General features: G+C 51.1%; 1 protein-coding gene across 1 annotated transcript; it reads right to left on the bottom strand.

Moving 5' to 3' along the window:
- Nucleotides 1–26949: 26949 nt before the first annotated feature.
- VWA5B1 (von Willebrand factor A domain containing 5B1) lies at nt 26950–66841 on the bottom strand. Its single transcript, XM_060080417.1, has 21 exons — nt 66703–66841; nt 64682–64854; nt 63183–63439; nt 59753–59898; nt 58652–58783; nt 57894–58018; nt 54120–54296; nt 49938–50048; nt 47855–48057; nt 47274–47388; nt 45621–45806; nt 43550–43733; nt 42507–42685; nt 38713–38914; nt 37973–38287; nt 36285–36422; nt 32555–32668; nt 30310–30384; nt 29609–29678; nt 28971–29088; nt 26950–27444 (listed from the first exon to the last, which is right to left on the bottom strand). Exons 1-21 carry the CDS (start codon nt 66839–66841, stop codon nt 26950–26952), a joined length of 3654 nt encoding a protein of 1217 aa, XP_059936400.1.
- Nucleotides 66842–70467: the final 3626 nt, after the last annotated feature.

The raw sequence follows: 70467 nt of genomic DNA, 5'->3' as shown, positions 1-70467 counted from the left end.
ACATTACAAATAAGAAAACTGAACTCAGAGAGGTTAAGAAACTTGCCTGACATCACACAGCCAGCAGTTGCAGAATTGATTTTTAAAAAAAAACTCAAGCCAGCAGGCATTTAGTGAGTGTCCGTCGGCACACAGATACAGTGTCGCTTATTACCAGGGACACAAAAGTAAGTGTGCTTCCTGATCATGGGGGATCTTTACAGCTCTCTGAGGGAGACTGGACACACAATTAATACAAAGCAGCCTAAAGGCGTGTCTTAGAGAACACAGGCAAATTACCCTGACGGCCATGGGAAAGAAAGATCCTCGGTGGTTAAGACCCGTACCTAGAGGCACCACTCTACTACATGTGTTTTGATAGAAACCGTCCTAGGCTTTTTGGTCACTTAAGAGCCTCGTGGTCTTTATGACTGCCCTAGGAGGATGGCCAACTTGAGGGAAGTCTTCGCTGTCCCTCTAACTGCACGTGCCGAAGCCCTGGGTCAATTCCTCTTGCTGCTCTAGGTTACCAGGACCATCTTGGTTTCCAGCTGGAAGGGAGTCTAGCAGCCCTCTTGTAGGTGGAGAAAACAAACTCTGAGAAGGGAAGGGACTTACTGAAGGCTCAGAGTAAATGTCTTTTTCTGTTAAGTTCCCTGACAGCTCCAACATTCCGTGAGGACTGTATGGACGCTAAGTTCATCAAGAATGAAAGGGGAAGTACCCACATTAGACTGTCTTTCCTCATCTGCTGGTTTATGCAGTCCGGGGTGAGGGAGGGGCTCCTCCCTCAGTCCCTTCCAAGGGGACCTCAGGACATGCTGGTTGGGCCTGAGAGAAGAGAGCTGAGGGCTCTTCGTCCACCAGTCCTTCAGGGGTTCATATTCCCCATGGCTGGCCAAGGAATCCTTCCCTTGGAGGAGGAAGGTTCCAGAGCTCATGGTGTGGTTTCCAGATGCCTCATCCGAAAAACAGGCAAGCAGCACTTCAGTCCAGGCTTCCTTCCTGGAGTAGCAACCTGGCCCCTTCTCCCGAGAGGCTGCAGCCAGCCAGAGGGGGTGTTGAAGGGATTTAAAGGTGTTAGGTCCGAGTGATTAGCATGTTCACCCCCTGCCCACCCCCTGCCAGCCCCCCCACCCCCGCTCTTTGTCATTCTCTCAAGAGACTACAGTCCATCCTTCAAGTGGCCTTGGGATGATTTCTGGGTCTAAGACGCGTGCTTCTTTTTTTCTTTTTCTTTTTTTTTTTGCAGTACATAGGCCTCTCACTGTTGTGGCCTCTCCCGTTGCGGAGCACAGGCTCCGGACGCGCAGGCTCAGCGGCCATGGCTCACGGGCCCAGCCGTTCCGCGGCAAGTGGGATGTTCCCGGACTGGGGCATGAACCCGTGTCCCCTGCATCGACAGGCGGACTCTCAACCACTGCGCCACCAGGGAAGCCCAGACGCGTGTTTCTTTGACAGTGACTCGTGCTGAGGTTGACTTGGAGGAGGCAAGATTGCTCGGCTTGAAGAGCGTCACATCTGGTCCCTTCATTTGCTCAGACAACAAATATTTTTTGACCTCCCGGGAAGCATCAGGCTTTGTGCTAGGAATGGGGTCCAGCAGCGAGGACTAAGTAGAAATGGTCTTCACCCTCGTGGGGAGGACAGACACGACTCCAATAGTTATGAATGGAAAGAAATGACAAACAGTTTTAAGCTCTACCCCTGGAAGCAGAGACCGCTAAGAAAACATGAAACAGGGAGCTAGGAGTGGTTTTGGGATTTGGGTCTTCCTTGAGGAAAGGATGATTATCATTATTTTACAGATTGGGAAACTGAGGCACAGAAAGAAGGAGGAAGTTGTCCAATATACACAGTTAGTAAGTAGCAGGGTAGGGATTTGAACCGAGGCCCTCTGGCTTTGGAATCCAGCATCTTAGCCATTTTACTCCCAATGTTTCTGGTGGATGAGTGGGTTTAGCAAGGCAAAGATGGGGAGGGCAGATGGAACAGAGCTGCATGGAAAGTGCCTGGTGGTCTGAAGGGTGCAGATCATTCCAGGAGCCAGCTGAGGTCCAGTGCAGCTGGCGCGAGGGGGTGAGTGGCAGGAGGGCAGGGGAGAGAAGGGTAGGACCAGACTGCTTGGGGTACAGTGGGAACGTGAGGATTTGGGTCAGGATCCTGGTAGAATGAGGTCCACAGGGCAGGCGCTGTGTCTGTTTTCTTCCCCCATGAATACCCAGCTTTGAGCACACTGCCTGGCACGTAGTGGGAGACGGTGAATGATTGACTAAAGAGGGCGAGAACTCCCCTCGCTCCAGCCCCCGCCCTGCTTGGCTTTCTCAGTTCCCACTGTCCATGAAAATCCCCAGGGATCCTGTTAAAAATACAAATGCTGGGGCTACAGCCTCGAAAACTCCAGTTTAGTAGTTCTTCTTAGGATCTGTGTTTTCAACAAGTTCCCCAGGTGATTCAGCCTGGCTGTCCCTTGGGTACCCCTGGAAGCCAATAGCTCGGCTCGTATTGGGTGGCACAGAGGGGGCTGTTGCCCTGCAGACACTTGCTGGCGGACACACCTCGAGCTCACAGCCTCCCATTGCAGTCTTCATCTACAGCACCATGGAGAGAAACACTCTTGGGAGAAGGTCTTCCAGTGACCAGCAGGTCTCTCTCCCTTTGGTGATGCAGATGTCAGTTCCCGGACAGAGCCTGACCAGCTGACCACCCGAGAATGTGGACTGGATCATTGTTGATCTTGAGTTTCATGCATCCTTACAGACTCCCTGGAAGTCTGCTGGGAACCAGGAGAGAGAGAGAAACCAATCAATCTGTCAACCAACCAGTAATTGGTCAACACAGAAAAGAGGAACAAGAGAGGGAGGTAGAGACAAGGGAGCAAAGTGAAATAAGAGAGGCGGTGGAGAGAGTTTGAGGATGGAGATGAGGAGTGAGGGGAGAAAGAAGGAGAGATCAGAGACAGAGACTGCGAGGGAAAGAGAACGCACTAAACAGGGATGGAGTAGTTCTGGGAAGGTCGTCTTGAGGAACGGCAGTTCTGGCCATCTGACAGCCAGGAAACGGTTCCCCAGCCATTCTTGGAGGGGCTCTGAGGGGGTCACCAGAAAACCTGAGCACATCTCACAGGTGTTGAGGGTGGTAGTGGGAAACCTACTCCCCCCCAACTCTCCTTGCTGCCATCTGGGGTTCACAGCTTCAGCTGCTGGGAAAGGATCCCTTCCCTGCAGCTTCCCAGACCTCAATCAATTCAGGATTAATTCCCTGCCTGATTGGGATGGCCTGGCCACTCCCGAGGGCTCACCTGGACTCAAGGGCCACCTATTCCTGGTTTCCATCACTGTACAGTGTTAAAGCACGTGAAACAGGTGAGGCTGGAGGTAGTCAGAAAAGGTGGTCACCCCTGGGCTCTACTTTATTTTATTCAGAACTCAAGACCTGATGTGTAGTGGCCCCTGAGGCCCTCTGTATCGGGACAGGCCACTAGGCCTGTAGCAGATGAACTGGCAGTCATCCAAGCCAGAGCTGACCCCTTATAGGCAAAGGGTGAGGCTGATGGGTCAGTCTCAGTCTCCCCAGCTACTAAATGAGGGCATGGGACCAGAGATCATACCTTTAATTATTAATATTGAGCTCCTGCTATGTGTCAAACTCCTTCTGCAGACATTCTAGGACTCCATCCTGACTTGGCCATACTCACCATTCCAACCTCAGTCCTGCCACTTTCCCCACCACTCCCTGTCTTCAGCCTTACCAGCCTCCTAGACACCGAGCCCATTGCCTCCTCTGGGCCTTTGCACATGCTGTGCCCTCTGCAGAATGTCTCTCCAGGTCTTTGCATGGCTGACTCTTCTTGTCATTTGTCTCTTCAGAGAAGGCTTGCATGATCACCCTGTCTCAGTCACTTGCCATTATGTCGCCCAGTTTTATTTTTTGTCACTCTGCTCTCCCCACCCCCAGCACGTGCAGACCATTAAAGCAGGGACCTTGGCCTTTTTAGACTCAGGGGTATTCAACCCCCACCCCCACGTCTAGCTCAGTGCCAGGCACACATAGACACTGTGTGTCTGTTTTCTAAATAAAATGAATGAATGAAGGAATGCAGGTGGAGTAGTTGGTACTTAATTTGTGTAATTTCATGGAAATATCAGGAATCCCTACTTCCATTAGGTATCGAGGGGAATGTTATTGTCAGCAGTCTACACCCGAGGACACTGAGGTTCTGAGAGGTGAGGTCATGCAGCTGCGACCCGGACCCAGGATTCTGCCCCCAAAGCCCTCGGTCTTTCCCTTACCCCAGGCTGCTCCTTTGCTGAGCCAGGAGGAGACGCCAGCAGTGAGAAGGTTATTATTTGCGTTTAGAGATGAGGAGGTGGCGGCTCAGGGTTAAGTTGCAGGCTCCTAGTTGGTGGCACTCAGCACTGCCACCTACAGGCCTTTGGTGGTGATGATTTTCCTGCCTGTTCCTAGTTCCCACCTTCGGCCACTCTGATTCTGGGAGGCCCAGGGCAGGGCTGTGGGGAAACGGCTGCTGCGTAGTCTGGATTCAAGTCCCAGCTCGACCATTTACTGGCTGTGTGATGTTAAGCAAGTCACATAACTCTCTGAGCCTCAGTTTCCCCACTGTACAAGAGACAGTGCTTATTGAAGTGCCCCATCCACAGTAAGTCATACGAGAGGCATCATCTCACCATCTGGCCACACTCTCACCTCGGGCCACTCCCAGCCAGTTCCTCCCCTGTACCTTTGCACACACTGTTCTCTGCCTGGATGCCTTGCCCTGCCTTGCCCGCTGGGCAAAGGTCTCATCCTCCTGCAGGGCAGGCACCTCCTCAGGGAAGCTTCCCCCAGACAAATCAGCCCGGGCTTCTCTGGCCCCCACGGTGCTCTGGGCTGATGGGGTTATAAGGGTCAGTGTCCTTGAGGACCTGGCCTGTGTTTTGTTCATCCGTGTCCCCAGTGCCCAACACAGGACTCAGCACAGAGCAGGAGCAAAAGGAATATCCCTTTAACAAATAGATGGAAGAGGAATTAAAAATAGGAATGAATTAATGTGCAAAGGAAGGAATGCAGGAAGGCAAAGAGGAGGAAAAGAGGGAAGAGGGAAAAAAGAAAAAATGAAAGAAAAGGAGAAGGAAGGACAAGGAAAAGGAGGGAAGAAAACAGAAGGAATAAAGAAGCAATGAGAGGGAGAGAAGGCACGGAGGATGGGTTCCAGGCTCATGGCCCTCAGGCGCCGCTTTCTTCCCCACCCTGAAGCGCTGACACCTCTCCCCTGCCTCTTCCTGTCTGCCTGTCAGCAGAGATCTTCAGTTGCCTCTGGCTCCCACAAAATATTCATTGTTCTCTTGCCTGCCCCATCTCTCCCTGCCTCTTAGGTGCCAAAAACTGGTGGAATTATCAGAGGTAACATAGGTCTGTCACCAGGCCTGGTGGGTGGGGTGCTGCTACCGGCTGATTCCTTGAAAGATGCTCCTGTCCCTTGTCTAAGGGTGCAGAGGCGGACTCAGGCCCGACTGAGTTTTCCCCAGAGGACCCAGAGAAAGTGGCAAAGACTGTGAAAAGGGACAGTCCCCAGGGCTGGAGAATTTCTTTTAGAGCAACTGGGGCCAAGAATCCTTGGCCAGGGGGCAGACCCCAGCCCATGGGGCTGTAGGGGGCTGGGGAGTGGTCCAGCCTGCAGTGGGGTGGGGTTGGGGGAGAGTGTGAACCCAGCTGGAGATCCTGGGGGAACCCTAAGGGCAGCTCCTTGAGCAGGATCTGGGGTGGCTGGTATCTTGGAATGGGCTTGTGCCAGGGGCAGGGCACACAGGGCACAGACTCTCCAAATGGGGCCAGAGACAGGACTGGGAGAGCATGAGAGAGTGAAGACTACAGGCTGAGAGGCAGAGGCCAAGATTCAGGAAGGCCGCTGAGGTCTCAGCCAGCTTGAGTCTGAGATGACAGCCACACAAAATCCGGCTAATTGCTTCTGTTTACCGTGTGCCTACTATGCGCCAGGTCCCGTGCTAGGTGCTCTAGGGGTTTTGGCTAATCCCATCTTCACACTAGGTGTCATCCCCATGCGAGGAAACCATGGCATAGAGGTCAAGGAAATCATCAGGCCCATGGCTAGAGGATGTCAGAGTCAGGATTTGAGCCAAGAACTGTCAAACCCTGTTGCCTCCCTGTCAAGGCACACATTAAAAATGATTTATTAATCTTTCTAGAATATAATAATACACGCTAGCTGTAGAGATTTGGAAAGTAGAAATCAAGAAATAAAATAAAATTTACCCTAAACCAAGATTTTTTGTTTTTTCTATGCCCTTAAAAAAAAAATCATACAGCACACACCAGTTGGCATCTTATGTCTTCTACTTAACGTTAAAGCATAAGCAATTTCCTGTGTGAGTAAAAACTCTCAGTAAGGGTAATTGTTAACGACTGTCACAATATCCTGGTTGGGGTTTGTACCTTAACTTCCTTAGGAATTCCCTTACATTTGGACACTTGGATGGACTCTAAGTTTTCCCTGATGTAAGCCTCAGAGTGATGCATTTCTTTGTGTTCAAGCTTTTTTTCTATGCTTTAGGTGATTTTCTGAGCATAGATTTCTGGAAGGGGAATTACTGAGTCAAAGGAAGGGCTGTTTTTAGGGATGGGTAGATGGGAAGAAGACCAAAGATTCCTGGCAGCCTCAGGGATGTAGTTTTTTTCTAAGAGAAACCAACTCATGAGGGAAGTTGGCTTCCTTGGACTAATACATTTCTGATTTCTGGCTGTGGGAATTAGAACTGAGACAGCTTTTGATAATACTCTTTGGACTGTTTTTTCACCCTCTCCCAGGAGCTGGTAGGTGAACGTTGAGGGGAACTTCATTCAGTCACCTAGCTACAGGAGGCATCCACCAATTTTATAGACCTCAGGGATCATCCCACCCAACCCTCCCACATTCACATAGATGTGCATTTGACAGGCTGGGCAGCTGAGTCCCAGCAGGGACAGGTAACTTGTCAGAGTCACTTTGCTTGATAGTGACTTTGCTGCGGCCAGAAGTGGGCCCCCTGAATCCCAGTCCAGTGCTCTTTCCAGGACGTTAGCTACTTCGCATTTTAAAATTCCAGGTCATATAATTCTATAAGCTGAGCATAGTGAGTACCAAGCGCTGGTACCATGGTTACCGTGGCAACATTGGCCCTGAATTTCCTCCCAGAGGTGCCTTGGGCAGTGAGAAGCCTGAGGCTGGGGTGGGGGCTGACCTGGATGAGGCTGGAGTCCACTGGTGTCTCAGGCCATTGAGATGACATCACCCTGATGCCCTCAAGGAAGCCCCAGGGCTGGGCCCTGAGCAGGGACTGTCACCAGTGATGCTCCAATTTGGTGCTGATGCTCGGTGTGAGAAGAGAAGCAGGATCTGTGTTTCGGGTTTTTTTTTTAAGACCGGAGGATGAGAGGCACAGCTGAGTCCTAGAGCCGACTGAGCCACCTAAGCAGGGAGGAGGTGCTGGAGAGAAACCATGTCAGGCCCTTGTGGAAGATCCAGGGAGACAGCAAGGGAGCAGCGGTTCCTGGCAGTGGTGGGTGGCAGGCAGGCTGGTTTGCTCTGGGGAAACTGTACAGAAAAGTGGCTGGAGAGAGGCGAGGCCCAGAATGGGGCTCTGGAGATGGAGGGGCCTGTAGGCAGGACCAGCTCCAGATCCTGCCCCCGGAGGTGTCCTCCAGAGCACTGCCCAGAGAGGGGTCCTCATCTGGGCTGTGGAGAAGGGTGGTGCTTTCATGGAGGAGGATGGGGGAAAGTGGGGGCTTTGGAGGAAGTGGGGGGAGGACCCCAGGAACAGGAGCCGAGGGGAGGAGGTCTTTTTCTGTTCCCCCCTTTTCTCCCCTCCTTATCCATCTATGTCCTTTCCTTCCTTCCTTCTCTCTCGAGCTCGTTCTTTCTCCTCTGTTGCCCTCTTTCTCTCTCTTCCACCTCCTCTCTTCTCCTTCCCTCCTTCTCCAGCCACTCTCCTCTCCTTTCTCCTGCCACTATTTGATCAGTGAATTGAAACACAGCCCAAAGCCAGCAAAATTGAAAAGGAAAATCTATTGCTAAAATTTCCAAAGCTAAATAGGCATGCATTTCCCACACTGTGGCCTATGAACTCCAGGTCCTCAGGTGGGACGTGGTTAAAGCACAGACTTTGGAGCCTGTCTGACTAGGTTAACAAATCCCTGCTCGGCAGCCTACTAGCCATGTGACCTTGGATAAGTATTTGATCCCCCTGTGCCTCAGTTTCCCTTTCTGCAAAATGGTAACAATAATAACACCTGCTTCATAGGTTGCTGTGAAGAAAAAAATGCCTTAAAATGGAAAGATCTCTTAGCTAGTGCGAAGCAGCCTCATAGCACAGGGAGATCAGCTCGGTGCTTTGTGACCACCTAGAGGGGTGGAATAGGGAGGGTGGGAGGGAGGGAGACACAAGAGGGAGGAGATATGGGAACATATGTATATGTGTAACTGATTCACTTTGTTATAAAGCAGAAACTAACACACCATTGTAAAGCAATTATACTCCAATAAAGATGTTAAAAAGAAAAAACAACAAAAAAGGAAAGATCTTAGAGCAGTGCCTGGCATGTAATAAGTGCTGAATGACTTAGCTATTCCTATAGATGTTCCATGAGAGAAAGTCTGAGAAACACTGAGCACTTCTCCCCCACCATCTTGGAAATAATCAACACACAATAGCACATTAGAAGCCCCAGAAGTCCTACAGCAAAAAGATCTGTTTGCCTTTGCTTACCTTTGGCCATCTCAAAGTACTCCCCCTTCCTTCTTTGTAAGCACAAAACACCTGTCTCTTAGGACATGCCCACTTCTGAAGGTCGTAGTTTGACAAATACTGGTTTGGGATTACTCACTGTTTCCAGACAATGGTGAATGAGGTAGAGAGAGAAAGCATTATCTGAGTCATCAGAAAGATCTGAAGTCAACCCCCAGCTTTACCCTACCAGCCACAGGGCTCAGGAAATGTCAGTCAGGCCCAGAGAGAAGAAGTGGCTTGCCCAAGGCTGTACAGTGAGCTAGAGCGAGACCTAAGACTAATACGCAGAACTCCCAGCCCAGGACTCCTTCACTTCCCTCCTCCCTTCTCCCCCATTGTCAAGTAGAAGCAGGAGGTCTTTTCTGGGGGGGAGGAGAGAGAGTCCCTCAATCTTCGAGACTGACGTGATCCTCTCCGCCCCACTTCCATTAGCTTTTCATGCCCTGCTAGGCTTGAGCCACAGTGGCTGTAAAGAAGGTGTGATTTCCTCTCCACCAGGGAGAGTGATGAGGTGAGAAGTTCCCACTTTTCTCCCCCTCCCAAAAAAGGTAAAAGAGCTAAACTCCCCCCGCCCCACAGGCAGAGTGACCAGGCACTTTTGAGAGAGCCAACGTGTGTGTCCCTGTCCCTGGTGCTGAAATATGGCTAGTACCTGGGCAGGGGTCCCCAACTCCTGACCAGGCTGGAATGGCTGCTGCAAAATCTCTTGGGGGAGAGCCCATCATCACGGTGATTCCTAGGCCTTGCATCTCATTGGCTGAGTCAGAATCTCCTGGGGTCACTGCCCAGTTTCTGTACATTTGAAAATCTTTCAAGGTGTGGTTTGGGACCCCACTTCTTTGGGGAATATTTGCATATCCCAACGCTAGCCCACCTCTCCCATGGATCACTGTTTCTCAGTGATATTATTTTCTGATTTTTCTTAATAAATTTGTAATTTTCATACTGTGGTAGAAAAACAAATCATTTTATATGCTTCATATTAATGGAACAGATTTTACGGGTGGTTGGCAATTCGAGTTTTTTTTTATAGTAGTAGCAAATTATTTTCTACTCTGGGAGCTTGAGGGTGCATATTCCCTCCTGCTCCAATATTTGTGGTCCTCTGAAGTCCACTCCATTCTTTCCCTCTGCCTTCAGGCCTGGAGATTTAGGGTGCTGGAGTGGTTTCAATTATGTTCATGTGCTCTCAGTCCCCACATTGAACTGCTCCAGCCATAGTGAGATGCCTTTATTGTGGTATTTACTCTTTCAGATACTTCTCTTTCCCTCTGAGACCCTGAGGAGAATCCCCAATGGAGAAATAGTCGCACTGGACATTCTACCAAGACAGATGCCAGCAGGATTGGGCCAGAGAGCTTCACTAGCTTCTGACAACCCCCTTGGGCTCTAATGCTGTGGGAGTGGGTGGGTTGGGCCCTTGCAGACTGCATCCCTTTCTTATTTGATTTCCAGATTCCAGAGCAGCTGGTTTTGAGGCTGTGAGGAGGTACAGAATAGTGATCGCACGCACAGGCTTTGGTGTCACATGTGGATTCAAAGGCTGGTTTTGCCTTTTGCTAGCTGTGCGATCTTGGACAAGTTGCTCCTACTTCCTGGGCCTCAGTTGCCTAATGTTTGAAATGTGGACAGTACCATTCATGCTTCGATAGGGTTGATGTAGAGATCACGTGAGCAAATGGACATCAAAGTGTCATCCTATAAGCCACCATAAGTTATTATAATCGTACAAAGGAATCTCTACCCATATGATAGCTGCAAACTTAAGGAGGGCATTTATTTGCATTTTATTATGATATTCTTGGTGTCCTGCAAACTTCCACTTCTCTCCCCTTCCTCTGGAGATCAAGATCTAAAAATGAAGTTGAGGGGCTTCTCTGGTGGTGCAGCGGTTGAGAGTCCGCCTGCTGATGCAGGGGACACGGGTTCGTGCCCCGGTCCGGGAAGATCCCACATGCCGTGGAGCGGCTGGGCCCGTGAGCCATGGCCACTGAGCCTGCGCGTCCGGAGCCTGTGCTCCGCAACGGGAGAGGCCACAACAGTGAGAGGCCTGTGTACCAAAAATTAAAAATAAAAAAATAATAAAAAAATAAATAAAATAAAAATAAGAATGAAGTTGAAGGTAGATGTTTGGGGTCACGGAAGGGCAGGGTTTTGTGTCCAGAGCAGAGTGTTGGTCATTGTCCCTTCTAAGGCATCTTCTTGAGGTGCCTCTAAAAGGCAGCTCCAGCCAGAGGAAGAAAGGAAACGGTCCCAGGGGTTGGGGAAGGTTGCTAAGTCTTCCCAGGCCCCAGCTGTGGAAGCCTTGTGCTAGTGTGGGCCTGGAGCTGCTCAGGCCTTAGGGTTGGCCTTAGGGAGCAGAACCAAAGGTCACGAATTGGGGGCCCCTCCCCACTTTGTGCGGATGGCAAAACAGAGGCCCCTACAGGTCAGGTGATTTGCTCCAGGCTACAGAGTTAGTTGGCAGCAGAACCTATGGAAGGAACCAAGTTTCCTTTCATTGTGTCACGTGGCCTCCTGGGCACAGTGCAAGGAGTCCCGCCACGGCTTCTGTCCCGAGCAAAAAAGAAAAGACTTGAAGTGCTGTGGGTTAGTTTCTGGGAAGATGGATTGGGTTGGTTGTGTGTGGCTCCGGGGGGAGCCGTAAAGCTTAGGTGTTAGGAACAGAGCTTTCGGCATCAGACAGGCTGAAATGTGAGTTCTGACTCTGTTATTCACCACTGCTAGGGGCTTGGCCTCCAAGAGGCTGGGTTTCTTCACTCGCGCAGTGGGACTAATGAGAGATGCTGCCTTGGTGACGTTGTGAGTCAGTAAGACAGCCAGGAGCGATGTGTACGTCGGTGGTTTTACAATGATACCTCAGTTCTGTGTCTCTGCACGTGCTAAGATGTTGAATGAGAAAGTGAAGAGGTCACAGCACAGCCAGGAACAGATAAAATTGTATGCAGAATGGTATGTGCAGACGTCCAGTGACAGAAGGAGCTGCCTGTGTGATAGCGAGCTCCTCATCACTGGAGGGCAGCAAGCCCCTGGTGTGGGTGCCCCTGGGAGGATTCAGGCATCTGCTGGAGAAACGGACCAGCGCCTCTGCCATTCCATGATGCCCCCTCTCCCCCTTCTCAAGTCCCTGGCCCTTGCTCACCGGCGGGGGGGGGTCTCTGTTTTCCAAAGCAGCAAGCTGCCTGCATGGTAATTACTTTTGGACTTATTAAGCATAATTATCCCTAATCGCACACAACCAGTAATCGCTGTGGCTGTTACTGGGGCCTACCCATACAGTACCACCCACAGTCCTGGGGTTCCAACACCCAGCTGGGGCCTGAGGTGGAGCTGGTGCTCTCTGCCATGGGGTTGGGGGGCTCGGCAGAGATGGGGCTGCCGTATCCCCCACCAGTGCTCCTTCAGCCTGGGTACCAGGCTGGTGAGGAAGTTGCTCAAACACCCCAGCCCCAGGGCCTTCCTTCCAAGTACTCCCCACCTTGTATGCCTGCCCAGGCCACGTCCCTTTACCCACGCTGCTCCCTCCTCCTGGGACTCTCTTTCTCTCCTCTTTTATTCCCCTTCCTTCCCTCCCGTCCAACAAACTACCCTCCCTTCTTCCCTTCTTTCAAATATTTTTTTAAAATAAATTTATTTATTTACTTATTTTTGGCTGCATTGGGTCTTCGCTGCTGCGCACAAGCTCTCTCTAGTTGCAGCGAACGGGGGCTACTCTTCATTGCAGTGTGTAGCTTCTCACTGCGGTGGCTTCTCTTGTTGCGGAGCACGGGCTCTAGGCACGCGGGCTTCAGTAGTTGTGGTGCAGGGGCTTAGTTGCTCCACGGCATGTGGGATCTTCCTGGACCAAGGCTCAAACCCGCATCCCCTGCATTGGCAGGTGGATTCTTAACCACTGCGTCACCAGGGAAGTCTCCCTTCTTTCACATATTTTTGAGTCTCTTTTAGGTACCTGGCACTGTTCAAGGTACTGGAGATACAGCAGTGAGGGAGGGGGCTAAGGACAAAATCCATGCTTTTATGGAGCTTACTTTCTACTGAGGAAAGAGAGAGAGGCAAAGAACAGATAGGTAGTTATATAGCATATTAGAAGGGGTTGAGCGCTATGGAGGAATCAAGCAGAGTGATGAGGATGAGGTTTTCTTTGTTGGGGGGGGAGAACGTCACAATTTCAATAGAATGGCCATGGTTGGCCTCATGGAGAATGGGACACTTGAGCAAAGACCTGAAGGCTAAAGACTTGAAGACTTGAAGGTGATGGTTAAACTATGATGATATGCGGGGAAAGAATGTTCCAGGAAGAGGGAACAGCTAGTGCAAAGGTCCTGAGGTAGGAACAGGCTTGGGGTGTTCAAGGCACAGGGAAGAGGCCAGAATGGCTGGAGCAGAGGGAGTGAGGGCGGAGAAGTTGGGGCGGAGGTGGAGGGTAGACGGCGCAGGGCCTCATGGGCCATTTTAAGGATGTTGACTTTTCCTCCGAATGAAATACCTGAGCAGAGGAGTGGCTTAATCCGACTTGTTTTTTGTTTTGTTTTGTTTTGTTTTTTAAATCTCTATTCTGTCCATAGAGAGACTGTGGGCATGGGGGAGCCCAATGAGGAGAAGCTGTTACAACAATCGGGTGAGAAATAATGGGAGTTTGGGCCAACTTGGCGGCCAGGGAGCTGGGAGGCATGGAAAGATTCCAGACCCATTTTCAAGGGAGAGAGGACAGGATTCTCTGATGGGCTGGATATGAGGTGTGAGAGAGAGGCAGCCGGAAGGGTTCCAAGGTTTTTGGTCTCAACAACTGGAAGGAGGGAGCTACCACTTATCCAACTGGGGAAGACTGGGGGGCAAAGCAGGTTTCGGAAGGGAGGGCTGATGTTAGGTTCCAGGCACGTTAAGGTCTGGACACCCAAGAGATGCAGGTTAGTCAGTGATTCAGAGAAGACAGGTCTGGCTGGAGTGTGAACGTGGGAGGCCACACACGGATGACAGTTAACACATCCAGATAGGATGCGCTCCTCTAGTGAGTAAATGAAGACAGGTAAGAGGCCCTGGGTCTGAGGGCTAGGGCCCCCCGGGGTTAAGGGGTTGAAGCCAGCAAAGGGCTGAGAAGGAGCGATCAGAGGTAGGAGAAGAATCCAAGGGAAGGAAGGACTCAAGCAGGAGAGAGGGAGCTCTCACTTCTATATCCTTAGGGCACTGGATTCTGCCTCTCGAGCTCCCCGACTTCTGTTCTCACTCCCCTTTCCATCAATTTATTCCCTTTCCCTCCTCCCCTCCCCCCTCTCTTTCTCTTTCTCTGTCGCTTTGGATGTCTTTCTCAGCGTCTGTCTCTCCCCTGGGCCCCTTCGCTGGGCCTCTCCCTCCCCTCCTCCCTGCTCAGCCCCTGGCCAAGGGTGGAGGCCCCTGGGGCGCGGGAACCCCTGGCAACCGCCGGCACGTGCCAACTCCCGGCGTCTCAGAACCAGCTCGAGGCCCGTGCCACGCCTCCTGCCCGCGTAATGCGCTCTAATATTTATTTACATGCCTTTCAGACTATTATTTATTAAGGTATCGCTGCCAACCGTGCGCGGGCTAATTGCTCTTAATGTGCCCCCTCCCGGTTCCCACGGCGACGCCTCTGTGCCCGCGGAGTCAGCGCTGCAGGAGAGGGGAAACCGAGGACCAGAGCGCAGAGGGTGCCGGGAGTGCGGGTGCCCGCGCGGGATGGGGGCGCGGGGGCGCGGGAAGTGCGCGGGTGAGGCGGAGAGGGTGCTCAGGGAGCGCGCAGTTGGAGAGTTGGGGACGAGGAGAGGGCGGCAGGGGGACCCCGGCGCCAGGGCATGAGAGGCGTGCCCGCGGCGCAGTTTGGAGTCTTGGAGTGGGGTGGAGGTGCAGGGGACCCAGCTGGGGGGTCTGGGAGCAGGTGGGGAACTCTGAGTGCGAGGCTGGATGGGACAGAGGTTCGGACGGGCTGCGCTCGGACCTTGCGCAGCTCGCTTGGCTGTGGGCAGACAGACCCATGATGGGGGGGGGGGCGGGGAGGGGGGAGGGGGGAGGGGGTCGGCCGGGAGGGGGCCGTAGCCTCCCCGCACCCCACCCACATAGGCGGTGGCCTCGCCTCGGCTGGTTCTCCCGACATCATCAGCAGCAGCAGTCGAAGCGGGAGGGAGCGGTTTAATTGGCAGGATTTTGGGTTAAGGACAGATGTGGCTTCGCTGGGTTTGGAGGCTGGGCGTGCGGGGGCGGGGAGGGTGCTGGTCGGAGCGGGCAAAACAGACTGAGAGAGACGCCGGCTAGGCGCCCCTGGAGAGAGGAGGACAAGAAAGGGGTGGCCCAAGATTGGGAGAGAGAAGCAGATGAAGAGGGACAGAAAATACAGCTGGGCAGAGACAGGCAAGATGGACTCTTCAGAGACGGCTGGAAGAGGGGCGCTGCCAGGCTGGCTTCTGCCCTCTGCCAGGTGGAGGCCCTCCCCCTTCTTGTCCGGGACCACCCCCTCCCTGTATTAGCACAGCCCCATCCCAGGCAGCAGTCTTCACTGGGGGGGACAGGGGGCTAACTTGGGGACATTTATTCATTTAATTTTATTATTGGTACTGTGTGTACAGTGTCTGCCAACTCCCAGGCCTTGTTGGTGTCACCCTAAAAATTGTCCTCTGGATTGGAGTTGCAGTTTAATAAAACCCAGGGTGCTGTGCCCCCCCCCCATAGAGACTGATTTAAAGCAGCTGTGCAGGGGCCTTTTGGGTCCCTCTTCTGAGCTGCACTGGGCCAAGTGCATTTCTCCCTGTGAACACCGCTGAGGTAGGTATGGTGATTTTCCAGATGGGCAAACAGGGTCTCTGAGAGGTGAAGTGACTCCCATAGCTAGTGACAAGCTGAAGCTAGAGGGAGTGGCCAGCCCAGAAACTCTACCCAGGGCCAAACCTCTGATTGCTGGTGGCTATAATTTCATCAAGCTTCTGGCCCCAAGGGCTGTTGAGGTGGCCACAGAGCTTTCCGGAACTGAACCTGGTCGATCTGCCTGGTTGGTGGTTGCTTGAGGCTCCGGGCTTGCTCTGTGCTCTGCACGTTCCCCAGATGCCCGGAGCTCATTTCTCCATCCCTGGACCAGATGTGGCCATGCTAGATGCTGCCGCCTGAACGCTGGGAGTCTTATGCCCCATGGGGGAAGAGTCCTCATCTCCAGGAGAGCTGACACAACCTCATAGGGGCTGAGAGTGGGATAGGGGCACCACCCTTTCATCCTGGAATGTTCTGGAGTCTGGAATCAGGATGTTAAACTCACCAGCTTCGGAGGTGGAGGGAACCTTGAGACTTATCCAGTCCACCACGTTCATTTAACAAATGGGGAAACTGAGGCCCAGAGAGAGAAAGGGACTTACCTAGGGGCACACAGTCTGTGCACCTGAAATGACCTCTGCCCTCACTGAATGATTGCTGGGAGGTGTTGATGGCCCCTCCCCCCATCTTATTTCAGCATCGGGGGTGTGGATTTTACTACAGAATTGGGAAAGCGGCAAGATTTGTTTTCTGTGTGTGCCAGCCTTCTTTCCAGCCCTTGCTCCCCCTCACCCAGTGCTCTCTGCTGCCCTAGGACCCGACTTCCCCAGCCTAAGTATCTAGCTTGTAGGTATTACTCCCTGAAGTCACGTGTCTCTAGTCCTTACCTACACACACGTATTTTCCCAGGGACCTTCTAATGACATTGCCTTAGAGTAGCTGTAGTGTGGGATCTTTAGACCCAACAAGGGCAGGTTTTAGGGGACCTGAGTGACCTTGGTGCAGGTCCTGTCCCTCCTAGGCCTCAGTGTCTCCATCTGTAAAGTGGGGGTGCTGCAGACATTTGGAGGTTCCTAGCATCCTTTCCAGCTCTGACATGTCAGGACTGCCCACAGAAGGAGCAGCTGGGACCTGGGTCCCAGACCAGGGCCCATCTGCTGCTTCCCCTCCTTGGGGCAGGAGTAGGAGGGGGTTATGGGGCAAAAACAGTGGAGAAAAGGCAACGGTCTCTGGGCCCCGGTAAGCAGTGTCTGAAGAAGAGAGAAAGGCAGGAGGATTTGTCACCCATTCTCCTCCTGTGTCTGAAGCCTCCTGGCCCCTGACTGCCTTTCTGGGGAGGGACAGGAAGAGGGGGGCTATATTTGCCTTCTGGGGATGGTGTGGGGCGGAGCGGACTTGGTGGGCACAGGGGCAGTGAGCCTGCAGTCCCCGGACCTGAGCATGGTAGGGCAGTTCTTTGTCTAATGTGGGAGATATGTAACGCTCCGTAACAAACACTCCCCTCCCCTACTTGGCCTGGTTAGCCTAGCCTTGCAGTACCCGGCACACAGTAGACATGGGGTGAATTCACAGGTGGAGTGAATGAACGAATGAATGTCTTGAAGTAAAGAGGCCTGGCCCTAGAGTTGGGCCGACCTGGGTTTGGATCCTGCCCCACCAATTTCTGGCTGGCTGACCTTGAGCTGATTACTTCATGTCTCTGAACTTCAGTTTCCTCATCTATAACATCGAAGAGATACTTCTTCGAGTTGTGAGGAGCAAACGAGATGAATCAATGGGAAGGCCTTAGAATCGTGTCTGACATTTAGGACTCCCCAAATTAGAACTTCTGATTATTTTCACCAAAGAGAGAGTGACTGGGTCACCCTCTAACCTTGCACTTCAGCACGTGTTTACTGAGCTTCTACAATGTTCCAGGCACCACAGGGGGCCTAGAGGTGATTGAAGCCCAGTCTCTGCTCTCAGATTGCTTATAGTCTGAGAGGGGAGACACCTGACCACACAGCCTTGAAATACCCCTGAGAAGTGCTCATAATAGCTGTCACCTGGAGTATAAAGGGCTGTGGGAGAGGTCGAGTCTGCCCTGGGGTGGGGGTGCAGGTCAGGGAAGGCTTCCTGGAGGAGGTGAGCTCCACACTGAACTCTGAAGGACTTTCCTCCTGGTAAACACCTATCATAGGCGGAGAAAACATGGCAGACATGAACGGCTTGCTTGGGGAGCACTCAGAATCCAGTCTCTGCTCCTATGTCACTTTCTCAGGAAGTCTTCTCTAGCTGCTCTCGGATGCATAGCATCCTCCCTACTCTTTTTTTTTTTTTTTTTTTTTTTTTTTTTTTTTTGCGGTACGCAGCCCTCTCACTGTTGTGGCCTCTCCCGTTGCAGAGCACAGGCTCCGGACGCACAGACTCAGTGGCCATGGCTCACGGGCCCAGCCGCTCTGCAGCATGTGGGATCTTCCCGGACCGGGGCACGAACCCGTGTCCCCTGAATCGGCAGTCGTACTCTCAACCACTGCGCCACCAGGGAAGCCCCTCCCTACTCTTTTATCCGCTTCCCCTATAACTGCTTCATTTTTCTGCTTTACCTTTTACCCCAATATATATTTATTTGCTTTTGTGTTTCTTGTTTCTCTTTCCACTAGGGCATCAGCCCCACGAGTGCAGTGTTATGGATTTAATTGAATCTCCCCCTGCCAAACAGTCTTTGTATGTTGAATTCCTAACCCCTAGTACCTCATGATGTGACCACATTTGGAGACAGGCTCTTTACAGAGGTAATCAAGTTAAAATGAGGTCATTGTGGTGGGCCCTGATCCAATATGATTGGTGTCCTTATTAAAAGGGGAAATTTGGAGACAGGCACATACACAGGGAGGATGCCATGTGAGGATGGGGATTATGCTGCCCCAAGCCAAGGAACCACCAGAAGCTGGGAGAGAGGACTGGAACAGATCCTTCGCTCAGCCCTCAGAAGGAGTCAATGCTGCCGACACCTTGATGCTGGGCTTCTAGCCTCCAGAACTGTGAGACAATACATTTCTGTTCTTTAAGCTCCTGGTCTGTGGTCCTCTGTTATGGCAGCCGGAGCAAACTGATAGAGGCCGAGACTTTGTTCTGTTCATCACTGTATCCCCAGTCTAGAATAGGGCCAGCGTTTAGTAGGCAACACAATTCATGTTTCTTGAAGGAATGAACCTTGGCTGTGATGTGCAGTGCGGAGGACCCGATCCTGGGTGACCGTGCAGATGGGAGAGAGGAGACGCAGGAACAGGGCGGAGGTGTGGTGTCGACAAGGGGGGCTGGTGGCTTCAGTCCCTTTCAAGTCTCATCCACCCACTTTCTGTTCTTCTTTCCCAAAGTGGTGATCTTTTGCCTGATCAAATCCCATCTTTCTCTTACCCAGTGTGCAAAGCTCATGGGACTTGGGGGCAACTCAGATCCCCCCTTGGGGGAGTGGGGAAGAGAGCTGTCCTCATCCGATCACCGTCTGTGAACAGAGTCCTAAAACAGGTGCTACAGGAGCCACACAAGACTTGCTGCCGAGAGTGTACAGTCTGTTGGAGGAATCAGAGCCCTATTTGAGAAAAACCCTGGTCTGCTGGAGGAGATAAGATATGTGCCCTTGGAGAACCTCCAGTCTGGTGTGGGTACACAGCCCCTGCCCTGCGGGGAGAGATTGCCAAGTGTGATTGGGAGTTTCCAGTCTGATGGGGGAGACATACACACATACATACACTAATAAAATATCCCATAAGAAGCTGCTCCTGGGAGGCCTGGAAAGACTTCCTGAAAGAAATGGGTTTGCACGGAGTTGGGGGAAGGAAGGGGGGTGGTTTCTATATGGTGGGGGGAGGAGGCGTGGGCAGAGAAGGGAGGGACCAAGTAGGTATCTCTCCTTTCCAGTCCCAGGTGAGCCAGCCTGGTATCTGGACACACACGGGTGAATACGTGACTGGCACAGCCTTTCAGTGGGCTTCCTAGCCATCACGAATCACCCATTTTTAGGAGAGAAAAAAGACTGTTGACAAGGGACGGGAATAGCTTCTAAAGCCTCCCTTCATCCCTGCTGCTCTTGTTTTCCCAAATGTTGTCTCCCCAGGCCCTGGATCTGGAAGGCAGTGCATGCCCACAGCGCCCTCTGCTGGACGGCATCAGAACAGGCTCTGGGCGCCCAGGCATTTGTGCAGGCAGTCCCCTGGTTTCCTGCCAGGAAAAAGAGATTCTGAAGTCAGGAATGAAGGATAGACAGGCCCTGGGTCAGTGTCTGGGAGGGTCCATATCTGCAACCTGGAGGATTTGGAGCTTAACAGTAGTGTAGGGGAAGGTTAGTTCTGCTTGTGGTGACTGAGGGAGCCATGATAGTTAACTTGCCCCCCAGATCTTATCAAGGGCTCAGGAGCTGGGGGTGGCCATCACCCTGGGTAACCAGGACCTCTCCTCCACCCCAGCGCATGGGAGGACCCTCTTCTAGCCGATTACCAATGTCTCATTATATCCTAGAGGATGTGTGTCCTGGAATTTGGGTGGGTGGTCTGCATGCTTCCAAGAGGGATTGATGGTTGAGAGACTCTAGGTGATGCTCAGATGGGACTGAGGGCCACTGTGCTGGAAGGCAGAAGAAGAGAGCTTGGCAGAGCTAGGCTGGGACTCAACTTAGTATTTTCTCCCTTTTTCAGACCAGGATAAAGATGAATTGAGTCTAAGGGAGCTCAGGGGGCCAGCAGTGCCTTGGAGTGGACAGGCAGCCATAGGACAGAGGACCCAGGAGGTCCAGAGACCCACTGGGCTCACTTCATTCTCTCCTTCTACAGAGTTCCTGGGGAGAACCCGAGTCCCTGCTTTCCTGTGCGTGTTTTTCATGGTGTGAGAGACTAGGAGACCCTTACTGCCATCCCAGCAGGATGCGCACGCACACACCCGCCCCCAGCCCCAGCTTTTGCAGGATGCACAATGCGAGAAGGGGACAAAGCAGCAAGTTGGAAGTTTCCTAGAAAGGTGGAGGTAGTGCCCAGCTCATGTAAGTCAGTGAGGTGTTAAAGGGACCTTGGGTCCCTCAGCAGCTTGGAGCTGTGGTGGGGATCAGAGAAAGGGCTTGTCTGTCTTAGTGAAGGCCATTACCTGGCTGAAAATCACCAATGAAGGCTGCCCGCGAACAGTATTTCTGTTGACCATTTAATCTCAGCTTGTTGGCTCCTGGCATTTTTTTCTATTAGGGGCTGTTAGCACGTTGTGGTGATGCTTTTGGCCTGTTGGGAATTCCTGTTTTAGTCACTGTTTTCCCCGACCGCTGCAAAGGGATGAATGATTTTGAGGAAACAAGGCAGGCTGCTAGAGGATTTCCAGATGAACCTTGTGTTTGGTTTTGGGGTCAGTCTGTGTAGATTCCAAGATGAAATGGTGGCTGGTGACGATTTTCAAAGAAATATATTTTGTGGAACCACTAATGGCTTCTGAGAAAAATCTGAAATGGGGAAAACAGCTCTGCAGAGATACTGCAGCAGGTGCTGTCAGTGCCTGGCTGTATCCCCTCAGCTCCATTCAGCTCAGTGCACAGGGGCTGAACACCTGCTGGCACCTGTCCTTTGCCAGTGGCTTTCTCTAGCTGCAGAAGTCAGCGTGGCTGGTGCACCTGTGGCCAGCCACAAGTAATGCCCTTGGGAGGGAGGGACCCTCACCAGTGGCTGAATGGAGCTGATGCACATACACCCCATTCCTTCCCTGTGAGCTTTGAGATGTGCATCTACTCTTGTTCCTAGAGTTCCCCAGGGGGATGAGGGTCCACACCCATAGTAGTAACCAGGTTAGTAACATTCCCTTTCTGGGTGTCCTTCCTGCAGCTATTTCAATTCCTCACTTGCCTAGGATGTTTCGTAGAATCACACAAATACATTATTTGCACTGAATCCTGATCTCAGGCTCTGCTTCTGGGGGAACTACTGTGACCAACTTGTCCCAATTTTCCTGGGATTGTCCCAGTTTTAAAACTCAAAGTCGGGGCTTCCCTGGTGGCGCAGTGGTTGAGAGTCCGCCTGCCGATGCAGGGGACACGGGTTCGTGCCCCGGTCCGGGAAGATCCCACATGCTGCAGAGCGGCTGGGCCCGTGAGCTATGGCTGCTGAGCCTGCGCGTCCAGAGCCTGTGCTCCGCAATGGGAGAGGCCACAACAGTGAGAGGCCCGTGTACTGGGAAAAAAAAAAAAAAAAACAAAAAACCTCAAAGTCCCACCTCCTGGGACCCCATCCCCCACCAAGTTCCAGGCAAACTGGGGGACAGTTGGTTACCTGAGAGAGACAAACGTAAGACAGATGTAATCACACTAAGTGAGGCACAAGGATCACTGAACCACTATTTTGAAAGCCAAGCATTGGCTTCGAGAACAAAAGAGCAGACACAAGTATAATTTCATCCTATCATCAGGTTCAACAGTTTTTATGAGCTAAAAGCCTTTAAGAGAACAGTAGCTGCCATTTACAAAGAAGCCATTCCTTTGAGAACAGGCACACACATACAGCCCCAGGGTATGCTTTGCTAATGATTGGTGAACACTAGACGCTGGTGTCCAGGATTCCACAATGTCTACATAACTGGCTACCAGGCAGAAAGGTGATGTGTATTCCAAGAACAAGTGTCACAGGCACCATGGGGACATTACAGGTGAGCAGGCGAGGGGGTGGGTAGCCCGTTGTAGGCACTTGAGGCTCTGAGGGGGACAAGCACCGGCCATGCCACTTGAGCCAAAGCCATCTGGGCAAATAGTGAAACTATGCCGCGGGTGTGCCCACATTCGGCCACAGTGAGACGAGGCGCTTTGCCTTGGAAAGCGGCTGTAAGCTCAAGGCCGCTGGCTCTGAGCCAAAGAGATTTGCAGCATGAACAGGAGAAATCCCACTTTGTCAGGCTACCTGGGCGGCAGTGCTGTTGAGAGGCTGGGGGCCGGGTGAACACATGGGTCAGGGAGCTCCACAGTGGGGACTAGGGGCCTGGCCAGGAGATGCCGCCAAGCTCCTGACCTTGGGACAGATCTCTGCGGATCAGATTATCCAGCTGCAAAATGCCGCACGCGCCCCTGCCCTGTTTATTTTTACACTGGCACTGCAGAGCGTGCTACAGCTGAGGAATGTGCCCACTTTCATTGTTTTCTCTAGTCCTTGCTAGATTGGTGGGAAATAAAAGATCTTCCAAATGCCATGGCAGTGAACACACAACCTATTTCCTGGGGGTAGCAGAGCCCTTCTCTTTCCCTTCCCAGGGCATTAAGGATGCAGAATGCATTTGTGTCTGGGCACCACCTATACTCCAATATGAAAGTAGTGAGAGGCAGCCTTTGGACCCTGCCACGGCAGGTGCTGCAGTGTCACACAGGTTCCAGCCAGGCAGGTGAAGGAGGTGACAAGTCCCTTGGGGTAGGCTGCACACAGATCTCAGGAGACTCCTTCAAATAAGGGTAGGGACCAACAGGGACAAGTCAGGAATTAAAGGAAACTTGAGAGGTCTTTTCTGACAGCTGTTCCACGTGAACAGCTGGAAGGGAAGAAGAGGAACCCTTGCTTTCTCAAATGTCTGAGGAGCAGGTGAAAACCCACCAGCAGGTGAAAACCCACCAGCAGCAAGCCACCAGTAGCTGGTCTTGGGACCAGCTACTCCATTCATCAGCCCTAGCAGTGGAGGACAGTAGATGCCATTGGTTTGGTCCACAGGCAAGGGACAGGTTGAGAAAACAACAGTGCTGGATGGAAACACATGCTGCTTATTTCCACGTCCAGTGTAAGTCTGCCTACGTGTGGGGTCCAGTTTTCCTGGGATCTGGAGTTGGTCTCCTCAGCCGAGGGGTCTGAGAGCGAGGGCTTTGCCTCTGGGTGTAGCCGCAGGTTGGACCCTTGAGGCAGGGACTCCCCCCGCCCCCGCCCCGCTTCCCTGGACAAGGAGGCCCACAGCTACCTCCGCCCTGGCTGAAGTGGTCAGTTTTATTCACACACCGATGAGTGTCAGAAAGCTTAGGGCGGTCTTCAGTGCCAATGGTGCCTGAGGCCACACCCACAGAGGGCAGGACCACAGGGTGGGGGTGTGGCCAGTCAAGACACACCCACCTGGGTGGCCAGGAAGTGAGGAAACGGTTCATGGAGCAGACATCCTTGAAATGCTTCTCACCAAGCTCCAAAAAGCACAGGAACACCACCTAATATGTTCACTACGCCGCCCCAGTGTGCCTGGCATACGGTAGGCTCTCAATAAAGGATTTTTGAATGTCAGTGCCTGAAGAACCCAGGGGGGATCTAGACCAGCATTTTCCCTACTGAATAACCCGATGGAGACTGACAATGCATATTTACATATTCATGGGACTGAGTTGTCCTGACTTCAAGAAATCTGTTTTGCTAGTGTTTTCCCAACATATTTGCCCACCAGACAGTTTCTCATGAATTGCTAATTCACATATCAACCAAGAAATAGTGCTGAAAATGCTGATCTAGTGTCACCTCATCCTACAAAATATGAAATGGGGCCCAGAGAAAGCAAGCAACTTGCCAGAAGTCACACAGCAAAGTAGTGGTGGAGTTTAGACCAACATTTAAATTCCCCAGCGTTTAGCTCCACGTTCTTTCCACTAAAGGCTGGGCTTTTTTGTACAACGCCATTAAGCATTTGTACCCTCCTGATTCTTCAGCCAGGCAGGGCATAAACGTCCTTCTGCATGACCTAGAAAGCAAGGGCTAGGTTAACAAAGAATCCAGATTAATCCAAATCAATCCCGATTGCTGGGGCATCGGTTCACCTACTCAAGAACCCTTGGAACCACTTTAGCTTCAATGTATGTGCTAATTACCTAAGGTTCTTCTCTCTTCCTTAAAGCAAGTCCCTTTGGTCCTCTGCTTGGCAATCCTGGGGACAGATTCCCGAGACCCATGTCCTCTCAATACTACTGGAGTTTTTAAACAATGTCTCTTACCCAGATGTCCCCCAAAGCCCTTGGGTTATCTGAAATCAAGGAGCATTTGTTCCTCTGCACCTTTGGGTGCTGAGCAGGGGAATCAGGGAGTGCACAAGTCAGCTACTTGCTTGTGCATCAGTCGTCCAGGGCTCCAGCGACTGCTACTGGGGAAGGGTCTGAGACAGTTCCCTGGAGAAGGGGGTGGTGTGCCCATCGCTCTGCTGGGCTTCTCAGTTCCTCCTTCCAGGGGTCTTGCAGCACTGGTTTTACACTGGGAAGGTACTGGACCACCTGAGCTCCGGTCATTGTCCACACTGAGCTTGGAGGCCCAGAAGCAGGTTAAGCAAGAGGCTGGCCAGCTCAGTCCCACCTGGTCACCTTAAGGGGGAATGAGGCCCAGAAAGCACATGAGACTTGTTCAAGGTCACACAGACAATCAAGCAAGTCCATGGTCACTAAGAGGGAAACACCTCAGAGGCAGAGAATCTGGGAATATCAAAGCAGGGGGAACCCGCCCGCCAACCCTGGCTCCAGGGCACCCAGAGAGGGATAGCCACTTGCCCAAACTAGTGCCAGGCATTTCAGCTCTCAGCTTGACAATATTTCCATTCCTGGGGGACCAAGAAGGGGATGCCACGCCCCTTCCTCCTTCCCCTGAAGCTGGGGCTGCTGGCTGCATAGCTGCACAAGTGTTATTTTGTGGGGGAGGACGCATGCAGGGAGATGACAAGGTCTGGAGCCAGAGCCTCGAGCCATCATCCCTCCGTGTGGGCGACTGCCTGGCTGGGTTCCTCCCCAGGGCGGGGGTGGGGGTGGGGTCTGAAGCAGAACAGTCAGCCAAGCAGCAGATGAGACTTGATCTGAAGTCTCCAGCCCCTTCCCCTCCATGCGGGATGGGTCACCGGCTTTTTGAGGAGAGCCTCAGAAGGGCTGGGGAGGTGAAATCCCCTCGTGGGAGATTTTACAGCACAGCAGGAGGGTTGGGCGGGGCTGTGCATCGGGGGCGGGTGGCGTGCGGGGTAGGGTACCGCATCCTGGTGGGGCTGCCTTTTCTCCATACGTGATGGGTGTTCTGCTGAAACACCCCTCTCTCTCACCCGCTGCTGAAGACTGGGCATTTCTTGAGTCTTCATGAGGCTTCATGAAGGTGTTTGATCCATGGGGTCCTCCACATATCCCTGAAGGGGGACATCCTGGGGGAGGGTGCTTCTCGCCAGGGCCCTGGGGCCAGAAGGGAATCCTTTCCTTGGTTAGGAAAGGTTAAGGCCCTGGAGAGGGGGCTGGGCAAGGGCATGGATTCAGTGTGGAGTCCCAAGCTGATGGACTTCCTTGGTGAGGTCCAGACCCACCTCCAAGGGAGTCTGCAGGACAGAGGTGATGGGTCCCCAGCCACGAGGGAATCTGAGGCTGGGACACACCTGTCCCCACATGGTACACATGGTGGGCCTGAGAGAGGGATGTCCCCAGGGGCTCTCTGCTTTGAAGCTTCAAGAGTCTTTCATTTCATTGAATAAATCACGGCTCCCAGTGGAAGCTGCCATCCCCAGATGCACTGCTGCCAAGCAAGGTTCTCTTGCAAAAAAAGCCCCTCTGTCTCACAGTGTGCTGTGGCAAGGGAGGGCCCCCACTATCCCAAAATGCAGCTGACACAGGGTGGCTCTCTAGCCCCTCAACACAAGGAGATAGAGCTTGCATTACACAATCCCTGAAAGTGTGTGACATTACTTCAGGTGTCCTCTGGTTTCTCCACTGACTTCTGTGACCATGGCTCTTCTTTGGGGACTGGTTTTGCACAGACTGCGGCTTAATGCTAACACCTTGGCTTTCAGCGTGCCTCCCCTTGTCCTGCCCATCTCCTCTTTTTAGGTAGGAAGTCACAAATAGTCTGCAAACCAACACTAAAATATATGAAGGGCTTCCAAGCCAAAATAAAAGCTCCCCGGATGACTCTTTTAAAGTGCTGGGAAGGATGGTTCTCCAGGCAGTTTTTAAGTGGGATTTAGGGTCCTGGACTGTCACCATGGAGACAAACGCTCATCCCACAATGCAGCTGGCAGAGGTGGTCTCCCTCTGCCTGGATGCAGGCTTGCGGATCTGGTTACTTTCAGGCTTTGGGGCCGCTCGTCCACCCTTTATTTGAGGGGGGCATTGCCCATGTGATCCTCCTCCAGAGAGAACTCAGGCTTAAACTGTATGCTCTCTCTCCCCACCCCCCAGTGGCAGTAAATTCCACGGCTCTCCGGAAGGGAACCTTGGAACATTCTGGGGTTCTAGTCCAACTCCCTCACCTCACCCACTTATTTTACAGGTGGCGAAACTGAGGCCCAGAAGGGAGGGAGGGAGGGGCTGGCCTAAAGTTGCACAGTTAGGTGGTAGCAAAGTTGGCATTGAACTCAGGCCTCCTGATTGCCAATCCAGGGCTCTTTCTAGCAACCAGTATATTGGCTACAGTTTCAAGAGTCCCCCTACCGGCCCATGTGGTCCCCTCCCCCAGCCCCCTCTCCCCCGCTACACATAAGCTGGGTTATAGCAGAGCATATTGAACTCCAGGCTCTCGTCCCAGTGTCGCAGGAGCACGAACAGCTGGCGGGCGGCAGCCTTGAGCGCGCCCCGCGTGCGGCCCTCGGGCACCTCCTGTTGCTCCAGCCACGAGTTGGCCTTGGCGGCCACCAGCTCCCACTCAATGAAGTAGGAGGCGGAGCTGTGCTCCAGCCACGCCAGCGCCACCACTGTGGCCCACAGCTGCCCTGTGCGCTCTACCGCAGCCCTGGGCTCCCAGCCCGGCTTGCCCTCGGCCAGAGGCTCCGGGGAGAAGCTGTCACAGGAGGGTTGCCGAGGTGAGGGGCTGGTGCACGTCTGGGGACTTGGGGGCTGGCGGGCAGTGAGGGACACGTGGTGGCAGGTGAAGGGTGAGGTCCACTTGAGCTTCTCCTTGGGGATGTGGATGGCCTCGCAGAAGGCTTGGTTGAGCAGGAAGGCTCCGGAGGCCAGCTGCAGAGACACCTGTGTGTGGGGTAGCCCCTCAGTGGGCCTCAGACTTTTTAGCCCATGGAGCCCCAGGCCATGCCCAAGTCTGGGTGCACACAGCCCGCTGGTTCACACCTCCCCCAGCCAGCTCGCCCCACCTTCCCCGGGAGATTTGCGGGATACCCAGCCCAGCCGAGCACCGCCATGCTTTATCCCACTGGTACTTCAAGCTGATGACTTTCCAAGCCCAGCTCAACATCCTCACTCCAGACCTGCGTCTTGTCCTGGGCAGGTGGGCCCAGCTCGGCCACTGGGACCATCCACTGTCATCCAACCGACTCTGGGCAGCTAACCACCCTCTCCCTCCCTCCATGTCAATTGGTTACCAAGTCCCAACGGGTCCCACTTTCTGAACAGCTCTGCAGCCCACCATCTGCCACTTTATGTTGTCCCTGTCTCTGCTTCCCTCCCCTGTCCCCCCACCTTCACTCCATCTTTCTTGCATCCTGAGGGGTCTTTGTAAGGCAGAGGCCTTGTCACTTTTTGGAGGCCACCAGCTCAGTAGTTTCAATTTTCTCCTAGGATAAATCCAAGCTATGATTTCCAAAGCGCTGGTTCGTCCTTGACTCTTTCCCCTCCACCCATTCTCCAGCCCCCAAGCTCGCTCTCTCATGTGTAAACTGTCGGCTTAACCATGTAACTTCAGCATGTAAACAATGGGCTTAACCATTACATTCTTCCAGAAGTCATGCATCATTCCTCCCTGACCTCAAGCCTGGAGTAGGTTTCTCCCTCCCTCCCCATCTCCCCCACCAAACCCAACTGCTCCCATCACAGCACCTAACGATCAGAATTGCCCGGCTTCCTTGGCAGTGCCGTGAGCGCAGGGACCATGTTCACCTAGTTCAAGGTTGTCTCCCAGGGGCTAGCGCTGTGCCTGACTCAACAAATCCTTGCTGAGTGAATACATGCCTCCTGCTCTATTGCCCGAGACATTTGGAAACTCCAAGTGACACTAAGCACTTGGGTGTGCAGGGGCTGCAGCGGGGCAGTGAAGCTCAAACCCTGTCCCTCCTTTCAGCACCTCTTGCTCCCCAACCTTGCTGAGCCCCCGATGTGGCAGGACCAGGCTGCCTTTCTCCTTGATTCAGAGACACCCACTCCCGACCTGGGTTTCTATCCCTGCCCCGCATGCTGGGGCATCTGCAGAGCCACTTGCTAAACACGTTGCATGTCCCTGGGGTGTTCATTTTACTTGCCTGTGAGTCATTTCAAGGCTTATTTTTATGTATTGAAAAACAGACACACAGAGGTGGTGGAGTACAGTGCAAGATTCCCGTGAATTTTTAAAGCGAAGGTGGCAGATTGCAAAGAACGTTCACGGTGCTGGTGCTGGCTTTTAGCAACACTCCTAAACCCCAGATGGAGGGCTCAGGCAAACTCCCTCTGCCCGGCTGCTACGTGGGCGGGAAGGTCTAGGTCTTCTTCCCTTGGTGAAGGGGGAGCAGGGGGCAGCCCCTCTGCTGAGTGTGGGCCTGAGGTCTGGGGCCTGGGGCACTCACCAGCGGGACGTAGTCTAAGCTCTGGCTCCCTGGGGCTGACTCTGGAGCCTTGGTCAGTGGCTTGCCCAGGAAGCCCTTGGTCGCTCGCGTCAGCAGCCTGGATTTGTTGAGATTCAGCCTGTGTGGGTGGAGCCGGGGAAGAGTGACCACCGCTGTGCCCGTGGTGTCCCTGGTCATCCCACCCCTGGAGAGCCCACTCAACAGCTTCTGAAAGCCAGGGCTGGAAAGGGATCTGACAGAGAACTCCTCATGTGACAGTGCATTTCCCCAGAGGCACTCAGTCAGTTAGCAGCTTCCCCGAGCGAGGGGCGAGGTAGTGTTCTTTTTAGGACCCTCTTTTGATAGCATGTGCTTGTTCAGCCCAGTGGTCAGAGAGTCTCATGCTAGCCCTCTCAGGGGGACTTGCATTTGCAAAGACACCGTGAACCCGTGGGAAGTGAACTTGGGGTGGAGGTGGTTTCAGCAGGGTGATACCTGAAGACAGTGCTATCTCTGGGCAGGGGTCCTTCTTGGCATCCTTCAGATTGTTCATTTTTGTGTAAATGTCAGCCTGGGCCTGCCTTTGGCCTTCCAAGCTAGGGACAGTCCTGGGAAAACATGTGGCGGTAGAGTGAACCCCCAGTGGAAATCCCATGTACCTGGATCCAAAGAGAGTCTCTGAGGCCTTCGAGGAAGAAAGGGTGTTGGTGGCCAGACTGCGCAGGGGACCTGGAGAGCCAGAGAATGACAGTTAGGGCTTGACAGATGACCCTGTCCAGCTCTTCACTACCCAGATGGGGAAACAGAGGCCCAGAGAGGGCCAGGGGCTTGCCTACACCCCTAGGGATATGAGCTAATGATTGGGCTGCAGGGCTGTTTCCAATCCAGTTGATATGGGGAGGGGAGAAATACGTGGGTCCGTGTGTAAAGAAGCAGGCCTCCAAGTTCCCTTGGCTGGTGGCCCCTGGCATCTTCTGGAAGGTTACCTGTGAGGACAGTGACAACTTCACATCAACCCCCTTCAGCCCCGAGTAGGGACATTGAGTTTCCTCAATGGGCACATTGCTTGAAGATTCTTGGCAGAGGGAGGTGGTAGAATGGTCCCTCAGCTGGGAATTGGGATGCCTGACTCCTGGCCTAGCTCTGTCACCAACGTGCTGTGTGACCTTGGGCAAGTCACTTCACCTCTCTGGGCCTCAGTTTTCTTCCTTTAAAGTGTGGATACTCCTATTTATCGTACATGGAACTGTTTTGAGGAATAAAAGAACCAACAAGGACTTTGCTGCGTTAAGACACTCTCTTGGCCCAAAGATCTATCACTATTTTAATTAAAGGGAGAGCAGGCGGACTGCCCACTCACCTTCAGGACTAGCGTACTTCCCGCGGCCCAGGGATGTGTTCTCACTGACTGGCGCAGCGGGGCTTTCCTCCACATCTACAATAGAGGAAGCCAGTGAGGCCTGAGCTTCCCCAGCCCTCCTCCTTACCTCCCATCCTCCCAAGGAGAGTGCTGGTCTGAATTCACAGCACCTGGGGATGGGCTGGGAGAGAAAGGTCAGGGTTCCCATCCCTGCCTGGATGGGCCTTCATCTCCCAAAGATACCACCTGTGCTCCACTGTAAGGGTCGGACATGCCTGGGTTCAAATCCCACCTCCCCCAATGATTAGCTGTGTGACCCCAGGGAAGGTTACTTACTTTATAAGTTTCAATTGCAAATCGGGGATAATAGTATTGATCTGTGTTGTTGTAAAGATTAAATGAGATAATACACAGATAGTGCTTAGTGCCTGGTCCATGATAACTGCTCAATAAAGCCGAGAGCTACAGACCCAGCAGGGAAGCAGGAGCAGGTCAGAGGCCTGAGCATGGTGCTTGGAGGTGGGCGGAAAGGTGGGTTCATGCCAGCTCTCCAGGAGGCATCAGAACATGGCATTGACATGTCAGAGGGCTCTGAGCCTCAGTTTCCCCATCTGTAAGATGGGGATAATACGTGCACATCGTTTGTTCATAATATATAATCAGGATGATTATTCTTATGACTATTATAATATTTCAATGGCTGGAGAGTGATGGGCATATATACTATATAGGAATGATCCAAATTATGGAAAAAGCTTCATGCACAGATTTGTTCTGCAAAGCCTCTGTCTCTCTTATGAGACCGTTAGTAGCTTTGTGAGGGCAAGAAGCTCTGACTATCACTGGGTGCTCGGGGGGGCAGCACAAGAGTGAACCAGTGACTGAATGAATGAGGCAACCAGCAGGCAGAGAGCATGGTGGTTAGTTAACCTCATGGACTCTGGAGCCAGACACGGCTTGTTCAAACCTCCGTTCTCTCGTGCATCTGCGGTGTGACCTTGTGTAAGTCAATTAATCTCTCTGAGCCTAGGTTTCCTCATCTCTTAATGTGGAAAACAAAAGAAACACTCTCAGATGGGTGTGAGGAGTCATGGATAATTAAAGCAGTGCCCAGCACATAGAAAACCCTCAGTGAGTGTTAGCCATTGTCATCCTTGGGGAGAGAAAGGGCTTGGGATAGACTAAGAGTTTAGACGTCCTACACACTGTGTGTGAACCAGAGGACAACTCAAAAGAAGGGATTTGTGACTTTGATGGAAGCCATGGGCCACCAGTAGCTGAGCTACAGAGAAAGGAAAGGGTAGACCAGAAGTTTCCTCTAGACTGGTAAGCCAGCTTGGCTCAGGGGTAGAGCAGGTTCCCCTTGGTTTCGGAGGCTCTGAGGGACCAAGGAGCTGGCAGAACTCCTTAATTCTGAAGAGATCCTCCTCGGGATTTTCACCTCCTTACAAACTGTTCCTTTTTTTAACCCATCAAAGTCTTTGAGCACTTTCTAATCCCTCAGGTAAAACATTGTTATGATCTGGGGGTCGGGGCTAGTGGCCCGGTGGGACCTCTGATGTCCTTCCCATGCACAGAAGAAGGCAGGAGATGCTCATTGTACACGTGAGGGCACGTAGGAAGGGGTTAGGACTAGTGCAGCAGTTAGGCTGTCTTTAGTAGGACAAAAAGACACACAGACATCCAAGACACAGAGGATGAAGGCCATCCTGTGAATTGGTGCAAGGTCACCAAATGGTCAAGTCATGGATCTTCAAGGACCCAAGTTGCAGGCACAATGAAATCAGGTGAAGGTGGAAAGGATGCTTTTGGGAATCCTGGAAGAAGCAGAAGGTGGGATGGAACCACCTCTCTGCTTTTCCCTTTATTAGGTTTCCTGGCATTCAGTGCCTGGGAGGACTCAGAGGTTGGAGGCGGGAAACAGACACTGGGGTTGGTGGACCTTGAAAAGAGAGAGGTGGGGGATGGTGTGGGCACGTGGGCAGGGAGGCCAGGCTGCTCTCTGGCGCCTGGTGGCTCTCTCAGCAAAGCTGTGTAAATGATGCATGCCTGGGCCATGCTGAGCCCCGCTGCCCATCTCAGGCCTCAGAGAATCCAGGAAACCTGGCCTTGCTCTCGCCCCATAAGACCTAGAGTGAAGACTCAGAGGGAGTCCTTCAGGGCCTCGGACATGAGGGTGCAGTGGCTAGGGGCCCAGGCTTCAGAGTACACCGGAGGCGGCTCTTACTTAGGTTCTGAAATTTGCCATCTCCTGCAGCCAAGTCTTCCCCAGGCATCGTCTGGGACCGCCTGAAACCAGCAGAAGTGCCCCTCGACTGTCGGGTCAGCACCCGAGAGCTGACCATCTGCAACACAGCACCTTCATGAGGACAAGGAGAAGGGGTCAGATGGGTACAACTGTGCCAGTCTTTTGCCTCTTCCCCAAGGCTGGCAGGAATGATTCTGGCTTCACTCTGTCAATTATCTAAAGGCAGGGAGGCACTGCAGAAGGTAAGACCATGAGCTCTGAGCCAGAATGACCTGGGTTTGAACCCCAGCCCCACCTCTGACTAGCTGGATGGGGTACTGACCACTCTGAGCCTCAGTTTCTTTACCTGGAAAATGGGGAGAATAATGCTTACCTTGCCAGGTAAATTCTATTGCTGAGATAATGTTCAGAAAGCACCAATGTTTTCTAGGTAGTTAAAAGGCTGGTTTTCTCAGAAACACCCCATTTCCCTTCTCTCTCAGTTTGCTGTCTCAGAAACTGAGGTCCCAGTTTCCCCTCCCACAGGGCAGGGCCCTGAGTCCCAGAGCATCACCATCAGGGTATGAAGCTGAAGCTACAGCACCCAACAGTGTGTTTTGGGAAACTCTTTTCTCGGAGAACGCTAGTTTGGAAGTTGTTCCTTAAAAAATGAAGAGCTCCATTGGAAAATAAGTCTTGAAGAAGCTTCATACTGTAGTCCATTCTCTGAGCCTCTTGATGTATACTAACACCCTAAAGGCTCTGAGAAGTCCTGCAGTAAAGAAAGCTTTTAAGTTTTATTTAATCCAGCCATTCAGAAATGTTTTTTCCTAGTCTGGTATTTCCTATTTTTGTGCTGAATGGCCATTAACAAGACACGGAACCAGGGTTCTAGTTTGGGAAGTGGAACACATTTTGGGAAGTGCTGATCCAGATCTTAGGGGGCTGTGGGACTTGGGTTAAGATATGTGCCTGAGGGGCTTCCCTGGTGGCGAAGTGGTCGAGAGTCCGCCTGCTGATGCAGGGGACACGGGTTCGTGCCCCGGTCCGGGAAGATCCCACATGCCGCGGAGTGGCTAGGCCTGTGAGCCACGGCTGCTGAGCCTGCGCGTCCGGAGCCTGTGCTCCGCAACGGGAGAGGCCACGACAGTGAGAGGCCCGCGTACCGCAAAAAAAAAAAAAAAAAGGTATGTGCCTGGTCCTTAAAACTCCCAGACTGTGGCTACAGAAGCTAAAAAAAATGGTCAGAGATGAGTGGGAGGGGGTGACATCATTCAGGGTGACAGTGCCCAGTGGGTGAGAAGACCCAGTGGAGTGACAGCCTGGGATGCTGGCCAGAACCTGAAATCAGAGGAACTGAGGCAGAGAGGGAGGGAGGGAGTGGGTTGTTGAATATTTTGGTACCAGATTTTTAAAAAGCAGGGTGGGGGGAGGGCAGAGGAATCAGAAAAGGCATATTTTGTTTCCAAACACAATTCTTTCAGGCGGTCTGCTTTAAAGAGAAAAAAGAAAAAGCTGCTGCAAAGAACAGAAAATGTATCGATAATTCAGGAAAGAAAAAGTACATATAGTCCATAAACATAGAAAAGTTTTCAACAAAGAAGCTAAAGAAATTCCCCGAAGATACTTTTCTCCCCTCTCAGTTTAGTAGGTTTAGAAAGATAAACAATTTTCAGTGGTGGTGAGGGTAGAAAACCTCCTTCATGAGGTTTTCTTTGGGGGCAGGGTCAGTTTGATAACATACATCACAATAATTTAAAATGAGCCAACTCTTTGATACACAATCTTAGTTCTGAATGTCAGCCCTGAGGAGATTACCAGACAGGTGCACAGAGATGTTCTTTGCAGCACAATTTACAATAATCAAAAGGGGAATAAACAGGACTTCCCTGGTGGTGCAGTGGTTGAGAGTCCACCTGTCGATGCAGGGGACACGGGTTCGTGCCCTGGTCCGGGAAGATCCCACATGCCACGGAGCGGCTGGGCCCGTGAGCCATGGTCGCTGAGCCTGCGCATCCGGAGCCTGTGCTCCGCAACGGGAGAGGTCACAACAGTGAGAGGCCCGCGTACCGCCAAAAAAAAAAATAAAAGGGAATAAACAGAAGGTCTAATAATAGGGGGCTACATTCTGATAAACCTTAAGAGGCAGTGGAGGGACTTCCCTGGTGGTCCAGTGGTAAAGAATCTTCCTTCCAATGCAGGGGATGTGGGTTCGATCCCTGGTTGGGGAACTAAGATCCCACATGCCACGGGTCACAACTACTGAGCCCACGCGCCTCGGCTAGAGAGCCTGCCTGCCGCAAACTACAGCGCCCACACGCTCTGGAGCCTGCACACCACAACTAGAGAGAAGCCTGCACGCCACAACAAAGAGCCCGTGTGCTGCAACTAAGACCTGATGCAGCCAAAAATAATAAATAAATAAATAAAACATTAAAAAAACAAGAGGCAGTGGAGAGGAGTAGGAGGGAGCACAGACTCTGACACCAGGCTACTGGGAGTCAAAGCCTGACTCTACCCTTCATGGCTGTGTGACCGTGGGCAAGTTACTTACCCCCTTACTTCCCCCTCTGCCTCTGCTTCCCCACCTGTAAAATGGGGGAAACAGTATCTTCTTTGCAGAGCTGTTTTGAGGATTAAATGATTTAATGTATATAAAGGGCTTTGGAACACTGTCTAATTGGCTGTTATGATGATGATCACTCCCTGCAGTGGGGTACCTGCTGCTATTAAAATGAAAAGACGGAAAGATATTTCCCACACCCAGAGTTTGTAAGATAGAGCACATATTGGTATGATCCAATTTATGCAAAATGATCTGTCTTTTGATTTCTCTACATGTAGACACCTGTAGAAAGAAGTCTGGCAGGATGGTCACACCAAGGGATTAATTAGGACTCATTTCTGGATGGCTGTCAGTCCCAGTCACTTTTGTTTATTTTATGTCTTTCTATATTTAATTTTTAATTTTTAATTTTATTTATTTTTTTATTGAAGTATAGTTGAGTTACAATAGTGTGTTAGTTTCAGGTATACAGCAAAGTGATTCAGATTTGTATATATATATATATATATATATATATATGTATATGTATATACACACACCCACGGATATATTCTTTTTCAGATTCTTTTCCCTTATAGGTTATTACAAGATGTTGAGTAGAGTTCCCTGTGCTATACAGTAGGTCCTTCTTGGTTACCTGTTTTATATATGTGTGTATATGTTGATCCCAAACTCCTAGTTTATCTCTCTCCCCCTTTCCACTTTGGTAACCATAAGTTTGTTTTCTATGTCTGTGGGTCTATTTCTGTTTTGTAAATAAGTTCATTTGTATCTTTTTTTTTTTTTAGATTCTACATATAAGTGATGTCCTATGATATTTGTCTTTCTCTGGCTTATTTCACTTCATATGATAATCTCGAGATCCATCCACATCTTTCTATATTTTAGACTTTTCTACAGTGAGCACATACCAATTGGAAAAATACAATCAAGTCATATTCATTCAGTGGGAAAAGGGGAGTGGGATGGTTTCAGAGCCCTCTGCAGAGCAGTGGGATGGGGGTTCATGTGCCCCCTACCCGCTGGCGGCCAAACCATCTGCTGGGGAGCCTTTTAGCTTCAAGGCCCTTCCCTGAACCCCTCCCCACCGGTCTAGGCTGCTTTGTATCCCAGTCCCCTTCCTCTGGCCCACTTGGGAGTTGCTTGGTCCTCAGAAGAGCCCTGGCCGTGCACCTGCCTTACCAGAGTTGGGGTATCCCACGACAGTGGGCAGGTAACGGCTCTCGCTTCTGTCCACAGGCACGAAGGCTGTGTACTTGCTGATGACGTTGCAGGCCTTGCTGGTGTGCACGGCGTTCACTTGGTAGCGGCGGCTGGACCCTGCAGAGGGAGAAGGGGGGGGTCACTGTGTAGAGTGGGAAAGTCCTCCCTGACATGGAAGCTCTGGAAGCTAAAAGGAGGGCTAGATCCATGGTGCCGGAATTAAATAAGCCCTTAAAATTAAGGAGCTACCAACTTGCCATTAAGGTCCTTTAAAAGAAACCCTCAAGATTATTAAAACCTCCACCATCACTTCATAAAATAAGGATATTTTAATGTAAAAGAGGTAAGACATCTAATAAAAAATGACAGTTGTGTTCCTTAAATATAGTGTTATTAAAAAAAAAAACCCAAATCTCTGTGTTGTCAGTATCTTCTATTTTCATTTTGCAGCTCTGTGATGAGAATCTTGCTGCAGGATTTCACAGGTCCCCTGGCTGTGTGGGGACCATTGGTCTGGCCCATTGGGACAACCTTGCAGAGACAAACCAGAGAGGGAGAGTGGTGAGCATAGGGTCACACAGCAAGTTAGGAATGGACCTGAGATCAGGACTCAGGATGGTCCCCAAAGCCCAGGCTCTTCCTACTGAGCAGGTGAGCAGTCTCCTTGGCGTGAAGGATGGACAAATGTCCTGTAAACTGTAAGGTAAAGTGCTCATGGGAAGAAAAAAAAAACAACATTTACAAAAATACAAATAATATAAAATATAAACCATGTAGCATTGTTATATAAATAAAGCATAAACTATAACAAATAATGGAAATATTCTCTATTTATATCTCTATTTATCTGTTCTCCAGGTGTGTTCCATCAAGATCCCAGGAATCACTGTCTTGAAAGTTTGCCCCAATTCCTGAACTAAATTAGCCTCCGCGCCATCCCTGTTATACAATTTCTTGGATCCCTGTGTTTCTTCTTAATAGCATTAGGACAAATGCACTCAATTAATTGTGTGTATTTGATTAATGTTGGCTGGCTTCCCTGCTAATCTGTGTCAAGCACTCATAAGTAAGGACAGGGATGGTGGTGGTCACTGCACTGCTCAGCCCTGAGCCTCGCCCCCAGCTGATCCGTACTCAATAAATGACCTTGATTGGTTACTGGGTGGACCGATTAGATCTAGGGGTTCTGTGGAAAGATAGGTGTGGTCCCAGAGGAGCAAGGCAGGTGGAATAGGGCGATCCCCACGGTTCTGTCTCTGGAGCCCTACAGGGGCGCTGCAGGGAGATGCCCTGGGAAGTGAGGAGGGGTGAGGGACGTGTAGCAGAGGAAAAGGAGGGAGGAGAGGACTGGTCACCGGGTGGGTGTGGGAGGTGTGGAGGAGCGTGGGGCTGGGAGGAGGCAGATCAAGCAGGGGGTGGAGCCCTGAGCCGCTGTGTGTGTGTGTGTGTGTGTGTGTGTGTGTGTGTGTGTGTGTGGAGGGGACTGTGGGGGTCAAGGGAGGCACCTGGGGGCAGCGATGGGGAGGGGAGGCGGAGCATTGGGCGGTGGCAGGGCAGTGGGGGGAAGGAAGGGGGTGGAGCCAGGGGAGGAGGGCAGTCCCTGGGGGAGAGGCAGGGGAGGGGCATGGGGCGGGGCTTCTAGGAGGGGGCGGGCCCTAGGCCCTCACCTTGCTCGATCTCTCCCTCGCGCTCCGCCAGCTGCTCGAAGTCGCGGATGATGGCGCGGGCCGCCAGGTGGTGGAAGGTCTCGCTCCACAGGTCGGGCTCGCACGCGCTGCCCCTCTTGGGGCCGGGAGGCCCCAGCTCAAAGCTCACCTCCCACTGCAAAGGCTGGCTGTCGCGCAGGCCCTTGACCACGGCCTTGCCCAGCATGGGTCCTGGGCTGACGGGCCTGTGGGGACTGGCCTGCTCCTCGGACTCGGCTAGGGGCTCCCAGTCCGAGGACGTCTCAGTCTTGAAGGCGGAGGGGTGATGGGACAGCTCTGGGGGCGGAGGGACAAGCGGGCTGTGATCTGAGCTGCAGGACAGGGGGTCCATTCCCAGGCGACATCATCCCTCCCCAGGATGCAGACACCCCTAAGCAAGGACAGTCCCCCTCCCACCCCCAGGGAACACACAACTCTTTCCTTAGGAGAGCAGGGGTGGCACTGGCTTGTCCCCAAGAGTAGGGCAGAGCCACCTCTCAGGAAGCCAGTACCTGAGGGGGCCAGATAGGGTGGCGGGTCACTCCACAGGTAGGACACCTGGGAGCCTCACAGGCAGCCCAAGGGCCAGGTTGATTGGGAGAGAGGGATTGGTGAGGTCCTCTGGGAGGGATGGGCCACAGCAGATGCCCCCTCCCAGGCTGGGCTACAGCCTAGGATTCCTCCCTGTCCCCAGTCAGGTCTTGGACCCTGTGGGCACTTACCCAGGTCCCCAGGGCTGCAGCTGTCTGAGGCAGGCTTCAGGACAGACCCAAGATCCAGCTCTTTCATGGGGCTCCAAGCCTGGGTCTCCTGGCCGGAGGGCAGGAAGGGCTGGCAGCCTTGGGGCAGCAGAGGGGGCCTGCGGGCCCCTGGACCCTGGAGTCTGGGGCCCTGGCTCAGGTCCGGGCCACTGTTCAGCAAGGGCTAAGGATGCAAGAGGAAGAGGAGGAGGCTGAGCTCCTGGTGGCTGGCCCTCTTCCCTCCACTCCCAGCCACAACTCTTCCCCTGGCCACCCCAGCTCTTCCCGGGGGACTGCCCCTGTAGTACCCAAGGACACATGACCTGCTCCCCATTACCCATGAGAAACATCAACACAAGTAATCCCAAACCATAGATAAAGTCCAAACCAGGAAAACCGTGGAAAATCACATACCATGGATAATATTCTAAACCCACCTTTTTTGTTTTTGGCCATAAAGTTTAAAACTCTGTGTGTGTTTGTGGTTATAATTATCAGCCTTTTCCCTTATGTCTTCTCATTTGTCATGCTTAAAAAGTCTTTCCTACTAAAAAAAATTCTAGAATTTTTGTGATTCTATTTTTGTTTGTTTAAATCTTTGATTCACAAAAAAATTTGTTTTGATGTAAGGAAATAGAAAACAGCCTTTTCTTTGATTTAATGAAGAGTACAAACGTCATCACCATTTACTGAATACAGTTCATTCATTGAGTCCCTACGGCTTATCAGTTCTCTACCTCTATCCTGACAAAGCTGTCATGTATATTTGGTTTTATTTCTGGACTTTCTGTTCTGTTTTGTGGATTTAATCTGTTTAGTGCAAGTACAAAACACTTCAAAAGGCAAGGAATAAACTGGGAAATATATTTGCAACATGCATGACAAAGATCATTTTCAAGAAAATGCTCTTATAAATCACTGGGGTGGAGGAGAAGGGAGATAAATTCAATAGAACAATGGGTTAAGGGCATCTGCAGGCAGTTCATAGGGAGAGGATTCTATAAGCCCATGAAAAAATGCTCAGTCTCGTGAGCATTGCTCTAAATTGAAATGTTATGATTTTTTTAATCTTCTGGATTAGAAAATATTTAAATGTTTGATGACAACCATAGTTGTCAACAAGAAGACAGTTTCTCATGGACTGTTGGTGGGACTGTGCACTGAAGCACACTTGTACAAGAATGATTTAGCCGTGTGCTATCTCTCAACAAGATGCACAATCTCCTTTGACCCAGCGATTCCACTTTTAGGAATTTAATTCTGTGATAATACACAAGGATGCAAATATCCATGTGCCCATATTGTATATTTATTACGGTACTGTTTGTAAAAGTGAAAATCTGGAAACTGTCTAAATGTCCATCGCTAGGGGTTGGTAAATATGTTATGGTACATCCATACAATGGAACACCATACAACAGTGAAATGAAAGAGGCAGATTTTTTCCAAACCAATATGGGAAGATGTCCAAGATAGAGTTTATTTCAAAAAAGTGAATTGCAACTGTTCTATATTTTGATTGTGGAGCGAGTTACCTGACTACATGCATTTGTCAAAACAGAGCTGTTCACTGAAAAGAATAATGTTACTGCATATAAAAAGTGAATTAAAAAGACATTTAAAAAGTAAATTGGAGAGCAGTTTGTATATGTGATTGTTCAAAACATATATGTGTGTCACATATGTGTGTTTTTTAATGTGTGTAGTATTTCTGGAAGGAAACACCCAAAACCAAGTGGGTCAGGGCACAGGGGAGGGGGACTTTTATTTTTACTTTATATTCAACTGAATTGTTCGAGAGTTTTTTTATTGAAAACTCTGAATACGTATTACTTTTGTAATTAAAGAATGTTAAATTAGTTAAAAATAAATTTTGCGCCTCTGGGAACACATACATCTGCCTGGAAGGAGGAGGGGATGGGGGGACAAAGGCACTTATTAGGTGTAACAGAGAGGAAAAGTGCCTCTTAGTTTTTAGGCTAACAGTTAACCATGGGGTCTTTTTCATCTCTATCAAATATTTACTGGAAAGAGGACTGTGCCTCCCCATTAGATGGAGTCTCCTTGGGGCAGGGGCTAGATTCATCCTTCCTGTTTCCTCTGGACCTGAGGTCCTGGGGATGGTACAAGGGTGTGGGAGATGAAAGGGACTGCTCCCTCTTAGGACGGCCTCAGTGGGAACTGGTACCCAGCCAAGGCTGCTGGGTCCCAGGGCATCCCTAACCTCTTTACCACGACAGAGACTGGGATTCCTCCTACCCCTGCCCCACCATCACCAGCACACTGAGAAGGAGAAGCTGCTACAGTTTCCATAGCAACAAGTTAATCTAAGATTCAGCCCCCTTCACCCAGCCATAGGCTGCAGGGAGTGTATGTGTGTGTGTGTGTGTGTGTGTATGCATATACATTCACACAAGTGTATTGGAGATAGATTATGGAAGAAGCCAAGCAGGGAATGGGGAGAGATGAACAAAGATGGGCCAGGAGTGAGGAGGAGAGCTGCCAAGCTGCCCAGAGCTCTCACCAAGTAGAGTTGCATTTAAAGGACACCTACCATGTGCCAGGTGCTGCACCAGGCACTTCATCTTTTATCAGCCAATGCCGCAAGAGCCCTCCACCTACAGTTGGCTTCCAGTAAACACCTGTTGATGACTGTTAGCTCAATCATCTGACAAGCTATTCTCGTCATGTCGTAGATGAAGAAATTGGGGACTCAGAGAGGCTAAGCAACATGCTTGAGGAGCAGAGTCTGCCTGACTCCAAGGTCAGTATCTTCCAACTCCATCGGGTGGCTCCTGGCTAAGCACAGAGGAGAGCCTTCAGGGGCAAGGTGGCAGTGTCCCTGCCGTTGGGGAGCATAAGGGGCTTATGTGTATTTGGAGGTGGGGAGGGATGGGGATTATAGGTGGGAATGGGAGAGCGAAGGGCTACTTTTATGGAACCACAGACTCACAATGACAAAGCTACATAAAGCCCATTCTTAAGAAAATGGGATAAGGCATACAGATAATAGCAAATACCAATTTGGTTTAGGACAGTGATTCTCTTTTGTCCCCCTCTCCTGGGGATATTTGGCAGTGTCTGCAGACATTTTTGGCTGTCCTGACTGGGGATGGTATTGTTCCTGGAATCCAGTGGATAGAGGCCAGGGAGGCTGCCCAACATTCCACAGTGCACAAGACAGCCTCCACAGCAAAGAATTCCCGTGTCGATAGTGTGGGAGCTGAGAAACCCTGGTCTGGCCGGACACTGGATGACTGGTCCTGCTGTGCTTCTAACTCTGAGATGATCTCTGCCCTGGGTGAATGTACAGCCTTGGGATTTTCAGAAGGTGCAGAAGGCGACAGAGAGGGGAAAGGAAGGGCTTTTCAGGAAGAAGATCCTTCGCTGCGATCCCCTGACTGGCTGTGTGACCCTGGGTAAGTCACTTTACCTCTCTGACCCTCAATTTCCACATCTGTACAGAGTGGGGGTGGCCGGCCCCCATATTCCCTCCTTTCCAAGGGGTGCTGTAAAATCAAATGAGAGTGTAGATGGGGGTGCTCCTTGCCAACTGGGAAGTTCTATGAGCAGAGAATGGGTGATGTCATTGACCAATGGGTATCATTATTAGGAAGTTGTCATTGGAGGTCAGGCAAGTGAAGGTCCAGAAAAAGGAAGAAGTGACTCACTTCACTGTAAATTGTGGTCAAGCTCCATCCTTATGGCTGAAGCAGGAGACGGAGCTCTTCCCCATCTACAGCCACCCCCAACTCCAATATGCCCTACTTGGGTACCTGCAAATCAATCTGCCACCGCAGAGCATCCAGGCTGGTCTGCTTGGTGAGGTCCTGCAGCTTGGTTTTCCTCAGTGGGTATCTCCTGGCAGCTGTTGTGGGGTCGCTGGCCGTGAGGGCCCTTGGAGAGCGCTTGTGGTTGGTGCTGTATGCCCGCCGTCGCTGGGAGAAGTCTAGACCTGGGCAAGAGTGGTGACAGGGAAGCCATCAGGGTGGAGGACAGTGGGGAAAGAGAGAGGGGCTTGCATACCCCTTTCTTGCTTGGAAACTTCTTGAGTTTTCCACTGCGTAGCTACTGAAATATGTGCAGATGCCTCATCTCACCTGGCATTCAAAGCCTTGCCTAACCTGGCTCTAATTTATCCATCCAGCTACTCTCCTTTCTGCTCATTTTTCAAGGTATAATGTGCTCCAAATATACCAGCTGTGTATGCGTTTTCTAGGTATGACACCTCCACATCGTTGCTCAGGCAGTTTCTGCTGCCCGGCATCTCCTCTCCCTTCCCACTTCTAAGAATCAGTGCCCTCATTATGTCTTTGTTAATATCCTCTACCAGATGTTCCTTTCCCTGGGATCCTTACAGTTTGTTAAACTTTCTTGTGGTCCATGTCATTCTGCTTTCTAAGAGAGTTAAGGCCAGTTGTATCTCTCTCACTAGATGGAGAACTTCTGAGGGACAAGTGTCATGTTTGAGTCATCTTTGCTTCCCACACTGTGCTCAGTACCTAGCCTTAGTAGGTCATCAGTAATTACTCTCTGAATGGAAACTAAAACCATAAAGAGGTTTTGGAGGAAGACAGGTCCAAACGCTTTATCTGTACTCTACCTCTTTCACGTTCCATGAGCTTAGTCACGTTGCTAAAATTCTCCAAGTTTCAGTTTCCTCATCTGTAAAGTTGGTATTATAGTACCCACCTCCACAGCTGCTAACCGTTCAATGAGATTGTAAAAAGTGCTTGACACATAATAAGTGTTCAGTAAAAATGTAGCAATCATGGCCTCCCTGGAGAAGGGAGTGAAGCACAAAGAGCAACTGACTGACCAGGACTGGTGGCGGAGTCTCCACTGGATGGCTGGGCATCTTTGGCCTGCCTCAGGTTGAAGGGTGTCCCCAAGCTCTTGGCAGAGTCTCCACTGTCTGGGCTAGGCCCCTCATCCTGTGAGTGGTAGAAGACAGAGCTGCCGGACTCCTGAGAGTGTAGCATGCTGTATCGTCTTCTCTTGTCCTGGAGGGAAGGAGAGAAAAGAGGGCTTAGAGTGAGGCTGGATGTCAGGAGGGACATCCAAAGGGCAGCAAGGGGTGTGAGAGGAGATGGTGGAGGTTCTACCTTTGAAGAACCAAAATAATAAGACAATTTTTTGACTTCTGCCTAAATTTAAGAGATGGTGAATGGAGGTGGTTTTTCATATCATTTATGTTGTTTATATTTTTAATTATATTCTTTATTAAATGTTAAAAAAGTGTAATTCTAAATGCTACTGCTGTCTCCAAATAGATAACCAAAAATAACAGCATGAACCATCTGTTCCTTTCGTTTCATTCTCCATGATATAAACATATATAAAAATATAAGGGCTTTTTGGGGTCATCTGGTGTTACAAAAGCTGGCCCGTATTACTTACATTTATCAGCAGCTTGAACTTTGCACTTACAACATTTTGGAAATCTTTCACATCAACTATTCTTTTAAACATTTGGCTGTACGATATTCTACCACCCCTTTTTCTTAAGCATTCGCTTTGTGCCCATTTGTTTTTTGCCACCGTAAAAAATGCTACAATAAATCCTTGACCATGAATCTATTACATCACTTTTATTTCTATGTGTTTGATTCTTAGGAGGTTTTTCTGGGTTGAGAAGGTATATATTTCTAATTTTATTTGTTATTTCTAGATCACCTTCCGGGAGGGTAAGTCACGATTATACCCTTACCCAACAACTCTTCTAGTAGTAGGAGAAAGCATTGCCAGTCTCATGGGTAAGGAAAGGAGAATAGATTTGACAGTCCCTGCTAGGAGTAAGGTCTGTGGATGATCTGCTACCTCTCAGGCCCCCAAGAAAGGCCTAGACTGAGCAAAGTCTTGACCAGCATTTTGTTTAGCATGTTCTCCCTGCAGTTGAACACTCTACTCTCCAAAACACTCTTACCATTACTGACCATGGTCCTTAAGAGATTCCATAACATTTTAAAATCTGGAAATTTCAAATAAAATTCTAACTTCTCTTGAAAGATTGGAAACTCATTTAACATAGGGTCCACAATCTTGCATGATAATTGTTTGTTAGGGCCGAGTAGGGGCTGAGCATTTAGACAGAGTGTGTGCTCTCCAGTTTGCTGTATTCCTCACCACCCCTTATTTCCTCTATATGGGGGAATATCTGCTATCTCTCATGACATTTGTCCCTTTAATTTTTACAACAAGCCCATTTCATTCATTTTATACCTGCCCAATCCCTCTAGGCATTGAGTTTGTGACTCCTGCTTAAAAACAAAACAAGATGACAAATCCTTTAAAGGGGAGTGGAGAGACTTACTAACGAGGGAATCTAGATGAGGAAATAGCATCTCAGGCAATCTTCTACATTTTAGCATGGATTCCACCTCCCTTTGAGAAGTTCCTCGCTTTTATTCCACTTCTGCCACCACATACAAGGGAATTATCCACGTAAATAAATAAAACACAAATTCATCTAAGGAGATATGATCTCTCTAGTGTGTTCAGGGAAAGAAATCTGAGTGCCATTGTTCTGAATTGAACTATTCACCAAAATCACTTGGAGTAGATTATGCAAAATGCAGGTTCCTGGGCCTTATCTTCAGAGATTTTTATTCAGGGGACCTGGGTTGGAGCTAGGGCTCTGCATTTTAAACATGTTCCCCAAGTTCTCCTCTTGCAGGGCATCTTGAGCACCACATATTGAGATGGTAGCATTTACCCAAGCAGTGTCACCATGACTGAATGCCCATGGCCTGACAACTATACCCCACAAGAGTAAACCCAGATCCAATTGGCTCCTAGCCGCCACAGATAAATTGTCTTTCCAGCCAAGGATGGCTTTGTGGGAAGGGTTCTGGACCCCCACTGACCCCTGGAATTTCTAAAGTACTTACTGTTCTGGGACTGGAGATGAATAAGGAGGCATCACATACAATGCCATACCCCACCAGCCGTTCTCCAGGGAAGAGGGAGCTGGTGCTGACAGGTGAGATCAGGACCTCGGTAGTCTCAGGGAAGACCCACTCCACAGTCACATCACTCAGGACTGGGGCCATGGCCTTCTTCAGGGATTTGACCATCTGTTGGACAGGGTCAGAGCACAGGTTGGGGGGATGTGTGAATGGGGATATGCACAGATGAGGAGCAGGAAGACTATGTGGGTGTGAGCATGAGAAGAGGTATCAGGGAAGACGTGACAGTAGACTTTGGGCGGCTTGCTCAGCAGCAAACATGCCTCTGAGTTTCTTAGACTCCTAGAACATCAGAGTTGGAGCAGATCTTTGCTTTCACCTTCTCTAAGCTTAGCATTTTATAAATGAGAAAAACCCAAGACTCAGAGTAGGGCTGTGATGAGCCTGGGGCACACAGAAAGTTTGTCTCAAAACATGGACTGAATAGTGATCTTGAGCAAGTCAATTTACCTTCCTGGGCCACCGTGTCCCCTTCTGTTAAAGGGAGTTAGTAATTCTCAACTTTCAGTATAGTTGGGAAGATTAACTGTAGTTGGGAAGATACTGCATTGGAAGTATCTGCCACATGATAGGCATTCAATAAATGACGGCTGGTTTAGCACTTAGACAGTGGTTTAACATCCCCTAGGATGATTTCCTCAAATGTACTGCAAAGCTGGAGAAAAATGATTTGAGGATTGTGGCAACCATAGAGGTGCACTCTCAAATTTCCCTTCGAGAAAGACTGTGTTCTTTTGCTGCAAGGAATGCAGTTAGATGACAGTCTCCATGTGCAGTGCCTCAGCTTTCAAACCAAGTTCACACCTCTCCCTGGAAGCCCCCAGGCAACAAATGAGCATGGCAGGGATATCCGTGCCTGGTCTTTCCACCCAACAGAGACAACCTAATGGGCATTTCTTGCTCCAGAGATCCCTGGTGGGTTGGTTGAGACCCTGTCAGACCTGCACTGCAGTCTGAGGCTCTCCCTGACCAATCCTGCTTCCCTCCTTCCCTTTCACAAGTGTTGCATCTGCACGTGGACTAAAAATTTTTCCCTCCTGTTTCCTCCTCTTTTCCCTTCTACAGATTTTATCCCTCAAGAAACCTTTGCACTCTTAACTTCCGCTCTGTTTCTTGTTCCTGAAAAATCTGGACTGACACAGGGATTTTCTAAGTGTTGGATTATTTGTGCCAATTATGCAGGACATGGAGAGAAGACTATAATTGCCTTGATTTCTGGGTCCTTTAGATTCTTCTCAGCCATTATTTGTCATCATCAGGAACATGGCCAGAAATGACCCCAAGCGCAACTTCTATCCGTAGAGGCAGTGACTCCTTTGGGAACCCCAATCCTGCCCAGCCAGGGGATGGAGCATATGAGCCAGTGGCTGGAGACCAGGGCATCTAGTGTCCTGTACTAGCTCCAGGAAATGTCCACTCTGTGGCCTCCAACTCTGATTTTCACTGGGGTGCAGTGTAGCCTAGTGGAGTGCTCAGGCTTGGGGTGAAATCCCAGCTCCACCACTGAGTTTCTGTGTGACCAGTGTGGGCCTCTGAGGTCCCAGCACCAGAAGAGATGGAGGCCCTTCTGCCTACCTTGGGTTGCAGCCGCTCCCCCTCCACCAGGAACTCAGCACTGCCCTTGGACACAGTTGCCAACCCTTTCACCAGTCTGTGGCAGACGTTGGGTCCAATTCCAAAGCTATAGCACCTGGAAGAGGGGGACAAGAGAGGCTGCTACTTCCCATCCTCTCTGCCATTTTTGTCCCCTGATGGGGAAAGGGGTGGATCATGATCCAGCAGAGCTATCTCAGAGCTGGCCCCAGCTTCAGGTAGAGGGTGAGGGAGAAGAAAGAGGGTCATCAGTGGGCACTCACATTCACACATGGACAGCCCGTCACCTCCCACCCCAGCACAGAGTCGAAGCAGGTAGGACTTCCTCTGCCTAGACTGCTCTCTGAGACCTGGATGCACAGTTGTGGACATCTTATCCCTCCTGAACCACTGTGGGGAAAAGGCAAACTTGAAGTTGGCCACACCGTCCTGGAAGCAAAGCTCTGTAGGTATTGTGGGTCCCCTCTTCTCCTCCTGGCATTTTCCACGTTGCCCCAGTTCTGACGTCCCTAGCCCAGGGCAGCCCAGAATAACCGAGCCCTAAACCTTCAGCCTGTGCCCACCTGGTGGAGAAGGCATGATTTCGCACCAACTCCAGCACCTTCCCGGTATTGTTGACGGCACCATCTGTGATGAGGAAGAGGAGCCTCGGGTGGCCTCGGAGCACTGGCTGCCGGATGATCCACTTGAGCGGGGAGAGAATATTGGTGCCACCCATGTCAGCTTGCATTCTCTGGATGTTGTCACAGGCTTTGGCCAAACTCTCCTGCAGAGAAGGGTCATGGGCGGGGAGATAGTCCCCAGGGTCATTATATGGTGTGGAGACTCTAAGCCCCTTGGAGGATGAATCCTTTGTTTCCCTGGATCTTAGTTCAGCCTCACTGGAGCGGACTCATGTTCCCAGTTTCATCTCTGCCCCACGCCCAGGAAGAATAGGTGGCCACTTTTCGGTGTGAGTCTGCCAATAACACCACCTACCAATGCCCCAAATGCCACCATTCATGATGTATTAACCTACTGTTGTCCTTTCTTTGTTGCTCTTTAAAAATAAAAACACCCCTGGAAAAGGTAGTGCATCAAGCCCTAACTGCCCAGCACAAATGAGGTTTCCTTTTTTCGTGAGTGAGGCAGGAGGTATGGTGGAAAGACCACTAGACTAGAAATCTTAAGACTTGAGTCCTGGCTTGACTGTGGCACTAAATCCCTATGATACTCTGAGGAAACCATTTCCCCAATCTGGGTTTCAGATTTCCTCCCTCCTGGACCAACACTGTGAGACCCAACTGGCCATGGATTCCTGCCACTGGATGGATGTCACTGTAGCAAGGACAGATTATCACTGGATATCAGATGTTTTCCTGCTCCTGACTCAGGAAGATGCTCTTCCAACATCCACACTTAGACTAATGGAATATAACAAAAGTCTTAAAAAATGTATATGTACCTTTGGAACCAGCAAGACTAGGCATTTATTCCAAGCAAATCATTAAGGATGTATGCAAAGTATTTGCTGCAAAGATAACTAAATAGAAAAAAATGGAGACAACTTAAATGCCCACCTGTACTGGTTTAGTTAAATAAGACGCAGCCTATCTGTGTAGTGAAATAGTAGGCAGCTATGGAAAATTATGTTGCAGATTAATACTTACTAGCATGGACATATGCTCATGATAGGCTGTTTTGTTAGAAAAATAGGTTACAGAAAGTATGGGAGGTCTAATCCTACCTTTACTGAAAATGTATGTAAATGCTTAGAGCAAGAAGGGATTTATACTAAGCTCTTAACAGTGGTTTTTCTTTTTTTCTGACTGATCATGGGAGATTTTCAAATTTTTCATTTTGATTATCTAGATTTAAAAATTGTGGGACAATCAATATATATTATTTCTGTATTTAAAAAACCGACAAATAAGTTATTTTTAATTGAAAAGTGGCTCTTATGCCCCTCTTTCCTCCCTTCCCACCCACCGTCTCTCCCTCCCTCCATCCCTCCCTCCCTTCCTTCCTTCCTGTTCCTAGACCTGGGTAAGATGTCCGCCACCCTCCCGCCTTTATTTTGGCTGTGCTTCATGGCTTGTGGGATCTCAGTTCCCCAACCAGGGATTGAACCTGGGCCACAACAGTGAAAGCCCAGATTCCTAACCACTAGGCCACCAGGGAACTCCCTAGGATGCTCCCATTTTGAACATCCTATTGGGGCCAAGGGTCCTCTTGTTACAAACTGTTACCTTGAGCCATGTGAGCGCCATTCTTAGTCCACTTGTCCAACTATTCACTCCTTTATCCCTTGCTATTCACTCCTTTAGCTCAACCTTGCATGAGTCTATCATTCGAATGAGATGGAGGCTTCAGTGAGTGGGAGGCCTAAGATATATCCTTTCCCTATCCCTTCCCTCTACCCGCTCCCAGTGTACATCCATACTTTGCCCCACATGATCTTTATTTTAAGGAGGGGGGAGGCCAGAAGACTGCCTACACGGAGATAGCCTCCCTTTGGTTCTCTGCTCCTGGCATCATCTAGGTTCTATATGTGTGAACAGGTTCTATGAGGGCAGGCCTCGGGGTTACCTCCTCTTTCCTTTTCCTTCCTTGCCTCTGTTTCTCACCACCTGACCCCTTCTGGTCCCAGGCATGCCCCCTCCTTACCTCACTGTAGGTCTGACTGGAAGGGAAGAGGGTCTTAAACGTGGATCCAAACCCAATGACATTGAAGAGGCAGGCTGGCATGAGGCTCTTAAGAGCCACCAGCGTGGCATCCTGACAGGTAAGAAAGGAATTTTTAGGATTCAGGAAGGAGTTCTTACCTTGGCCACCACACAGCATTGTTCTCATAGCAGCACGGAAGCAGCCTCCAAGTGGACCTTTCACCCTCTGTCTGCACCCAACATCACTTTCTCCCCGAGATAAAGAAATTCGCTGATGTTGACCAGAGGCTGAGCCAAAGCCATCACCATAAAACTCCTCCTCTGTGTAGCAAGTCCGATTTCTCAAAGCCATCCTATTACAGTTTTCCAGTTTCGTTTCACCTCCTACTGACCCTGAGCAGTAAGGAGAGCGGGGAGCGCGCACCCCCTTCCACCAAAACAAAATGGACGTCTAAGGGAGGCACGTGGCCTGGTCCAGGTCCCACTGGTGATGAAGCAGCCTTCTGCTTCAAGGTCTGTGAGCATTAAAAAGTCTTAACCTATTTAACTGTGCAACACCAGGAGATTTTGATCAAGGTACATTCTAAAAAATAGTGACAGAGAGAAGGTGGAGGAGATGACAAGAGGGAAAATGATGATATTGATGATATTGATGATACAAGGCAATGATAAATGTCAAGCAATTGCTATATGCTAAGCACTTTGTATTCATTACCTCATTTAACCTCTATAACATGTACTATAGCATAGTGGTTAAGGAGATACACTTTTTTTTTTTTTTTTTTTTTGCGGTACGCAGGCCTCTCACTGTTGTGGCCTCCCGTTGCGGAGCACAGGCTCCGGACGCGCAGGCTCAGCGGCCATGGCTCACGGGCCCAGCCGCTCCACGGCATGTGGGATCCTCCCGGACTGGGGCACGAACCCATGTCCCCTGCCTCGGCAGGCGGACTCTCAACCACTGCGCCACCAGGGAAGCCCAAGCAGATACACTTTGAAGTTAAACATATCTGGGTTTCAACCTCACCTTTGCTATTACTAACTTGACCTTGGGCTAGTTATATCACTCCTCGGAACCTCAGTGTGGCACACAGTAAACATTCAGTAAATGGTTATTATTACCAACCCCATGAGATACATAGTAGTATCAGTGCCTCTGTTTTACAGATAGGGAAACTGAAGCTGAGAGGGCTAAGGAATTGCACTGGATCATAAAACCTGAGAATAGGACTGAGGCTTTCAAAGCACAGCTCCGAGATCTTTATTTATGTTGGCTCTGCCTTGGCACAGGACTCAGGAATGAGTGGCTTTCCCTCATCCCTATAGAGTTTATTGATGGCACCCCAGGGATCTCAGCATGGCTTCAGAGAAACAAACTGTTATACTCCACAATCTTGAAGGAAACAGCAGCAAGTAGATCCTGGCAACTTTTACACCATGTGGCCTTCCAGGCTCCGCAGCCCTGCAGCCCCTCTTCCATTCCCCTCTGTAAATATTGACATTAATGTTCTGTCTGTCCCCTTTTGTTGCTTGTGTCAATATATTTGTTTTTCTGCAAAAGAAGTCAATATCTGTTTATTTTTTCATTAGTTACTGATGTGTATTGCTGCTAGGAGGAGACTCTGCTGATCCATAGGATTATCTCTGCTCACACCTATTAGAATTTTAAAGCCATGTTTTTGGCAGCAAGTGGCAGCTGAAGAATGAGACCAGCTGCAGGAAATTAAATTGGCTGAACTTTCCCCTTTGGCATGGCTGTTTGGATTTCTATTCTCTCCTACCTCCCTAAGCCTAGTTTTTCCTAAAACTTCAACCTAATGAGCCACCTAATGACTCAAGCAACCCCTCAATGGCCTCATTGTCAGTGGGGAAAGGGATGTGTGGCCGGAGTAATTTCTGCGACTTTTTCTAAAAGGGACGTGTTTAGCAGAATGGATTGTGCCAATGCAAAGCCATTTGTGAAAGGATGACCTCCAGCTCACTGAGCTGAACTGGAAAAGAAAGCAAGAGCGACTCCAAGGGGAAAGGGACTGAGACGTGAACTAAGTTATTGTCAGAGAATTCTGACAATAGGTCTCTAGTTCAGGAGCTGGATTTCTACTCATAAACCAGCTCCATTTAACTGGTGGTAACTGCCTGGAACACCAAGATGAGAAGGAGGTGGAGACTGAATCCAGGCTCAGCACTGAAAAAAAGTGTCATGGTCAATTATTGATGTCTGTCTGGGCTTGGAGGAGGGGCACAGAGGGATGTGTGACATATGTTTGCCCTCCCTGAATGAATCCTTCTTTCTTTTCTTACAGAAAGAATAAATGAAGTCAGAGTTGAGAATCAACTTGTCCAAAGCCACATAGTGAGTCAGTGGTAGAATGGACCCTGGAACCCAGGCATTGTTTTCTCAGAGCCATGTAGCAGGAATGACAATCAGAGAAGAGAGGTTTTCTCAGTGGAAGAGTCTGTATAATTCCCTATTGACAATGTAAGGAAAATGAGCCCTGAATTAAGATACAGAAGGTTCAGGTTCCCACACCAGCTCTGTGATGTTGGGAAGAACATTTAGCGTCCTGGGGACTGAGTTTCCTTACCTGGAAAATGGCAGGGAAAATGGATTAAATGCTCTCTGAGAGATGTTTTAGGTCTGTGATCCTATGATACGTTAGAGTAACTGAAGAGATGTCTTACAGATTGGTACAGCTGTGGCATGGAATACACATGGCCACACAGTCCTGGAGCATGCTTCAGCACTCCAGCACTGTGGACAGCTCCTCACTTCAATGCCTGCCTTTGATGGTGGGCAGGGATGGGGAAAAGGTACCAACCAGTCCTGCATCCCAATGTCAAGAGGCTCAAACAAGAACTTGGATCTCATATATGACTGCTCTGTCATACTTCAAGACCAAACCCAGTCATAGCAAGGCTTAGGAGATAGCTGCCATCACTGACCCCACTTAAGCCCATTCCTCCTGGCTCATTCTGTTGGTCCAGAAATAAGAGGGACAAGGTTGGGAGAGGGACAAAATTTCAGGTGACAGCAGAGCCCTCTCCTTGTTCTCTCATCCCTTGTTCTCTTGAACTATGATCCTTTACTCAGTTCAATAAACAGCAACCAAGGGCTTTTTACGCATAAACACAGAGCTAGACCCCATGGGGAGAGACAGATGAGAAAGATCTGGTCCTTTTCCTTAATGAGTGGATAATTCCAGAGGAGGAGACAGACATCTGCACAGCTAAAAATACAAGGAAGTGTTGGATAATGCCATAACTGTGGTGAATAATCTCCTCATGGAGATGGAATGCTTCTGGATGTGGGGGCAGGGTTTTATCACTCTTTCCCCTGAACTCCTTCAGAACCCTCCAAAGCATCAAGACCATGCTCCCAGGCAGGCTTGGTTAACAGGGCTATGCCCCTCACTTGACTGTGAGCTCTTTGAGGGCAGGAACTATGTTTACAAACTACCGTCTTTCCAGGAGGCCAAGCACAGGGCTTTGCACATATTAGGCATTTGAAAAAAAAAAAAAAAAAAAAAGAATGAACCAAGTCATTTCTACTGGATTCTACACATCCCTTGATGGCAGGGGCCATGTCCAATGAATCTCCAGTGTCACATGGTAGAAACGGCCAGACAGACAGATATGGGTTTAAGTTTAGACCATGATCTTGGGTACATTACTGAAACTCTCAGGATGGGTTTTCCTGTTTGGAAAATGGTGACAATTTGACCGACCTCCTAGGATTATTATCTGGATTAAACACCAAGCTGTGCATTCAGTGGCTGCACAGTATCTGACCCATAGTAGGCCCTCAGCAAATGTTCGTTCCCTTCCTTTTTTCTCTGTATCCCTCTCCACTTAGTACCTAGTGAGGTGTTTTAGCCAGAACAGGGACACAACAAAGGCGTGTAGAATGCCAAGGGAAGCTACTGGTCACTTCATCCCTTGTAAACGGACAGCAGTTAACCTCTGCTCAGATCACTTCAGGGGTTTATTTTGGGAGCAAGTTGAGTTTGGGTGGGGTTTCTGTTTAAACTGACATACAAAAAAGTTGTTTGTGCTTTCTCCTAGCCATGGATAGTCATTTAAGGAACTGGTTCAGGTGTGGAAGGAGGGGTGGTTGGGACAGAAAGTGCTGAGAAGCTGGGTACCCTGGGATCCTAGATCCTGGGGGTAGGGGTCCTCTTAGAGGTACCTTGACTCGGTGGATGTTGGTCCCATTCATGCTGCCACTCCTGTCGATGAGGAAGATAAACTCGCCCTGGGTCTTTCTTAGGTTCGGCTGGACCGACTGGAGGTCAGGACAGAAGTTGAGCATGATGACCGAATGGTGGGGAATGTCCTTGTGGAGGCGTTTCCGGATGATTTCTGTCTGGAGGAGAAAGGGAAGCTCTCTCACCTGGGCGTTCAAGGGGTCCAGAGCTACTCCTGGGCGTCGTGCTGGCCCCCCATTACTCTCCGAGTCTTGTCAGGATCCCACTCAGCCTCTGTGTGAAAGACTTCCAGGTTGACCCTACCTGGCTCTTCTGCTAGACATTCACAGGTTGCAGCAACAGAAAGACCTAGGTTTGAATGCCAGCTCTGTCACCAGCCAGCTGTGTGATGTTGGGCAAGACCCTCCTCTGGGTCTGACTCTTCTTTGTGAAACGGGGCAAATAATGTCCATTTCTCAGGGTGGTCCTGAGGATGAACTGAGCTGGCATGCAAATGGGAAGGTCCTGGCACACAGGCAGGTCTTCAGTTGAATAGTGGTTTCTTTCCCTTTCACACCCAGGGGACAAGCCACGCTGTGGCTCGTTTTGGCTGTGAACTTGGATTCTCTGGTTTACTGATTCTCTCCCACTGATAACTTCCTACTCATGCTTCAAATTTTACCTCTTTGGAAAACCTGCCCCCATCTTCCTGGTGGACTTAATTACTTAGTTTCCTCATCCGTGAAATGAGGACAAGAGTACATACCTCACTGAGTTGTATGGACTAAATGCAATGCCTGTGAGACGGCTTCCCAGCAGAGCAATTGTCTGCACAGCAACCAGCTACGCTCTTGCTGCTGCTGTTGCTATTTGTCACGGGGACCCAGGCATTTCTCACACTGTGAGGTTTTGCTCATCTCTCTGTCTCCCCTCTAGCTTGGGGGCTACTTGAAGGCAGGTCATGCTTGAGTCTCTTGCACCTCCAGGACTTAACACAGAGCTTGGTGCAGAGATGGGCTCAGTGAACATTAAAGGAAGGACAGCACCAGAGTTCTGCATCTTTTCATGTGTCCCCTTAGTTGGCCTTGTCACACCACTACTGGACTGTCCTTGACTCTCCGGTCACTTTGCACCGAATCTCATTTCCTCTCTCCTCACTCTGCCGCCCTCTCTCTCCACCCCTACTTTCTCTGTCTCTGTATCGGACTGTCTCTGCATGTACATATCTCTCTTTGTCTATTTCTCAATTTCTCTCTATTTGGGTCCCTTCCTCAATTCAGTAGATGACGTCATCACCCGCTCAGGTGTTCAAACCAAAGACCTAAGAGTTGTCCTTGATTCCCCTCTTTTCCTCACCCCACGCATCCACTCCTTCAGCAGAGGGCTGCCTGTTCTGCAGCTAAAATACATTCTGAACATGTCCTCTTCTCTCTGTCTCCACTGCAATCACCCAAGCGCAGGACAGTACCATCTCTTGGCTGGATCTTTGCAATAGCTTCTTCCTGGCTTCATTCCTCTACTTTTATGTCCCCGTGGTCCCTTCTATAGAGAGCAGGCAGTGTGATCTTTCTTGTTACTCTCTTGCTTAAGCAATAGTTTCACCTCACACCTTGTACCAGGGCTCATGAAGCCCCCCTAAGGACTGACCCCTGCCTACCTGGCCACCTCATGTTTGCCCTGCATTTCAGCCATTCTGGGCATCTTTCTGTTTTCCAAACACATCACCATTATTCTGCTTCCAGTTCTTTGCATGTTCTTCCAATGCTTCACAACCCACCGGGTCTCACCTTCAGACAGATTTTCTCTAAACACCTGGCTAAACAGCAGCCGGTACTCATCACTCATTATCATATCGTCCTGTTTTGTGTTTCACAGTCCCCAGCCCTCACCTAAACTGATCTTGCTCGTGCGTTTGCTTCTTGTCTGTTTCCCTGCGCTAGAATCTAAGCGCCGCGAGGAAAGGATGTGTCATTCCCAGTGCTTTCTTCCTAGTGCCTAGAAGCTATTGGGCACTTAGTGTTTGTTGAATGAATAAATGAGAGGATGAATCTGTGTGGGTCTTTTTCTCTGCTGCTGACCTATGTGCATCAGTTTTTTTGTCTCTCTGTCTCTATTTGTCTCTGCTTCTCTCTGCATCTCCATCTCTCATACATAATGTCTCCCCCTGTCATTTGCCCCCTCTTTGCTAAATCGCAGTTTTTGACAGCTCGTCCCACTCACGCTTCCTGATTGATGCCTCTGGATGCCCTCCTCCCTCCCACCGGGAGCTCCTTTGCCAAAAGCCACTGCCCAGCCTGGCCCTTTTGACAACAGAGCCCAAGGCAGCAACAGCCACATCTAGGAGTGACAGGAGCCCGATTTTTGCCTCTCCGAGGCATGGAGTGGGGGTCCGCGCTCAGGATCCTCTGATGTCTCGAGCTCCCATTATCCAGTTACAATAAACTCATCACTTCTTAGCAGCTGTGGGTTGATGGCTGTCATCCCTGGAGCTCATGAGAATACAAGGTATTTGCATAACCAACCCAAGGTGGCAAATTAATTCTCATTTGCCTCAGTGGTCCCAGAGCTAATTGATTTAAGGCTTGGCCGGCAGGCCTGGGAGGCTCATTGCCGACACCCCTTGCCCACGTGCTGCGGTTCTCAGAGCTGAGTGGCACCCCCGGCATTCCCACTACCACTCTGAGAGCCTGTCTCCAGCCTCTTCTCCCAACTGACTCATCTGGGTGAGGGGGCACCTCTGGGAGGACAGGTGTTTCCAGTGGGGTCTCTAACGTGGGGATGGGCATTGAGCCACCTACATCTTCCCTTCACCATCTCCCCTACCCCCCACCAAGCAGGGGCTTCCAGTGGGATCTCTACCAAAGGGAATGATGTCATCAGCTGTAAGTTATGTCATCAGCTGTAAGTTATCTCCGCGTTCTTGTCTGTTCCTCTGCCAGTCAGGCCAGCAGGAACGGGGTGCCCTTACATCCAGCACAATTGCCCCACATGAGCAAGGCAAAGTCCTTAGCCTCTTTGTCACCAAAGCCAACTCCCTTTTCCCAGCTCACCAGTTATTTTGGGTGCTAAACCTCAGTTTTCTCATCTCAAAAGGGGAGACAATAAAAAGAAGTATCCCGCGATTCTTAAGCCCACCTTGGCACTCAGGACCCGGCTCCATGTGTAGGGTCACGAGCAGGAGGCAGACTGCGGGGGTGGCTTGTGGCTGTGGCTCAGCATCCTCTTACCCGCCTTCCCCATCCCCAGCCCCTTGCTGATGATGCCCTTATCCTTTCACTTCTTGGGACAGGGGCGGGCAGAGGGAAAGGATCTTTCTCGGGCTTTCCCTGCTCTGCCTTTATTCTTTACCTAATAGCAAGCAAGGATCCCAGAGGCAGGAAGAGCAAGAGACCCATTCAGCAGGTGGGAAAAGGGAGGCCCAGGAGTAGAGATGGAGCCGGGAGGGCACCCAGCTGTAGGGTCCTTGATGCCTCTTGGGGGTGGATTAGCCTGGAGGAGACCAAGGTTGTTTCTGCCACCAGCCTAGAATTTTGCCTGGCTTAGGCACCTTGGTGACACTAGGAGCAGGTGACCTGGCAGGAGGCAGGAGGGCAGTGCCAGGGTGACTGCCGCATCTGGACATCCACTTTCCCTTTGCCACCAGCTTGCTGTGTGACCTCGGGCAAGCCACACCCACCCCCAACCTCAGGTTCAGGCTCCTCATTGGTCCAGCCAAGACCAAGTCCCCAGTGCCACCCCGGTTCTGCCACCACTGATGTTGCTTCAGTCACCCTCACCTTTCGCTCTGCACTGCTGTCCTTCTTCATCCCTTTAATGAAATCTGTTCTTCCCTTCAAGTGCTGGTCAAACTCTCCCAGGGTCATGTCCCCTTTCTCCATCAGGACATGTGGCATGTAGGGCTCTGCAGAGATGAGATCAACTCTTGGCACTTGCCTGAGGGTGAGGGTGATGCTGGGGGCCTCGGTGGAGTGGAAGATCTTCACAGTGCGGAGGACTCCCAGTTGGAAGAGGGGGGATGGGATCCCTGGCTGCTTGAGGCAGTGTGGGACCCTGAGAAGACTCCTTAGCTGGGAGGCAGGAGAGCCTAGTGGCTGTGGGTGATTCACTGCCCCTCCCTGGGCCTCAGTTTACCCATCTGTAAAATGGGAGTGATTCTGGGCTCTGATCTTTTTGCATCTAAACATTCGATGAATTCTTAAAGAGACAAAAGAGTTGCTCCCTGACAGTTCAGAGCTGCCAGGGGCTCATGGAGCTTAGGGTTTCAAAGATCTCTGCTCAGCTGGCCTGGGGGCAAAGTGCACCACTGGGTGGATGAGACCCTGGGGTCTCAGGAGCTAGAATGGGGCAGGAGACACTCAAGTCTGCCAGTTAGCGCTAAGTTTCCCAGGAGGCAAGTAGTTGGTCTCCTCTCCTCTGTCACGCGCCCCTACCCTCTCACTGGCCACTGGGTGGGGGGCCACGTGTCTATGCCCCATAGGATCAGCACCTCCTCCCTCCCACAGGCATCCTGGGGCCCCTGCCTGGTGCACAGTACTGCTGGGGTGGATGAGGATCTCCACGGGCCGGTCGAAGGTGTGCCTGTTGGCCAGGGTGATAATGATACTCTTGGCGGAGCATGCAGACGGGGCGGCGTCGGCTCGGATCTCGTGGGTGGGACTCTCCACCCCTGAGTGGCACAGAAAAGTGGGATAGGCTCAGGAGTCCCCGGAGGGAGAGGGGCTTGGTGGGGGACCCTGAGACTCAGGCCAGAGATGACTGGCACTCCAGCCCCCTCAGGGGCTCCTGACCTGCTGTGTGAAACCATGGACAGGCCTTCTCAATTTCCCCGTCTGCAAAAGGGGGGCTTAGCTAGATGGGGTCTAATGGCCTTTCCTGCCCTGACCTCAGGATCCAGTGGGGGTCAAAGGAATGGCTTCCTCACAGGGCACAGAAAGACAGAAAGAGCTCCATGCTCCATCGGCGGGCACTCCATAAATGCCTCTTGTGTTGGGATGTCCTGTTGCTCTGGGAGAACCCTTGCTGACAACAAACCACATCCTAGTGTCTCTTTACAACCTTGACTGGGTGGGGGAGGGGAACCATCAGAACAATGGTACCTGCCTCTGGCTGCTTGTTAGAATCGCCTGGGAACTTTTAAATGTTCCAATGCCCAAGACTCACCCCAGACCAATGTCATCAGAAGCTCTGGGTTGGGGGGAATCGCCTGGGAACTTTTAAATGTTCCAATGCCCAGGACTCACCCCAGACCAATGTCATCAGAAGCTCTGGGGTGGGGTCTAGGTGGTGGGATTTGGAAAGTTCCCCAGCTGATTCTGCCATGCAAGGGGAAGAGCAGGAAGCAGCTCTGTGGCTGTGGCTCCAGAAGAAGACCGAGGACCACGGACTTCGGATGGCCGTGCCCTTGTGGGCATTTCCCCAGGGAAATTGAGGTGAGGGTGGGGACAAACCTGTCCTTGGAAAAGACTCATCTTGGGCCGCATGCTGGGGAGCAGGAAACGGTGGGGGGGGGCATGAGCTTCAGGCTGTCTTCCATCTGGGCTGGCCAGCTGTCCCTCCCTCCCCTTCCTTTCCCCACCCCACCGTGGCCTCGAATCTTCTTTCCAGCCCCATCCGGGTCTAGGCAGCTCCCTCTCACCTGCGAGCAGGCAGGGCCCACGGATCTCCAGCTGGAAGTTGAACTCGTATTCCATGGGGTTGGACACATCGGTGTCCAGGAGAGTCGCCAGGCTCAATTTGCTCCAGGAGTCCAGGGCCCGGGGGCCGAAGCAATGCTTGTCTTTGCTGGGAAGGGGGCCGAGAGGAGGAGGAGGCGGCCAGTCAGGGCTGAGGCAGGGGGCCAGCAAGAGAAGACATGGAGAAAACGGCAAGTCCCAGGCAGCCCTGGCACCCCTGCAGCCCCACCCAAAAAGGGGCTGAGGGGCTTCCTTCCACCCCAGATGCTGACAGCCCCACTCAGCCTGCCTGCAGGGAGAGCCTGGGTTCAGACGTAAGGTACCACTACCTACGATGGATGGGCCAGGCACCAGGCATGCAGGCTCACACTGTTCTCACCATACCCCCAGAGGAGGGCCTCAGAGCCCTCATCTCCCCACCTCCCATGTGGGGAAACTGAGGCTCAGCAAGATGAGGTCACTAGCCTAAGGTGCCACCCCTGGGACTCGGCAGAGTGTGCATCCCCACCCGGGTCTCTCTGGCTCGGCCGTGGAACATTTTACACTGTGTCACACCACTTCTGGAACACCTACTCTGTCTCTGCAAGCTGGGAACCTTTGCATAACGCCACTTCTCTGAGTCTTGGTTTTCTCTTCATTGAATGGGGATAATAATGACACAGCTGTCTTGAGCAAGCGCTTAGCAAAGTGTCACCTGCTGAACGCTCAAGTCTCTGGCCCCCTACATTTGTCATCCCTCACCCTGTCTCTGATCCTGCTCTATTCCCCTCCCCTCTGTGGTCATGCCTTCTGAGGTCTTTGATACAGGTTCTGAATATGCACATATTTTTGTAAAACACACCATGACTTTTGGTTGAAAAGAAAGCATTGTATTAGGAACCTCATTCAATTGCTCCCCTTTTCTTCACCCAACACTGTGTCTTTAAGCTCTGTCCAGGTGGCTGTCTGCAAAGCGAAGTCTTTGCTGCTGATGTGCTATGGCTTGGGGCCATCTGTTATATTGTACTTAGTTGTTCCTGCCTTCGCCTCCCTGTGTTCACAGACGCCAGCACCATGAATATCCTCATCCATGTGTTATTTTTGGATGTATAAAAGGATTTCTCTGGGATCCCTAGGTCAAAGGGCACACACCGAGTATTGCCCGAGATTGCTTTCCAGGGTGGCTGGGCCAGTGTCCACTTCCACAAGCAATGAACGAGAGTTTCCTTCTCTCATCCTCATGAACACTTGGTATTATCTATTTTTCTTATTTTTTCTCATGTCACTCTATCTAAGCAACTTTGAGGTTCATCAGAATTTGATGCAGGCATCTCCCAAGAGCATCTCTGTTAGCTCTGCCTGCTGGAAGAGGTAGGAATTAGCTTATCAGGGCCACCTCAGGGGCACTGGGGACTCCTTGGCCTCTTGTTCCCTGATCCACTGAGGTCTTGAGTGTCCCCAGGTCGGCTAGGTCCTGCCTCTCCCATGCACCTGGCTTGGCGCCTATGGCAGCATTTTCATAGATGACACACGAGCTGGTGTTCCCTGGCCTGAGACTGGCTGGTGCCACCAGCTTCTCTGTTGTACCAACAAGTGTCCTCACTCTAGATTTCGAGACCCTACACAGTCTGACTCTCCCACTTTGCTAGAGTCTTACTAGCCTTCCAGCTGCTCTTCCAACATACCAAGGCTGTTGCTACCTCAGGGCCTTTGCACTTACTGCCCGCTCTGCCCCCCTGCCCCGAATGTTCTTCTTCCAGTATACTTCCACGGCCAGCCCCCTTCATTCAGATCAGGCCTCAAATGTTGCCTAAGACCTGTCTATTCTAGCGAAACTAGCACCCACCCCATCTTGTCCCCCTCTAGCCTTTGTAGCATCTATCTCCATAGAGCTCATCACCCAACATATGACACGTTTGTGGGCTTATTACTTTATTGTCCCTTAGAATGCTAGCCCCACGTGGGCAGGGACCTTGTCTGTCTAGTTTACTGCTGTATTCCCGGCACCCAAAACAGTACCTGCCCCATGGTAGGTGTTTAATTACTATTTGTGGTGTGGTTGAGGAGTGCCCTCTGGGCTGGCCCCACGTGGGAGGCTAAAATAACCCCTCCCCGTCAGGTCACCTTGAGGTCAGCACTTTAACTGGTGGTGTCCAGGGGTTTGCTGTCACTGTCCTCTGTGTCCCAGTGGGCACGTGTTCCCAGCTGTCCCCATAGCCCAACCAGGGTATGCATGAAACTCCTAGATACATATGGTACATCTTCCCAGATTTCAACTTGGCTCAAAGATTCAGGCCCAAAGCTGGGGAGGGGGAGTTAAGTAGTTTAACTGGTAATTAATTCAAGTGTTATTTTTTTTTACCACAGTGGTGCTAATATACTGTGGAACAGATTTATTTTTTAATGACACGAATTGAATGATAAGGTACACGACTTCAAAAAACATCTCCTGTATGCATCAGGCTACTTTAAAACTGGCATCCTCTCTCCCTGCAGAGGAAACGCTAGTCCCCCTGGGCTTATAGGTGGGAAAACCGGGAGGAGCCCTGATCTCAGCTGCAGGTGCCTCAGGCTGTGACCCACCCCCTTTTCCCTCCTCCCCCACCGGGGGAGTACAGAGAAACTGTCCTGGAGTGTACCCTCCCGGCCCTGCTGAAAACCCTTTTTAATGATTTCTTGTTGCTTCGGGGAGAAATCCAAAGTCTGCCAGGGCCACCGGGTGTCCTGTATCTCTGCAGCCTCATCTCATGTCACCCGTCCTTCAGTCCCCCTCTGTGGCCCTGTCCTTGCTGTCTCAGGGCCTTTGCCCCTGCTGTTCCCCGCTATAGGAACGCTTCTCTCTGTGCCTATATCCACCCCCCTCCTGGCTCAGCCCTCAGCTGAAATACCACTCCTCAGAGAAGCCTGACCAGGCCCCCAGACCCCCCGCCTCCACCGTTGGGTCCCTCTTTTATACTCTTAGCCAATGAACGTCTCCTTTACTGCACTTTTCACATAATTAATTATGCATGCAAGTTCATAAACAGTTCACATTTGTTGTGTTATCTGTTGGATAATGATCTCTCCCACCAAGTTCCAAAAAGGCAAGGGACCATGTGGGTTTCGTGTCCTCCGGGTCCCTAACACCCCCTCCCCAGTGTCTAGCACCTAGGTGCTCTGAAAATACCTCTAGAGTGCATTAAAGAAAAAAGCCTGGAAATTCTGATACCAAGCTGTCCAAATCTTAACACTTCTGACCAGTACCAACACAGAGCATTTCAGGGAGATTCTTAAGTGCTCGGAATGTGAGCAGGGGAGGGACAGTTACTGAGACGGGGGCAGCTACAGAGCTCAGCCTCACCTCTTATCCTTCCCACCCGCCCAACTCCCTGCTGCACCCGGGACTCTGGCCTTGTTTGGGCGGGGGCTCCTCACCCGTGGGTCTGTTGGTTGGAGGGGCCAGTGATCTCGGTACAGAACTGAGGCACGGTTGGGGCGCAGACAGCAGGTAGCAGGACCCTCACAGCCCCGCTGGGCAGCGTCGGGAGCTCCGAGGAGGTGCTGATAAAGATGGTGACGTTCTCCATAGGGGCGATGGTCCCCAGGTTGACCACAAAGAGGATCCGCTCCAAATCCTCATCCAGAGCCACCTTTCCTGGTGTGCAGGAAGGAGGGACGATGTAGAATGTTTTCTAAGTGCCAGGCCTGGCGTCAGGGACTGTACAAACATTCTCTCCCATCCCCTCTAAGCTTGCTGTGTGTTAGGTTAGAGCAGTTTGTTCTGCTGATGGGAAAACTGAGGCTCAGCGTGTGGGTGCAACTTGCTCAAGTTACTCAACAAATAACTAATTTATTGAACCAGGATCTGAACCTACGTGGGTCTGATGCCAGGCCTGTGTACTTTCCACTGTATCCTGTGGGGATTGGGAGACTGGGACCCACAAATCCCCAACAGAGGGTCACATCTCTATCCACAGACTCTATGTCCCCCCGAGAATCACGTTGGAGCATTCCCCCCTCCCCCAGGATCCATGCTCTCTCCTTTCATCTGAAAGGCCCATCCCTCATTCCTTCTTAGCCCATCCTACCCATCCATCCAACCCCTCCACAAAAACCTCCCTGGTCCCACCTGGACCGCTCTTTCCCTCCTCTGACATTATCTGGACCGCTTTTGGCATAGCCACTGTCAACTTCCTATCATGGTCCCTACCGGGCATGTCCTAGCTATTCTTCCAGGCTGGGAGAAGTCCTAAAATCTTGGGGGAAACCCTGCATCTCACAGCGTGAGTGTTCATTAAAAAATTCTTGAACATCTCAATGATCAGGTGAACAAACTTCACCTCCATCATAAATCCAATGGTAAGAATCTCATATCATATGATCCTTGGTCTGGACTCAAGCCTTGGCTCTGCCACTAACATGCTGTGTGACCTTGGGCCAGTCACTCACCCTCTCTGAGACTCAGTATCCTCAATAGCAGGCATCAGTAGCCATGCTGTGAGTACTTACTCTGTACCAGGGACTGTGATGAGTGTTCTGCATGCTGTTTGTTGAGATTTGGATGCATAGGCTTATTAGTTACAGTTTACAAATGAGGCTTAATTTCTTATCTAAGCTTGCAAGCAACAGGATAGGCAGTTAAATCCTGGTGTGACTCATTCTACAATCTCTGAGCTTAAATGACATGCTCTTCTGTTTCTTAGAGATATCTTAACAATCCTTCTGGTGCCTCCTTTGAGCCTTACCACTCTTTCTAGGTGAGAACAGAAACAATTACCTCTATTTTCCAGATAGTAAGGTCAGGTTCAGAGAGGTTAATTATTGGCCTGAGGTCACACAGGATTCCTGACTCTTAGTGTAGTGCTCTCTCTACCCTATCCCATTGCTGCCCTTTCAGTCTGCCTGAGACTTCAGCCATGCCCAGGCCCTGCCACAGCCTTTCTGGCCTTCTTACCTGTGACAGTTGCAGCTCGGAGGCCAGTGGCATCTAAGTGGCCACCCTCCATCTTGGCTTTGTCCTTGATCTGTACTGTCACGACTCGGTCGGCAATGACTGCCTCAAAGCCGATCACCGTGGTGTACTCATCCAGTGGGTATACAAAGAGACCTGCCAGAGCAGGGCCCAGCATTGCGGGGTGCCCCAGACCCACGCTGCATGCCCCACCCCGGAGAAGGAACTGGAGCCTTTGGTCTGCCATTCGAGTGGATGGTACTCACTGCCACTTGGAGGACTCCAGAGAGAACTTGGGCTGGGGCCTCCTGGTTCTGGGGGCTGGGCAGGAGATGCACAGCAGCAGGCTCTGTGTCAGCTGCAGGGCAGCTGGAAAGGGACGGCTGCTCCCCTGTCCCAGCCAACTCTTACTCTGCTGGCCTGTGAGGCCGGTGTGACCAGGGCTTCTGATTTTTCAAGAGAGAGTGGAAATCTGGATTTTTTTGTGACCTGATGTGTGGAACTAATAAGACACCTCTGTGTGGTGGTCCCATGCATGGCACCCAGGAGCTGGGGCTTTGGAGGAATAGGGCTGTGGTTCTTGTCTGGGCCCTGCCCCCTTCCCCAGTCTTGTGACCTTGGATAAAAACATTTAGCATCTCTACGCCTCACAGTCCCATCTGTAAAATGGGAATAATAGGGTCAAACTCAGGGTCGTTATGAAAATGGAAAAAACAGCCACCACTTATTAAACTATATCCCCCATAGTGCGTGCCCTACGTCTTTATATCTCAGTGTTTCTCGAACTTGAAGAGCACATGAATCACCTGGGGGTCTGGTTAAAATGCAGATTCTGATTTAGTGGTTCTGGGACAGGGCCTGAGATTCTGCATTTCTAACCAGCTCTGGGTGATGCCAATGGCTGGGGTACCACACTCAGAGGATCAAGGTCGTATCTCATTTTATCTGCCCACTAACATGAGTGCAGCACAGTGCTGGGCCCATAGTGAACTTTCCACAAATCCCAGCTTCCCATCCCTCAGTTTCCGCATCTATAAAATGGGGGGACTGTTCTTTCTGCACATGGAAAGCCAAAGGACTGTCCCAGAGCTGTTCAGTAATTTAGTCCCTGGGTTCCTCGTGGGCCTCACTTTAAGCCACCCTCTATAGGTTTCCTTAAGCAGAGGAAAAGTGTAGTTTGCTCTGCCCAGGAGTTTTCTGCAGGAAGGAGACTTTCCCTTGCAGGTTTCTTTTGGGAATTGAAAGAGTTTCAGAAGCTCAGGTCAGGCTGGAGGGTGGTGCCCCAAGACATGAAGTTTGGGGGTTAGGAGGCCCCCATCACTGTGGATGAGAAGGGATGCTATAACCATAACGAGCCTTTATGCAGAACCCTCCTGGCCAGCCTTCCCATAACTCCCTTCCTTACGTGCAAGGAAAGGAGTGTAATTTACAAGCGTCTCTTGCAGGGGGACGCCGGTCCACACTCCTGACTGCCTTGCGCTGATGACTCATATTTGCAGACTGTTTTCCATTCCACGCTGTCCTTCCTCATGTACTACCTCATCTGTTCCTCCTGCAAACCCTGGCGTCCAAACAGGTGCAGGAGCACCCTGATGTTGAGAAGGACAGTGGCTTCCCCAAGGCCACGGGGACGAGAGCCACACCTACGACTGGGAGTTGGGAGCTCCTGGCTTCCACTGAGTCTGGACGCCTCTCCTACTGTGAGGCTCACTGGGGAAAGTGGAGGACTGACTATCTGACACAGGTGGGCATGTCTTGTGAACATAAATAGGGCTGGGACAGTGGGCTGGGGCCGAGCCCCAACCTGGGTTCGAATCCTGACATGACTTGCTACCAGCTTTAAGACCTGCAGGGCAGAGTGGTATTTCTATTTCGCAGATGAGGAAACTGAGATTCAGAGAGGTGACATGACTTGTCCGGTGTTATTCAGCTAATACATGTCAGGATGGGGATTCTGCTTGGAGGAGCAGGTGGTCCCAGGGAAGCGCCAACAGAGATCCTTACCCTGGAAGGGCTGGGCTTCCAGGTTGCCATAGGTGAGGGAGGCGGTGAGACCCAGGGCGTAACCACTGACAAAGGAGGTGATGTCGGATGAGGTGAGGGGCAGGGCTGCCCCTGTGATCTGGTTCAGCAGACCAGGCATCTTTGTGGCTACTCAGCCTTCAGGGCCTGCAAGAGACAGGAAGGCAGGAGGTGGGGAGAGACCCCCCTCCCTCCCCAACTCAGTTCTCCCACTTCAGCCCCCACAGGAAGTCAAAGCATTGTTCTCTTCACTTCCCCCAACTACTTCTCACTCAGTGACCCACGGTGACTCTTGACCACCCCTCAGAAGAGAAGGAGTGGTCATTCCATTTCTTTCCATTTCACAGTAGAGAGACTGAGGCCTAAAGACACGTGTCCTGCCCGGATTCACTCAGTGGGTGGGAGCACAGGCAGGGTTAGAGCCCAGGCAGGCTCGTGTCCACCCTGAGCTCCTCCATGGCCAGTGCTCTCCTAGCTCCGGATGGGAGTCCAGGGGCTCTGATCCCATCCGTTTGTCAGTCCTGTGATCTCTGAGCCTTAGATGCTTTCTCTGCAGAATGAGATGATTGGAATAGCTCGGCAAGCCCCTCCTTCGCTGACTTCAGTGAATCTACCCACTACAGTCAACACTTGGGGTGTAAGGGAAGTGAGAAACACCCACCTCTCCAAAGATACTAAAGTGAAAAGAGCCACCATCCCTCCAGGTGTGCAGACCAAAAGTCTGGGGGCCGTTCTCGGCACCTCTTTTTCCCACCCCCTCACCTAAGCTCTTGCCAAAGATCATGATTTATCTCTGGGAAGACCCTGGCATCCTTCCATGCCTTTCCTCCTCTGTCACCAGCATCCCTGTCCCAGCCATCACCATCTCCACCTGGACCACAGCTCCTAACTGGCCTCTTGAAGATATTCCTCCCCCGTCAACCCCGGAATCCATTCTCTACCCGGTGACCAGAGTGAACAGACCAACACACAAGTTGGACAGATGTCCATCACCCCCGCCACCTTCTCTCACCCACCAATGGTTTCCTATTTCTCCTAGAATAGAGACCAAACCCCTTTTAAACTTTTGGCCTAGGGCCCTGTATGATCTGGCCCCGCCTGCCTCTCTAGCTGATCTGTCATCATGTTGCCAACCACACTTTGTGTGTCTCCCAGCTTCCATGCCATCCCTCAGATGTGTCCTGTGCTCTCTCCACCTTTGTACTTGCCACACTCCACCTGGAAGGCTCACCCCGTGACCCACTGTAAACTAGTGACCTCCTATTGTCCTTCAGTGTCAACTCAGGACCCCCCTTTGCCGGGAAGCCGGTCCACGCATGCCCAGCATCCTTTCTCTGCCTCTTACAGAGCCGAGCTTCTCTCCCTCTGAGCACTTCCATTGGTTTGTAGGGATGCATCTTGTTCCCGTGAGATTACTTTTTTTTTTTTTTTTTGGTGGGGGTGGTTCACGGGCCTCTCACTGTTGTGGCCTCTCCCGTTGCGGAGCACAGGCTCCGGATGCGCAGGCTCAGCGGCCATGGCTTACGGGCCCAGCTGCTCCACGGCATGTGGGATCTTCCCGGACCGGGGCACGAACCCGTGTCCCCTGCATTGGCAGGCGGACTCTCAAGCACTGCGCCACCAGGGAAGCCCCCGTGAGATTACTTTATTCATGTCCGCCATCCTGTTTGGAGTGCACGCCCCTGGAGGCCAGGTCTATTTTTGCTGCCCATGGCATCCTCAGCGCTGACTGAATACATAAAAGAATGTATGACTGTCATCATTCCAACACCAAAGACTTTGGAGCGCTTCTCAGGGCAGGGTATCGATTCTCTTTGAGGTTCCTGAGACCCTCCCAGGCAATCACCTGCCTTCATGAGGTGGGGTGGGAGTGGGAAGCAAAGTCAAACAAAGGGTGTGGAATACGAATTTGAGATTCTTTCTGGGTCTTCCTCTCGGTGATGTACGTGCCAGGCAAAGCTGCTGTGGGCTGGTAGCCTGTTGCCATTTATTTGCAAGGCTGTTCAGTGAGTGCTGATTACTCTGCCTTTTCTCTGAGAAGGGAACTCTTTGCTTCTATGTCCTCCTTGTGTCCCCAAGCAAGGATCCTCGGGTGCTCCCTCCCTCGCTGCTGGGCCAGCAGTGTCTTTTTAATTATGTTCTCTCTGGGGCTCCGGCCCGGACAGCTCTCAGCCCTGGCTTATCTGCAGTGGGCTGACTGACAGCAGGAGGAAGGTAAGGGGCTGGGAGGGAGCGGCTGTATCCCCAGCTGCCTTCTTTCGGGAGTTCTCGGTCTCAGGGGCGTGGCCAAGCCCAGAACAAGATGACGGAGGTCATTTCCCAGCAGAGCCTCATCCCCTGGCATCCACACTCCTGCCCTCCTCCTCCTGGTTCCCTCCTGTCCAGAATGCTGATTGGGAACCAGCACCCAGATGTGTGGTGGACTTGAACGTAAGCTTCAGTTCAACTCGAAGTAGAGTTCTGCCAAGGGCATCTCAGCCAACCCACTCATCCTACACTGCCCCTGGGCCCACCCCAGCTTCCTGGGGTGACTCTCACCCAGAGAGTAGGGCTTGGGTGAGCGATGTTGATAACACAGGCAGACTCACTCAGCACTGACTCTTTTTTTGTGTGTGTGGTATGAGGGCCTCTCACTGTTGTGGCCTCTCCCGTTGCAGAGCACAGGCTCCGGACGCACAGGCTCAGTGGCCATGGCTCACGGGCCCAGCCGCTCCGCGGCATGTGGGATCTTCCCGGACCGGGGCACGAACCCGTGTCCCCTGCATCGACAGGCGGACTCTCAACCACTGCGCCACCAGCACTGACTCTTTAACAATGTCAGCCCTCTTGGGAAGAGTAAACTTGAAATTCTGCAGGGCCTAATTCATGCAGTCTACATCAATTCATCCAGCACTGATAAGCACTTACTGCGTTCCAGGCCCTGAATGAGCCGCTAGGCATACAAAGATAAGATACAACTCTGTCCTTAAGGGACTTACAATCCAGAGGCAGAGGAGTTGGGGAGTGGGGGAAGATAATGGTAACAACAGGCGGAATTTGTTGAAAACTGAAACTGTGCCAGGCACACATATGATCTCATTTAATTCTCACACCCTTATAAAGTGTATTGTTTTGCAGGTGAGGACATCAAGGCCTCAGACGTGTTTGGTTTTGCACATGAGTTTGGGGTGCCCCGAAGACATACTGGTACCCAGGGTGCGTGTGTGAGACTTTCTCCTGGAGGAGCCCAGGGGCATCCCTGCGAGAGATGGGGACCAGAGCAAGTACTGCTGAGCACCCTCCCTCCAACCATCCCAACCTGGGCCCCCAGTGGGCATCAGGCCACAGGAAACTCCTAGGAGAGACCTAACAGGGAGGAAGCTACCAGCATCATCCCCAAGACAGTGTGAGAAGCCAGGCTCGGCCTCAGGAACAGTGTGGTGTGAGCGGGGCTGAGGTGGTGACAGGGGATGATCGTAGTGTGTCAGGGCGTTTACCCGCCTCACCTCCTTCCTGATCGGCCAGACCACCTGTCTTTTCCCAGGTCCTTGACTTTTGGGATGCAGAATCTGGGCTGGTGAGGTGAGAGACAAGAGAAAGGGGAGTGAATGCGCTGGGAGAAGGGATGGAAGGGGCCACTAGACCTTAGGGCAGCCCAGGGGAGAGTGAGGGGGCGGGCAGGAAAGAGGATTTCTAAGAAGTGAGTGAGCCACTGTAATCCCTGGGTATTCGTCCCCTCCTTTATAAAACCAGGTGAGTGGAGGGGCC

Source organism: Mesoplodon densirostris, chromosome 2 (assembly GCF_025265405.1).
Source record: "Mesoplodon densirostris isolate mMesDen1 chromosome 2, mMesDen1 primary haplotype, whole genome shotgun sequence".
NCBI classification, from domain to species: Eukaryota; Metazoa; Chordata; class Mammalia; order Artiodactyla; family Ziphiidae; genus Mesoplodon; species Mesoplodon densirostris.
This window is presented reverse-complemented; position numbering and strand designations above follow the sequence as displayed.

What these genes read in the sequence shown, in the direction of transcription:
- VWA5B1 (XM_060080417.1), bottom strand. Translation starts at nt 66,841, where the DNA reads ATGCCTGGTCTGCTGAACCAGATCACAGGGGCAGCCCTGCCCCTCACC. An exon ending in GTAAGAAGGCCAGAAAGGCT is followed by an intron (nt 63,440 to 64,681) that starts GTGGCAGGGCCT and finishes CCTGGCACTTAG; the next exon opens with AAAACATTCTACATCGTCCC. An exon ending in CCAGTCAGACCTACAGTGAG is followed by an intron (nt 48,058 to 49,937) that starts GTAAGGAGGGGG and finishes CCTTCTCTGCAG; the next exon opens with GAGAGTTTGGCCAAAGCCTG.